Consider the following 72,089-nt stretch of genomic DNA (forward strand, 5'->3'; position numbering starts at 1 on the left):
AATAGTGAAAATGTCCAAAATTTGTTTTAAATAAATTTTCAAAAATTTGCTTGGGCAAAAAAATTGTTTAATATGTTTTTGATATTGGAAACCTTTATTTTTTATTTTTTATTTTTTTTATTTTTTCTTTTATAAAAGATAGGAAACTAATTTGAATAGTAGTAACAAAACATCTCTAACCCTGTTTGGTAATTTTTTTTTTTAAAAAAAAAACAGTTATGAAAAATAGGTTTTGAGAACAAATTTTGAAAATTGTTTTATGATGTTTTATAGAACAAAAATCTATTTTAGAACCTGAAATATCTTTAACCTATTTTTAATATTTTTAAAAATATTTGTTATATCTAGTACTTTATTTTTAATCATTTTATATACTTGTATAATCATTTTTTTAAAATAATCCTAAAAAAATAAGTGAAAATATCAAAAAATAGTTTTTAGTTGTCGAAGGTATTTTCTTTCTTTTTTTTTTTTTGTTGTGCAAAACAAAAATATGTTCTAGAGAACAAAATTCTGTTTTCGAAAACAATTGCCAACCAAGACAGGACTAGTCTCTCCTCTCTCCTCTCTTCTCTCTTTTTGGGGTGGGGGGGGGGGGGGTTTGCAAGGTAGACCATTTATTGAAGTAAATTTTTAGTTAATTAAAATTTTGAAAATGTTAATATTATTCTTATTTTGACACAAAATTTTCAAAATACAGTTTTCAAACATAAAATTCTATTTACAGATGATGAATTTTTTATTCAAAAACTTGATTTCGGATATGGGTTTTTGATCATATAAATTGCATATAAGCACATTTGCTTGCTTCCACAATTGGATTCAGTAATGGGGTGGATTTATATTTGCATTTTGGGGTTTTTCTTTTTGGTGGGGGACAAAGATTGTTGGTAAATTTATGAGGTTGAGAAAGGTATACTATAGATTCAGTTCTGTTTCCATCTTTAGAAAAAAATGAGCCCTTGATGACATGAACAAGACAAGCAGGTCTAGTCTTGGATTTGATCCATGTCTTTGTACCATAGACATTACTACATCAAGTGGCTACCACATTTTGTGTTCTTTATTCATTGCTTTATGGTTAATGGGTTCTATTCGGATAAGCTTTTTACATGATGATTCTTGGCTCGGCCAATTGGGAACTTTTGGGATTAGATTTTGACTGTCTTTGTTGTTTGAGGATTTCGATGATGCTTATGCTATTATTGTTGTCTTAAGGACTTGGATTGTGGTTTTGCTCTGTTCACCCTGTATCTTAAATTTGATTCACTAGTGTAACAGAGTATCAAATAAGAAAAAAATCTGAGGATTTTTCTCAAATTGATTGAAATAATTGTTTAGATGTAGTAGCTGAAGCCATAGTTATTGGGCTCGAAGTTATGTATTTCTGCCGTTTCCAGGCAATTTGCTACTCCAGAGATGTATATCATCTTTTAATGGTTGGTCACAGGAAGTAGGTGGAATCTTAAATTTACCTGAAAACTTCCACCTGCAACAGGACTTTTGTGGATGACTTCCAGCTTCATTTTCAAAACGTATGAAGTCGACAATTTCCCAACATTAATGGGATGCTGTACTGTATAATGCGCTGGAAAATCTAATACCCAGATCATTTCAAGTTAATTACAGCTAATTTTTATCTGTTCAATGGCTTGAAAGATGATATCAGTGGTCATGAGCAGGTGGTTTCCACTGAAGCCAGAGCAATGTACAATGTTGGATTAGCAGGGTTGACATTTTGGTCCCCAAACGTCAACATATTCCGAGACCCCAGATGGGGAAGAGGCCAGGAGACTCCAGGAGAGGACCCACTGCTTTCAAGCAAGTATGCATCAGGTTATGTCAGAGGCCTGCAACAAAGCGATGATGGTAGCCCTGACCGGCTTAAGGTTGCTGCTTGCTGCAAACACTATACTGCCTATGATTTGGATAATTGGAAAGGAGTTGATCGCTTCCACTTCAATGCAGTGGTAATTTTCGTTTGAAGTATGTTCCATTACACTAATATTTCTGTTTTGTACTACCAACACTCTTGCATATTCTGTTGGGTGAGTTAGGTGACAAAGCAAGATATGGATGATACATTTCAACCCCCATTCAAAAGCTGTGTTATTGATGGGAATGTTGCCAGTGTTATGTGTTCTTACAACCAAGTTAATGGGAAGCCAGCTTGTGCTGATCCTGATCTCCTCTCAGGGATTGTCCGAGGCGAATGGAAACTAAATGGGTATTATGAGTTCTACCTAATCTATAAATACCATTTACAGTTTGGCTGAGCTAATGCTCTGTTATATTTACATGAATCTTGGGCTGCTGCAGATACATAGTTTCGGATTGTGATTCAGTAGATGTGTTCTACAATTCTCAACACTACACCAAGACACCTGAGGAGGCTGCAGCCAAGGCTATATTGGCAGGTGACTTCACTGCTTACATCTTTAAATTTATGGCTTCATGTACATTAATACAGCATAATTCTTGACTCTGAACAATACTAAATAGTATGATTTATGCAAATAGAAATGCTTAGTGGTTAGTTGCTAAAGGGGTTTGTGTTGTTGCTGTAATGCAACAGGGTTGGACCTCAACTGTGGATCTTTCCTTGGCCAACACACTGAAGCTGCAGTGAAAGGTGGACTTGTGGATGAGTCTCCAGTTGATAAAGCTGTCTCCAACAATTTTGCTACACTGATGCGACTTGGCTTCTTTGATGGCAACCCGAGTAAGGCAATTTATGGGAAGCTTGGTCCAAAAGATGTGTGCACATCAGAGCACCAAGAGCTGGCTCGGGAAGCCGCCAGGCAAGGGATCGTGTTACTTAAGAATAGCAAAGGATCCCTACCTCTGTCTCCCACTGCCATCAAAACCTTGGCAGTAATAGGACCCAATGCCAATGTCACCAAAACAATGATCGGAAACTATGAAGGTATTCAATGATTAGTGCAATCTCACTATGTATCTCTGCATTCTCCTCAACTAGCCATGTGGCCAAATGATTCAAGTATTGTTACTTTTGCTGATATTATTGGAAAGTTTTGCAGGCACCCCATGTAAATATACAACCCCTTTGCAGGGCCTAACGGCCTTGGTTGCAACTACGTATTTGCCGGGATGCTCCAATGCAGCATGTGGCACTGCACAAATAGACGAAGCTAAGAAAATAGCAGCAGCAGCAGATGCCACGGTTCTTATAGTCGGTATTGATCAATCTATAGAGGCGGAGGGCCGTGACAGGGTCAACATTCAGCTTCCAGGACAGCAGCCACTTTTGATAACAGAAGTTGCCAAGGCATCCAAAGGAAACGTGATTCTTGTTGTAATGTCTGGAGGGGGATTCGATATATCATTTGCTAAAAATGATGACAAAATTACAAGCATCCTGTGGGTCGGTTACCCTGGTGAAGCTGGTGGAGCTGCCATAGCAGATGTGATCTTTGGTTTTTACAATCCAAGTAAGTCCATCTCTCCTTGGATTAGTTTTCAACTTATCAGACATTTTTCATTTTGGTATAAGTCTTATGACCATGAATCATTATCTTTCAGGTGGAAGGCTACCCATGACATGGTATCCTCAGTCGTATGTAGACAAGGTTCCGATGACAAATATGAATATGAGACCAGATCCTGCCAGTGGCTATCCTGGTCGGACTTACCGGTTTTACACTGGGGAAACCATTTACACATTTGGAGATGGACTAAGCTATACCCAGTTCAACCACCACCTTGTTCAAGCACCTAAATCAGTCTCAATCCCCATAGAGGAGGGTCACAGTTGTCACTCATCAAAATGCAAGTCTGTGGACGCTGTGCAGGAAAGTTGCCAGAATTTAGCCTTTGATATCCATCTAAGAGTCAATAATGCGGGAAACATAAGCGGAAGTCATACGGTTTTCTTATTTTCTTCTCCCCCATCAGTACACAACTCACCCCAGAAGCACTTACTGGGCTTTGAGAAAGTCTTTGTGACTGCAAAAGCTAAAGCCCTGGTGAGGTTCAAGGTGGATGTTTGCAAGGATTTGAGCATTGTTGATGAGCTTGGAACCCGAAAAGTTGCCTTAGGACTGCATGTGCTTCATGTGGGAAACTTGAAACACTCCTTGAATGTGAGGATTTGAATACTCTTCCAGCAGAAAAAATGCTGGTCTTCAAATGAAAAGGGTAAAGATCAAGATGGAAATTGAACTACAATAAGTTGAGAGAGTTAAAGCAAATTCTCAAAAATATGTCATTTGGCCCCAATTTGTTCAAATCAAAATTTTGAAATCCAAATGAAGTTTCCATTTTGAAATTTCTTCCTGTTTTCCTGTGTGTTGTAGAGGTGGAAAAAATGCATGGTTTCTCAGTGTAGACAAGCAAATTATCAATACCCAAGTTTAATTGAGTTTAATTTGAACTTAATTGTGAATTTCAAGTCTACAAGCAAACTGCTTCAAATAATCTGCTGTTTTTAATTTATTGAAAAACAAGTTTTTGTTGGGTTGGCTGGCTTAAAATGCCTGGTCAAGGGTTGGCTTCTGTGGAACAACTGCTCTGATCTCTTATCTCTTATCTCATATCTATAGATTAGAGTTTTATCTCTTTTGATTCAAGAGCAATGTTTTACCTCAATCCATTAAAATTCAACATTGGGTTGATTAAAGGCTGTGAGTCTTTGTTTGACTGAGAATAAAAATTAAATTCCAAAGGCTTATTATTGAGTTATAAGTTCTAATGGCGACAATCTTTTCTTAATAGAGGTATTTGTGCCTCAACTTATCATTTTTTTTTTCATAAAAAAAAAAGGAGATTCATTTTGTATTGATATAAGGTGGAAAAATTTGACTTTGTTTTGATTGTATTTTTTTTTTCCTTTTAGATCTTTAGTTTTTGCAACACTCAAATCCAACTTCTTACTCAAAATCAATTTTAAAAATTTCTTGTATTTATTGACTTAAAATATATCAAACCACTTTAATTTCATAACAATTCAATTTACCATAAATTAACAAAGTTGTTATAAAGAAAAATTGAATAAAACTAAGATACGAATGACCCAAAATTTCGGTAAGAGGATGTTTATTTTTTTAGTTTTTTTTACTGAAAACAATTTATTTTTTATTTATGTTTTTTTTTTTTACTTTTTCGTGATTTATTATAAATTTTTGGTTGAATAGGAAAAAAATTAAAATATTTGACTTTTTCTAAATAGAAAAAGAACATATTGATTTTTCTTTATTTTTTAATATTTAATAGAAATAAGATATTATAAAAATAAATAATCTAATCCTTAATACTGTTACACTATTTAGTTTTAATTTCTATTTAAAATTAAAAAAAAAAACAAACACAAGATGCTGAAGTGATCATTTACAATATAAATAAAAAGTAGAATTTCTTAAATAGATTATTGTTGGCCTTGTACTTGAGGCTAGTAAGGTTTATTACACCAGTTAATTCTAGTTGCCAATTGCCTTACTCCATTATTAAGATAAATCATTCCATTCTTTGTTATCCGGTAATTTCTCGAATGGGGTTTTGGTTTAAAAGTTCATTTATGAAAGGAAGTTGAAATTTGAAAGGATTTAAGTCAAGAAAAGATTAACTAAGGTGGAAAAATTTTGTATTGATATAAGGTGGAAAATTTTGACTTTATTTTGATTGAAAAATTCTTTTTTATTTTTTTTCTTTTTTCCTTTTCGATCTTTAGTTTTTGCAACACTCAAATCCAACTTCTTACTCAAAATCAATTTTAAAAATTTCTTGTATTTATTGACTAAAAATATATCAAACCACCTTAATTTCATAATAATTCAATTTGCCACAAATTAACAAAGTTGTTATAAAGAAAAATTGAATAAAACTAAGATACGAATGACCCAAAATTTTAGTAAGAGGATGTTTGTTTTTTTAGTTTTTTTACTGAAAGCAATTTATTTTTTATAAATGTTTTATTATTATTATTTTACTTTTTCGTGATTTATTATAAATTTTTGGTTGAATAGAAAAAATTAAAATATTTGACTTTTTCTAAATAAAAAAAGTAACATATTGATTTTTTTTTATTGTTTAATAGAAATAAAATATTATAAAAACAAATAATTTAATCCTTAATACTATTAAACACTATTTAGTTTTAATTTCTATTTAAAATTAAATAAATAAATAAAAAACACAAGATGCTCTATTTTAGGAAGTGATCATTTACAATATAAATAATAAGTAGAATTTCTTAAATAGATTATTGTTGGCCTTATACTTGAGGCTAGTAAGGTTTATTACACCAGTTTATTCTAGTTGCTAATTGCCATACTCCATTATTAAGATAAATCATTCAATTCTTTGTTATCCGGTAATTTCTTGAATGGGGTTTTGGTTTAGAAGTTCATTTGTGAAAGGAAGTTGAAATTTGAAAGGATTTAAGTCAAGAAAAGATTAACTAAGCAAAAAAGAACATTATTACACACCTTTTCAATAATGGTTAATCTTTAATATTGAAAGCAAGCTTTGAAGTTAATATTTGAAATAAATTCACTAGTAATGATTGATAATCTACCGGATAATCAATCGTTATTATGAATATCAAAGATAAGATTGAATTGAAATGTTAAAGTTTTATAGGACATTTGTTTTTTTTTTGTTTTACTAGTTGTTGAAAATAATTTGTTTTCAGATTTTAAATGTTTTTTTTTTTAATTTAATTTATTACTTATTCTTAAATATTTTTCATAGAATAAATTAAACCAAAATATTTATTTTTCTTTTAATGAAAAAAGTAACATTTTTAAACCCACACAAAAATCTAAACCCCCAATCCTTGTCATCATAACGAGTCTCCCCATCCTTTATCACCATCCTATTTCATCACTTTACTTGAACCACCACCTTCTTTCTCTTCTTCCACGGCTTCAATTTCAATAACCTTTAAAATAATTTCTATTATTTTAAAATTTTTAGAAATATGTTAAATTATTTTTTATCAAATAAGAATTAATTTTAAAATTATTTTTCTTAATACATTAAGATGTTGATTTTTAGCATATAAAAGACAAACAACTTAATACTCGATAAAAATAAAATATTAAAAAATAAACAATTTAATATTTAATAATATTAAGTACTATTTAGTTTTAAGTTAAGTTCCATTGGAATTAAGTTAAAAAAAAAAAAAAAAATCCAGCACCTCAACGAATGTTTAATCATTTTGGAAAGAAATGCAATGATAAATCCTTGGTCCATTTAATATTAAATATTTATGTGTTAAGCTAGAACAATTAAAAGCTAGAACAATCCTTGGTCCATTTAATATTGCAAGGATTCAATCATCTTTAACATCTACGATTGTCCTATGTACAAAGAGGGTAACAACCAAATTCCTAAGGATATGTTTGGTTTTGGAAAGCACTAAAAAAAAAAAATCAGGGAAAATAATTTTCTTATATTTGATTTCACTATGAAAAATATAAAATAAAATAAATATATATTTAAAATTAATTAGAAATTTACGTATTTTAAAATTATTTAATTTTTAAATAATGAAGGAAAATTAGTAAAATGGTTTGAAATAACATATCAAATTAATTTATTGGCTTAAAAAATTTTTTATTCTATTTTCTTTCATTTTTTCTTTACTCTATTTTTTTCTCTTTATTTTCTTCTCCTTATATTTTCTCTTAAATTTTGTGGGACCAAATATAGCCTAAGGGAATTCCAATGCAAGGTTATAAACATTCTGTAAGCACATAATAACATTACCGCTAATGTGTGGCTGGAAACAACCCACTTGTCTTCATTTCAACCTAACTACATAAACCTTAATGCAAATACTGGTGGCATATGCAAAATGAAGTAAGGGACACTGATCATTCACATGCAAAGGAAACCTAAAGGTTGTTTAAGTTAATAACATCTTATTTGCTCCTCTTTGACTGAGATATAAAAGGCTGGGAGGCTAATTTTGATAAGTTTTTCTTCTCTTTTTCTTTATCCTATATGAAATTTTTTAGGCTATAACATAAAGCTAGTAAGGTTGAATAGAATAGGTAACTCTAGGTTAGCGAATCTTGGTAATCTTCATCACAAGTAGGAAAGATTTTAGTTTAAAACTTATAAAATCCTATGACAAAGTTGTATTAATCCTTATGAAGGAAGAGATATATCTTTTATTAATCCTTATGAATTATGATATTAATGGGTAGTTATACTCAATGGAGTTAATATGTTAAAATTCAAAGTTGGTGACTGTTTGATGAAGTTATTAAATATATGAATAAGATGCATGGTGGGTTGTGGGTCATGTGCTGGACTTTGTGATACATATATACAAATAATCATGGTTTGAAATATTACGAAATTTCAGTGATATTTCGCTTATGTCGATCAACAGATCGATAAGTTCAAACTTAGGCAAAAAGGCTTGGGTTGAACCTTGGTTACCACTAGGCCAAGTCCACGTTTATAAATATATGTTTACAATAAATATATTGAAGTTCATTATTAAAAAAAATTAATTCTAATTATTTTATTTTAAAATTTATATTAATTGATTAATAAAAGTATAAAAATCATTATTATAATTTTCTTAACAAGTCTTTTTTTTATATCATTTATATGATAATTAAATATAAAAATATAAATATTTTAAAAATTATATATGTATCATCATTTATAATGCATTTGAATTAAATAAATTATAGTTTTAATATTAAATGTATTATCATTTATCTCATTAATCCTATTTTGAAAAACACTATCACTTCACTTTTAAATTTTTATATTTATCATTTTAATTTTATTTAATTTTGAATGTTTTTATTTTAAAATATTAAAAATACAAATTTCTTCAAAAAAAAAATACTCAGATATATCAATAATAATAATGAATTTCTAATATTTTATAAATTAAAATTAATTTGATAAGATAAATAATAAATTATTAAAACCGATATATCCCTTTTTACCGATATTTTTCTCCTTGACCATACCTATATCAATTACACTTATAAAATAACTTTAATGTGTGTATTTTTACTTATTTTATCATTTTTTGGAGTTTTTCCAAATAATTCCATGAATTTTGCATAATTTTCGCCTCACCCATATTTTTGTCAAAATCTCCATCAATATTTTGCCAATATATTTGTGTTTATTAATATTTCAAACCATGCAAATAACTAACTCCAGCATAAGACTCATGCATAAACAACATTGTAAATGGTGATTATTGTAGATGGTGCTTTAGGGCACAGGAAATGGTGAATCCTGCATTGGTATTGAACGTGACTAAGAATTGGAAAAAACAAGAAAAAAATAGAGATTGACACCAAGGAAAGGTTGGCCTTATAATTTAAGGAGGCATGATTGTTGGGTGAGAGCCCTTAGAAAAAAAAAAAAAAAAAAACTGATTTTAGCATTGCTTTAGGTGCACTTGTGAATGAATGAAGGAGCAATAGTTCTTGGGTAAGAGCCCTTATAGAAAGAAGAGTAAAGTACCTTAGAGTGAAAGATCTAAAACATATTTTTGGAAGATCTTAGTTAGATAGTAGGGGTATAGATATATGTCCCTAAAATACAAGTTTAAATGGCCAATGCTATTGTGAGATTGGTGTATTTGAATTTCCTTGGTTGATGATGCTTATGGTGCTATTATTGATACCATATGATTTGAAATGTTATGCTACTAATTGTACATACTTATTGAATACATCACTTGGCACTTTATAACTTAAATTTTAACATAAAATCATTCTCTACTAGGTTGTGTAATTTATCCCTTCAACTCATTTTTCAACTTTAGTTGAAGGTGCTTATTGTGTTGAAAACTTGATGCATGACTTGAAGGTGATTGATCCTCTTTGTTGTGTAAAATATTGGAATAATTGGAAAAATCCATTCTAAGCCTTGAATCATCAAGGTACATGCAACTATCTTCCTAGGAACACTAGATCTAGGCAATGAAAGCATTAAAAACAATAACACTCTAGATCTAGGTGCTAAAAAATATTACCTATGAAATGGATGTTCCCAAATAAATTCCAATTGAAGAAGAGAATGGTGCAAATCTTGAAAATCCTGCGATCTTTGTAGACATACTCGAATATCTCCTTTCCTTATCCCAAAATTAGGTTAGGTGTATGCAAAAACTTTTAGGCTATGTTTGGTTGGCTAGATATAGCATGGGATAGGATAAGAGAAAGGATATCATATCCTATCCCATGTTTAATTAGTGATGGGATAGGATTGAGGTTTGAAATGTTATGAAATATTATTGATATTTTGTTGATATTTTGGATATTAGAGGCCCTTGAAGTGAAATTCCTCATTGATAGCTTGATCGATGGAAAAATCAGATAATATCGGTGATATATCAGAGATATATCAATGTGGTCAATAAAATAGACAATTCATCGACAAGAATCCGGCTAGTTGCAAGAAATCTATAATATTTAGATGATTTTTTCTCAAAAAGTTGGCGATGTTTCCATTGCTTCTCCCTTCTTTAATCAATGGCTCGATTTCACCCAAGGTGATCCAATGGCTAAAATTTACTCATGTTTTTAAGAAGGCCTTCAACGGTCAGATTTATAATCCAAGGGTGGAAAATGAATCTTGACTTGATCCAACATTTAGGAAGGGTTTCCAATAGATAGATGAAGATTTAATGGCCATATTTCATCCAAATTTTGATCCAATGGTTAGAATTTAAAGGCAATGGTTTTTTGACCATCCAAGACTAGTTTGACCAAATTTTTTTCTATAAATACCTAAATTTCATTCCATTTCATGCACAAGTGAATTGAAAGGTTCTTGATCTTATATTGCTCCAATAGTTATTTGTAATTTCTCTCAAAATTCTTTAATTTTGGGAATTTGGTGTTGAATTTGTGGATTAACTCCAATTCAAGGCTAACTAAGGTATGTTATAATAAATAGTACTTTTATATATGCATAGTTCAATTTTATTTTTAGTTAGTAATATATTAATATTATATTGTGAAACATACAATAGTTTAATTGATATTATCTAATTAATATGTTTTCAATAATTTTAAAGAAATTAAATTAATGGTCTAATTTGATTAATTTTAATATTAATGTCAAATTAATTTTAATAAATTTCAATTTCAATTGGTAATGTTAGTTATAAAGTTTAAGAATAGTACTAAATTAACTTAGATTTTTAATTTTAATAATTGTAAATTAGTTTTATATTAAAGTTAAATTAAAGTGATTTGTGTAATTAATATCAATATATATATATATATATATATATATATATATATATGCATAATTCAATTTTAATTTTAATTTCAATTAGGAATGTTACTTATAAAGTTTAAGAATAATGACAAATTAACTTAGATGTATAATTTTAATAATTGTAAATTAGTTTCATATTGAAGTTAAATTATTAATTAATTAATCTAATCTAAAAAAAAACTCAAAATAATTAATCATAAATTTTTAAGCAATCTTTCATTTTTACCAAAATGTCCTTACACATAAATGATCAATTCTTCATAAAACCTTAAAACTTTATGCCAACAAAGATTATGAGCTCAAGCGGGGATCACTAAGACCCATAGGAAAATACTGAGTCTCATAGAATCTAATTATAAAGTTGACTCAATATTCCATTAAAGAAAGTCAATAGTGCTCCAATAATCTATGACATTACATAAGATGAAAATTGATTAAAGCTAATTTAATAAATTCCTCGAGTTTGTGACCTACTATCCATTGGACTTTGAACCAATATCCATAATCTAATGTAGTGAAAGCCATCACTCTCTCAAGATTACTCTACCATCCTTGAGTCCCAAATCCTCATATTACTTGATTAATTGACTTACTCTATCTCACAAAGAGCATATGCCAATCTCTACTAAAGGAATTAATATGACTACAAATTTCATGATTACAAGTCCTTAAGATAACCTAAGAGGACACACTATCTCAAACCTATGAGATATCATGGTGTCTATCTTAAGAATACCTATTGCTACCTATCCTAATCAATAGTAACTCAATCCATAGGGAATATAAAGACCTTAGAACTAACTCAATATTCTATCATGGTTGAGAGACCATGCGACATAGTCACTTGGTGAAATCATGAATACTCGATAGCTAACGTCATGATGCACCATAGGTTTTGTCCAATGTGTAACCATACACACTAGTGCACTCAGTATGGGAAACCTATCTAATGACCAAGACAAGTCATATCTCCAATTAGGAGGTAGTGCACTTCAGCCTCAAATGAATTGCTTAAGTCCATGAACTAAGTGTGAACTACTCATCAAAATACAAGGAACCATGACTTCAATTTTTTATGCAACTCCTAATGCACCTAAGTCATGTATATTACAAATAATGTAGTCTTGAATGCTAAAATAAACCATAATGTCAAAGTGAGATAGTAAAGTGAATCTAAAAACTCATAAATACATCATGTCATACTTCTAAGGGCTCTATCCTAACAATTGATGACCTACCAAATTAGATGCATAAAATTCATAAATAAAAACTTGAACTTTGTAGCCAAATCTACAATTTTATATAAAACCTGTCAAAATGGCTAATGAAAAGTGATTGATATTACAAAAGAACATAAAACTAATGCTGTGAAATGGGTTTTCAAAGTTAGTAAGTGCTTTACGTATGTGATAAATGAAATCAAATATCAAAAGTCAAAGTCAATGACAAATGGTTATGTGAAGAACTTCTTGGTTATGTAGAATTCTCTCATATTCAAGATTTCTTATAGTTTACTTTTTCAATCATATGGTTGTGAAGTTGGCATTTCTATAAATTGGTACAATAGTAGCTTCATCTTGACTATTAGAGTTTCTCTCATGTGGTGCTTGCTTTGATTTTTATGAAATCATTAAAATATCCATCATAAGTTTGTATAATTGACATTTCTAAATCAATACCATAACAAAGAAGTTTATATAAGGAAACCTAAAAGTGTTTATATTTTATAAATTTAAATGAAATATAATTTCATCAATATCCACCCATCAAATATTTTTGGCTTTATATATATACATATAAAGTTTTTATCATGTTATCCTCATATAAAGGTTTAGCATGAAAACCTCACTGAAGATTTCAACCCTGTTGAAAAGATTTAATTGGAGTAGGACTTAGATTTGTGTTTGCATTTTGAAGCTGAAGTTGCAAGCATTTTGGTTTTACATGAATAAGAGATTTCAATCAGGAAGTTGTCATCACCAATAGGGGTAGGTTGTTTCCATCTTGTCCCATCAAAATTCATGTCAATATGCTTAGCTACCCCTTTGTGAAGCTCAAAGCGAATTTGGTGTGCCTGAATTAAGAAGTAAACAAAGAAGAGGAAGAAGAAAAAATAGAAGTTAGTCTATACTTGATATTTGAAGATGCATCTTATTAACATATTAGTTTCATCATCACTACCACTATTATATATTAAAACTAAAACTTTAAATACTTATTAATATTTTGCATAACATATAGTTGTAACAAAAATTATATGATCAATTTTAGACATGTTTTAAGCATGGTTTGATTAAAAAAAATATACATGCATAGAACTAACCTGTGCAAGACGAGTCCCATGGTCATTCAAAGAAAGAAAAATTTCCCCATGCCATGAATCTCTAAATCCTATTATCTCAAGAAGTTCATCATCTACAAAAGATGATGTAAAATTTCTCTGCAAATTACAACCCCATTAGGATTTTCAATAAAACAATTAAATTAAGAAAGATAAAGTTAGCTTGAATGAAACTGAAAAAAAATGTTTCCATTATTCATTTCTTTTAATGTAAAACAAGACTTTCAAAAGCTCACCTCTTTTTTTCTCCTAAAATTTGGCTTGCCCCAAGGGTCTAGTCCACCAGGGAAGCTAGGCATGTTAAGACAAACAATTGACCTTATGCTATAAATACGAAAAAAGTAATTAGAAATATTATTGATGTTCATTCAATTGAGAACTAAATGCTAACAATAGATCAATTACAAAAAGTGGAAGTCCGAAAAAATAGCATTGCATGATATAATGTAATTAAATTTTGTATGGTCATGTCAAGGAGGATGACATTTTCAATGACCGTTCTTGTTAAATGAAAAAAATATAAGCTGAAAATATATTTGTTATTCATGTTAAGGAGGCTATCTAGTATTGATGTATTGAAGAATTAGTAAATAACAAAAACATTTGAAAATCATTTCATCATTTGCTTTTATTATTGAGCATGAAAAATGATCCACAAAGGGATCAACCTTGTTGTTTGGATTTTCTAAGGATGGTCACAATCCATTTTAGTTTTTGATTTAAAATTTTATTGATGAATTAAACAATTATAGGTCTTGCTTTTCTATAAATTACTTTGACCTTCCTTATCCTCACTCAACTTTAGTATTTTAGCTAATCTCTAATAATTGTTCCCAAATCTTCATTAAGCTTCACTAGTTTATCTAATATTCATTAACATTTACTTATTCTTTGAACATTTTACATTCTTCAAATACAAATTTTAAAGAAACCAACTTAGATGAAAGGTTGACTAATGCCTATTCTTAAAAAAAATGCTAAACTCATTTCTTTTTCCTTGCAACATCCTTTTTCTATTTTCCAATATTGTAAGATGTTTCTTCATTTTCATGGTAGAAATAAGGCAGAGATTCATGGATACTCATCACATCTTCATTATTTATTCTAGATAATTTTTCAATCTCATCTTATATTTTAGAGGCACATATGCATGTGACACCAATCCTAAGATGGGTGACACAAAGATGGAAGTTACAATGTATGTCAACCTCATGACAAAAATGGTAGAAAATAATGTCATTAGTTTACCTTTGAGGTAAGTTTAATTTCTTCCATTGATGTTGGTGATCCTTGATTTTAACACTTATAGGTAGAGCAATGTTCCTGCATCAATGAAGTTATTCCTTTCATGCTTTTTTCAAATAATAAAAAATAATATTAATATAGTAAGTAAGGTCTACACTTTTAAATATAATTATGGGAAAAATATATGATCCATACCATAACCAATTAGAAATGCTTGAACACTCTTAATAAGTCACCTTATAGCTTAAACAAATTTATAGAAATCAATCATACCCATTCATCTCAAGTTTTAGTTGAACTCACAAAATTCAAGGGTATTGTATTATATATTTATATCTTACTAATATTTCATAGTGTTAGTCTATATTAATGATAAAATAATTGTTGGCAACACATACGATCATTGATTCACATGTTTTTAGTTCATTTTCCACTAACTTTAGAAGTTCAAGCTGTGGTATGGTCTTTATAGAAAATAAAAGGTTCTTACCTTTTATATCATTCCATCCAAATTAATTAGCAAGTTAATAATGTTCACAAAGCATTCCAAATAGTAAACATCTACCCTTGATTATTACACTAAATCGAAAATTATTATAAAGCATAGAGAATTAATTAAAAATAGTAATATAATAATATCACAATGATAGAAATTATGCCTAAAAAAGTTACCTTGGCCAAGATTTAAAGTGAGAAGCATCAAACAATTCTTGAGCATCCAACCCTAATGCAAATATAAGAAAGATATAATATCATATAGTTAAGGCATATGGTATAAACAATCATCTTATTCTTATTGTATGTGATCTAATGCACAAGGAACTAAATATCATTTGTACTCTCATTGTGCCCAAAAGTTAAAATATTCCTAAATTTATTTGGATAAAGGTAAGGGTGATAAATTATTACTTGAATATAAACACTCATCCCATGTAGAAGACTCAATGTGAATTGTTCATCACTAAAATCATATTTTGCACTTGTTTAAAATTGAAAACCAAAGTATGTACTATAGATGATGAAATGTGATGACTTAACAATGTGAAAATTCAAGTAGAATAATCACATAAATTTGACCACCTATATAAAATGAACTATAAACATGCATAGCTAGCTTCTCAAGTGTAGCATGAAAAATTAGAACTACTTGCATTTTTAACCAAGACACCAACAAGTTGATTCTAATGTGAAAAAAATGAAAATAAAATTAAATCAAAATTTGACTTTTTCTAGATGAGTTCATAATTTATTAGTATATATATGTTTATTTCAATAATTCTAGATTAGATTTTGAGCAAGACAAACTTATTACCACAAAAATTTTAAACAAAATTTTTAGTTGAAAAGCCCTTTCACCACAAAAAAAAAAAAAAAAAAAAAAAATCTCAAACAAATATCTTACATGCTTCATGAGTGTTTTTATTTATAAAAGCTACCTTGGGATTAGGGGAAACCTAATAACTTTCTCTTCTAAGCTACTTAGTCTCTCTCAACATAAGTACCATATCCAAAATTGTCTTTATTAATAACAACTCCACCATTCTATTTCTACAAATGTACAAAATTCCCTTATAAATCATCATATTTAATAAGCAAGAGATTTTTCCTTAGAGTTGACTTCAAGTGTATGTATTTATACACACATATGTGCATATGTAATTTCTCATTATTCTTTATAATTAGTTGAGTTTTCCGTTCACAATCAAGTATATGTCATCCATAGATCTCCTCCCATCTGCATATATAAATTGGCTAACCCCTTACAAGTATAAGCACTGTGTGAGCCAACTATACAACATATCGATAAACTTTCCTCAAAAGCCTCTAGTATGTTTGGTATCAATAGGGAAGTCATCACTATCTTTATATTAATTGAGGTATCAATAGCTTTATGATAGTACAACATTCTTATCTCTTTTTAAGGGGGTCGATGACATATTTCTTCATAGGGGACTTTAATCACAATGGAATATTTGCATCCATCTTGTTAGGATAAAGCCCTTAAAAATCATGACATGATATAATAATAAATAAATTTTATTATTATTTAAAGATGATTCTGGTCTCCTATTTGCTATCTTGTTTGTGCAGTAATCGTGTTAAACATTCAGGCCTAATATCACTTGCATTGTATATGACTTGGGTACATTAGGAGTTGCATAGAAAATTCCAAGTCATGAATGGGCTACTTGCAAGTAGATGAGTGGTTCACAACTGTTTCATGGACTTAGGAAATTCATTTGAGGTTGTAAAACACCACCTACTAATTGGAAGGATGACTTGCCTTGGTCATTGGGATGAGGTTTCCCATGGTGATTGCACTAGTATGTATGGTTACACATTGGACATGACCTATGGTGAATAATGACATTGAGTTTCAAGTAGTCATGACTTCACCAAGTTACTATGCTATATGAGTTCTCAACCTTGAGAGAATATTGAGTTAGTGTTAAGGCGCTTAGTGGTTTTGACCTATGTGTGAGACCCTTAGGTGGATTAGGTTATTGTTGATCAAGAGCCCATTTGATAGTGATTCTAGGATACGTTTCTAACCTTTCTAACACTTGAATTTTTTATCATTCAAAGTATTAAAAAGTTAGAAATGTTTCCTAAAATCACAACCAAACACACTCTAAGATAGATGACAACAAGTATTCTCAAGATAGACACCATGGTATCTTATAAGTTTGAGACAATGTTCCCTTGGGTGATCCTAAAGGCATGTGAGCATGAAAATCATGGTCATAGTAGGTAGGTGGTTTTTTTATGTTACATGCCATGTGATTTTGGGTGATTGATTTTATTTATCTATCTATCCATGGGATTGATAAACTCTCATTGAATAATTAATAAAAAAGGACAAACTAAAAATTGGTAATAAAGTTTGAGCTTAGGATTAATTCAGGGACTACCTTTTCACACCATTATCTCCAAAAATAGTTTTATCATATTAAGGCTACAAAATTCATTTTTCAAGTGGTATTAAAGTAAGTTGGTTTTAAAAATCAAGTTTTGAACAATTCTTACAAGTCTTGGTCTGTGAAGAGAGGGTACTTAAATTAATTGTCCTCCACTTTTTTTGTGAGCATAACTACTTTCACTAGAAGGCTAAAATGGAGTTCGTCTAGAAAATACTAGAAGAACTTGTATGGAACACAATTGAGTTTCGTTGTTACCCCAATAAAATATTGTAGTCCTTTTGAATTAAAACCCAAGTAAGAGGAGGATAAATTGGATGATAAAGAGAGTAAGGCGAATGTCAAAGCCTTTTATTATATTTTCAATGAGATTAGTCCTTGACACTTGCAAATATGTTAAAGAGGCTTGTTATACCTTAGTAAGTCATAAGAACACTTCCATTATGAAGTTGTCTAAACTTTGAATGTTGACTGCTAAGTTTGAAAACATTAAGATGAAAGATGATGAGGCCTTCTTTGAGTTCTACATTGAACTCAATGATATTATTAATTTTGAGATCTTTGGGTCCAAATTGGTTAGGAAAATCTTGAGATCTCTCCCAAAGAGATTTAGACTTAAAGTTTCTACAGTAAAGCAAAGTAAATATATGACTTGATAGATGAATTTGCAACTTCTCTTTAAACCTATGAGATGACGCTACCATCCCCTAGGAGATCTAAAGGTGTAGCTTTTAAGGCCTCCTCAAAAGAAAAGAATGATTATAATGATGAGAGTGAACATGTTCTCACTCAATAAAAAATTTCAACCTTTTTTAAAAAATTTAAATTTTTTATGAAAATACAAAATAAGAACAATAAAGATGGCTAAAAAAAAGAAAAAAATCTTTCTATAAAAAAAAAAAAAAGGAGTTAGTAAAATTGTCTCAAGTTGAGTGTTTCAACTATAAGGATAAATGACACTTTGATTTAGTTGCCCTACACCTAAAAAAACAAAAGAAAAAAGAAAACATTGCAAGTGACTTAAAGTGATTCTAAATTTAATGATAATGAGCCCATGGGATCAACTGAAAGTGAAGATAACGACAATCTTGTTGCTAGTGTCTCACTTCCCACATCCTCTAAAATTGATAGTCCCATGAATCAAGTGGTGAGGAAAAATTAGATTTTGATAACCTCCAAGAGGCATACAATACATTGTATTATGAGAATTATGAACTAAAGATTGAGAATATGAAATTATAGAAGATCTTGAATAAATGATCACTCTCATTGAACGTCTTGAATTTGAGAGAATTGATTTGAAAGAAAAATTAAATTCCTATGAATATAAAAAAGTTGACATGGATGGCAATGTCAAGGAAGTAATAAGTGAACATCAAAATCTTCTTAGTAAAATTAAGTTCCTTGCATTTAAATTTCACATTGTTCTTGAAAATAATAAGTCGTTAATCTTAAATTGACATGGTTGGAAAAATAAATTAGGAAGTCAAAATAAAATCTTCCACTCTAACTCTAAGATCTTAAATGAAATGACATAAAAACATTAGGGCTTTGGAGATAAAAGAGACCTAGGTTACATAACTAAGTCTAAAATTCCTATGAATGAAAGACTTCTTTTATGAAAGATAAAGAAAGTTACTCTTCTAGGGAATCAACCTCAAAGAAGACAAAGTTGCAATAGATCTAGACATGTTGGCAATAAGTGCTATGGTTGTTTCTTCAAAAACTTCTAAACACATGTCAATGGGCTAATGAGTGAGTCAAACTCCTTCAGCAATCAAATCTTGAATATTAAAAGGGAGAGTAAATCTCAATTTATGCTTGGGAAAGGTTAATATAGCATTAATCTTAAGACTAGATAAATTTGGATCAAGAAAGATGACTTAATTACTCCTCAAGGTTCAGGTCTAGTGAGTTCTAAGTCCATTTCTTCAAATTCTCTTACTATTTCATCCTCTAGGAAATCTTTGGGAGCTTCCTCTTAGTTATCATATTTTTTTGATAGCCTAGGGTTTAGTTTTAATGTTTCATCATTTATCCCTATAATATGCAATTTTAGGAGTTCTTAAGTCTTTTTGTCTTTTTTTTTATTTTTTTATTTTTTATTTTATTTTTAATTTCAAAATTTGTTTTTAGTTAGTTTTTATTGAGTCTAGGTGTAAGATTTAGGGGGAGCTTATCAATTTATGAGATTAGGACCTGATGCTTAGTTGAAGTAATTTTCTTTATGGAGTGTCTTATCCCTTAGATGCTCTTAGATTTGAGAACCTTAGGAAATCCATAGGGATTAGTATCCTAGATTAAGATTGTATCTCTTTTAGATTTTAGGCTTTTGAATTTAGGGAGAAATTTTTTTAGGGTTCTAAGATCTAGACTCATATTCCTTAGAAGATCTAAAATACTCTAAGTTATTGTTTTCTTAAAATTTTTCGCATTTCATGGAATTTAGGGTAGATGGACTTGAATTTATTATCTCCGTCCATGATTAGAAACATTATAATTGATCTAGAGAGTAAATATTTTTTTGAATACTTCATAATGTGATTTAAGTGGTTCCTAAAGTTTTAAAGTTATGAGAATCTATTTCTTCCTAGTTTTCAGAAGGAATCAAACTAGGTTATTTCTTCAACTTAATTTATGGGTTCTTAGAGTGTTCATCATGTTTAATTCATTCATTTGTGATTTTAAAAATATTAAAATAATTTTGGGAGTGAAAAATCTACTTTTAGCAAATTCTAAATTTAGTTTCATTATTCTAAGCTTGAAAGCTATCACTTGCAAAAGTTGAAAAATCCTTAAAATTTATGGTAAAGGTGTAATGAATGTTTGTGATTAATGCTTATAACTTGTGGCCTTTACAGAAATTAGAAATTATTAAGAGCAGAGATTAAAATTTTGGGGAAATTCTAAAATCACATGATATGTATGTATATCTATGTGAAAGAAATTAAGTAATGTTAAATAAACATCTGACTAGATGAAATTTAAATTAAATGAGTTCTACTTTAGGGCTTTAAATTAAGTGGTTGAAATAGTAAGGAGAGATGAAATGAGAATTTCATGTGTTTAATAGTTCCATCTCTTGAAAATGAAAGTTTTAGTTTTTTCACTAATGTTTTATTTACTTTTTTAAATATAGATAATCTTTTGTCTTCTTGAAATCAAAATTGTTTTGATTCCGCTCATAGTTTATCATGCCTTTGTTGTCAAGATATATATATATATATATAGGGCTAATTTTCTAAAAAATTATAAATCTATGAGTATTGAGAAATTTCTTGGATAGAAAATTTTGATCCTTGTTAGTGTTTAGATATTCCAAAAGTGTTCAAAAGTTTTGAATCTTGATTTTTAGGAATTTAAGAAATTATTTGAACCTCCTCGTGAAAATAAGGAATTTTTTGAGGACTTATTTTGAACTTCATTGTGATCAGAGGAGTGAGTACCCATGTTTTTCCTCTTCCTAACATGGATCTCTAAATTTCTTAATGTATTAGGTTGAGAGAAAGAGAGTATCTATATGTGTTAGCCCAAGGGTTCTCCTAATCGGGTTTTGATGATAACAAACCATGGTTAAGTGACTAATTTGTTTAATGGTTAAGAATCTCAGGCATAAACTCGAAAATTCATCAAAGGACCAAATGGATACAAGATCGAGACGCTTGGAAGACTTGTGATCATAGGAAACTAATGTAAGATGAATGCATGAGTGCACTTAGGATTTTCATATGTTTCATGCAACTTAGAAAACTCGGTTTATTCTTTAAAACTTCGATTTCATTAAAACCCGAGTTTTTAACTAATGTACCTTAGGCAAAATATTTTATAATTGGCTTAATAATTCACCTAAAGACCTTGCCTAAGTGTTAGAAAAGAAAGGAATTAAAAAAATAGGTTTTCGGGCCAAAAAGGCTCAACCGGTTGAGGAATTGGTCGACCGGTCGAGGGAGGCCAAAAAGTTTCTTCTCTCTCCCAGTAGCCTTCTCTTCCCTGTCGAGAGGATTCTCTTACTGGTCAAGATCCGGTCGATGTCCGGTCAAGGCAACGGTAACTTGTCATGCATTAAATGCTCAAACGGCTAGTGAACCGGTTGACTCCTAGCTCGACCGGACGAGGTTACCTTTTGCTGTTCTTGACTCCCGGGCTTAGAAACCTATAACTTGAGAGCTCCACTTCATTTATTGATAAGAGAACACTTGCATTCAATAGCCTACCTACCTGTTCTTGATCAAAAAGCTCTCATTTCTTTCATAGTGCATTAAATCACCACTTGCATATCCTTTAGTGCACTCTTGTGTGTCATTCCTAGCTTTGTCTTGTATTTGAGCTATCCTTAAGCTAGGTTGAGGGATCATTTCTTGTAAAAATCTGAGTGTCAAAGCCTTAAGAGGTTTGAATTTTGAAGAGATTGTGTAAAAGCCCATTGGAGTCGAAATCCAAGTGTAAGAAGATTGGAAGCTTGGTTGAAGCTTCAAGTTAGTGGAACCCTCACTCGGTTAGGAGATTGAGGAGAGTAGACGTAGGCAAGGAAGTGTCGAACCACTATAAACCCGAGTTTGATTTCTCTAAACTCTATCTCTTTATTTTGCTTATATTGTGTTTGAATTTGTTGTGATTGAAAATATTTTAAAAACCCAATTCACCCCCACCCCCCTTGTGGGTGTTTTTCTTAACTAAGCATAGCCTTTGTTTTCTCAATATGTATTTTGGATTATCTTTTGTTACTTTGTTTACTCTCTGATTCATGTTAGGTTGTATATTGGATATTGCTCCAATTTACACAGGCATGTTATAGACCTTTCCTTGGTTATTTTCCTTGTGTGCCTAATCATGCATTTTTTTTTCTATTTTTCATTTTTGTGAAAAAAAAAAGGAGTAAAAGGTTGTAAAAATGTTATTTGAGTTCATTGATTATATTTATGTATTTTTATTTATTCTATTTTTGGCCATTCTATGCTTTTTACTTGTATATTATTTAAGTATATAGATTATAAAGAGACATGCAAGCATAATAAATAGTTTAGATTAGAACTTGTTTTGGATTTAGTAAGGTTTTTATGAGACTATGGGGAGCCTCATTATAATTATTTATTTTGTCACAAAATTACCAAAGGAGAATATTATTGATGTATTAGTTTTATATTGACTAGTTTCTTCCATTTCTTATTAATTAAGATGCATTTATTCTTAGGTCTTAACAACTAACAAAACTTTGAGCTACTATAGAATTGAGTTTAGGAAGGTAAAAAGTCATCAAATTCGAGGTAAGGATGCATTTTTGGTATGGTAAATTTTTTTGAATGGAAATTATATGCACAAGTGTTGAAAAAGCAATTGAAAATAGCTTGAAACTTGTGAAATTGGAGAATGCACTAAGTAGAAGTTCAACAACATAAGAAGGGTGTTTAAACGCCTCTTCGTGTTCAAATAGTTTGTTATTTTTTGAAGTTTCAAATTTCATTTTGAATTCCAAAACCTTGATTTTTAAGATATAAAAAAATTGGAAATTGACTCTTCATATTTAGGGTTTAGGGTTTTTTGAGTATTGACTTGTTTTGAAGAAAAAAGTTAAGATAATCCAAAGAGAGAAATTGTCATCTACAAATCTTGAAACTCCATATCTCGACACTTTTCAATGCAATCTTGAAAGTACTCCTGATGTTAACAAAGGTCTAAGCTCTAATTGTTTCAACCATGATAAAGGCTTCAAATGATTCACCAAAAGTACAAAAGAGTACTACATTGAGAACATGGAAGATAGAAAAAGGTGTTGTCCATCTAAGATCCTAAGGAGTGTATTTATTCGACTAAGTAAATCTATATACCATATTTTCATATTTAGTGGATTATCTACGGTCAAGACAACACTCATGGTGTTTTACACCAATTAAGTTGCTATGCTGAGCCAGAGTGGGCTCAATAGTTAGATCTATGTTTTCGAGCACATGTGTAGAGGGGTAATAAAGTTTGAACTTAGGATTAATTAATGGACTACCTACCCCTCTCCCTCTCCTATCCCTCTCTTGGTAGTTTTATCATATCAAGACTATTAAATTTCTTTCAACTTATGTTTCCTAACAACATTTATATTATAATGAATTGCACAATATTTATGAAAAGAAAAAGTACAAGAAAATTAAACCCATTACCTATTATAAGATAGTTCCAAAATCTTCCACAAAGATCTTTGTCACCTCCCTGGTAAAATATCATCATAAGAAGTACAAATTAATAAGTTAAGCGGTCTTATCCACTTCAAGTATTAATTCAAATAATGACATATTTATTAATAAATGATTATTCTAAATTTAAGATTGCTTTAGAAGAAATTAAAGCTTATGGATGTTTAAGGAGAGTTACTCACTTAGCAAAGTTAAATGATTATAGGTTGGAGTCCAACTAGGAAAAAAGAGAAAGGAAAAAAAAAAATTACCAATAAAAGAAAATTCTACCATGAAGCTAGTAAAGAAAATGTGAACTATACATTTTTAACTTATATGATATAGATCACAATCTCTCTCCCATATACATAACTTGTAATATCTAGACTTATTTGGCTAAAAAAGGTGGAGCAAGTTTAAACCCTCACAACTAATATGATATATTTTATAGTAAAGGTACCATAGCAAATAAAAAAGAGTATAAAAATGTTTTCACCCATTGAAATATGTGTTTCATCTATTAAAATAAAATTTTCTTAATCTTAAAAGTAGTATTTTAGAAAAGTTCATAAAATCTTATCAATTGTTGAGGTAAGCTAAATATGGTAGAATGGAAAATATTAGATAGTTTTGTCATGCATTGGAGTGTAGCAAAGAAGAACCTTGGTAGAAGTAACTTGGTTAGGTCACACCTAATTATTGGCATGACAATATGGTCTCTAAAGAATTTCTATATATAGCTCCAATATATTGATTAACTATGTTAGCATTTCATTATTGCTAACTAAGGTTTTATTTTGTGTACCTTATAGATTCTAGGATCTATCTCCACACTTAATTGGGCCACTTCTCTAAAGTTGTAATATTTTAATGTAGTTTTGTTATGCTCTACAACATTTTCCCAATCTACTTTTATGTAGGAATTTCCATGTCAATAACCCTAAATCCTAATAAGTTAATATTTGGGCAAACTTAAAAGCCTAATAAGTTAATATTTGGGCAAACTTAAATTATAGTAGAATTGATTCCCTCTAAAAGTATGCATGAACAACTACATTAAAGTCATAGTGAGTACTAGAGTTTGAAGTATATAAATCAATTCATACAAGAGGGATTTTATATTTTAGAGGCGTTATTGATGTGGTGACACATGATAAAAAAATCACCAATCGATTGACAATTAATCTAAACTTAAAAAAAAGAAAAAAAACTGAAAAAAGTGGCAAAATTCAATAGCCGAAAATAAAATTGTGAAATTGTTTGCATTGCCACAGAGAGCCGATATTTCATTTAAAATTTTGGCAATAAATGACAATTTAATCCTTACTCAAGAAACATGTGAGGCCATTAAGGATGCATAGGAGAGAATGGAAACCTCTTCAAAAAAAATTAGAAATTCCTTATATACATGGTAATTCAAATCTCCTACTAACTAATTTACAATTGTACATAAAGGGGTTTTAAGGAAAAAAGTTCTAACTAATTTATAATTATACAAGAGGAGTCCTAAAAGGAGAAAAAGTCCTAACTAATTTATAGTTGTACAAGAAGAGTCCTAAAATGAGAAAAATCCTAAATTATAGGACCTAAACTTCAAACACATGTCTATAATTTGGTATTAGCTAATCTTTAGTTACAACATCTATAATTTGGTCACATGTCTCAATATATGGAGTCCAAATAAAACCACTATCTAACTTATTTCTTTATGAAATGTCAATCTCCTTCCATATGTTTTATTTGATCATACTATACCAAATTATGAGTGATGTTGAATGTAGACTTATTATCATAGTAGAATCTCATAAGGTATCTCTACTTGATTTTAGGATCATTACTCGAAACTCCACCTTGACACTTGATCTTGTAACCACTGGCTTCTTTTTACTTTTCTAAGTAACAAGATATCCCCAAGAAAAGTATAGTACTCTAAGGTTGATATTCTATTTAAAATTAATCCAACATAATTTGGATTAGTGTAGGCTTTCAAGCATAACTCCATAGCTTGTTTGAATAACAACCTTTTACCAAAAATTCCTTAACGTAGTATATGATCCGATAGATTGCTTGAAGATGAGTGTCTTTGGGATTGTGCATAAACTAAAAATGCTCACAACATATGCAACTTTTGGTCTAGTATGTACTAAGTAAATAAGTCTACACATTTGTCATTAGTGCATGCCATGATCTACAATCCCATCCTCCAAGGCCTCTACTAATTTATGGTTTGGTTCTATGGGGTTGTCCACTAGCTTACATCCAAGTTTCTTGGTTTTTTTTTTTAAGAATATCAATCACATATTTCTTTTATGAAACAAAGATACCCTTCTTGGAATGAACCACATTGATTCTTAGGAAATACTTCAATCTAACAAGTTCTTTAATCTCAAATTCTCTAGTTAAATACTGTCGAAGAGCCTCCCTTTCTCTAGGATCATTACCAATCATAATAATATCATCCATAGATACGAACAAAGTTATCAGCCCCTTTGAAGTCCAATGCTTAATAAACAAAGTATGGTCACCTTGACTTTGTATTTCATTGCCAACATCACGTTAGAAAATCTCATAAATCATGTTCTTAGAGATTGTTTTAATTCATATGAGGTTTCTTTAATTTTCACGCATTGGTTCTACCAAGAGTTTTGTAAAATCCTGGAGAAATTTCCATATAGATCTCTTCTTCTAAGTCCTCATGCAAAAATGCATTTTTGTTTTACATCAAGCTCCAACTAAGATTAGTCACCAATGATAATAACACCCTTACGATATTCATAATAGCTATGAAAGAAAAGGTTGCTTAGTAATCAACCCCTTAGGTTTGTGTTAGCCTTTTGCTACTAACCTAGACTTATATCTTTTTAGTTATACTTGATTCTATATACTCATTTACACCCAAATGGTTTCTTTCTCTTAGACATCTCCATTATTTCCCATGTTCTATTTTTCTGTAAGGCCTCTATCTTACCCTCATGACTTGTCTCTAATTCTCATTATTAAGTGCCTCAAAAAGGTTTTGTGGAGTGGTTTTGTTGTACAAATGAGTGAGGATTTTTGTGGGATTGGGAGAAGTTATTAAATGACATAAATAATGACAGAAAATGTTCCTAATCGGAATGGGTAAATCAAGATCATTGTCAACATTTGAAGTACTAGGAGAGATAAAACTATTGTCTAGCCTTGGTTTAGACTCTTGACTATGTGTGGTTTAATGGTGGTTATTTTTCTCCTTAAGTAAACTTGCAATGGTTTTATAACAATAGTTTCTAGACTAGTGTTAGCAGAATGATTCCAATTCATTGTTGTTTGAAAATTGGTTTAAATCGAGCTTTGTGGTATTAAGAGAAGAGTAGGTCATGTGGTCTATGTCTCCTAAGTTAATGAACCAAGAGCCAATGAAGAACAAATCTAAGGCCCTTAAAAGTATGACAAATAGAAAACTTACTTGTTTGTGTCAAAGAACACATACTTGATTGTTTATTCAAAGTACCAAAAAATATCTTAACCTTTCGATCTCTTTTTTGTTTAGTTTTCTAAATTCTTCATTGTTGAAACTATGTTTTTCTCGAGGGCTTTCTTCACAATTTGCCATAATTTCTTGATTATGTTTCTTCCATGCTCTATTTCCCACATTCCAATTCAAGTTTTAAGGTTTTCCATTAAGTTTCCAACATTTCTCTTTGGTGTGTTGGGGCTTCTAGTAGTAAGTACACCAAAGTCCTTCATGATTGAGATTTTTTACCAACTCATCAGAACGTCTAGTTTCTCTAACAAGATTTGGGTTGAATTTGTGTGGCTTTGTAGAACCATGAATAAAAGACGGTTTGAGCATCACACCTCTCTTATTTTCTTTAGCACGAATGATGGAGATGATTTCATTCATGGATGGAGGCTCCTCTTTTCCCAAAACTTAGACTTGCACTTGGTCAAACTCCACATTGAGCCTAACAAGAAATTCAAAAATTCATTCTCTTTCTATAATATTTTTTTTGCACTATTGCATCTTCACTACATTTAATTTTGAATGTTATGGTAGTAGTCAATTTTCTATCACAAATTCTTCATAATATTGGCAAATTTAATTACAAATCTGGTTCCTTGTTTTATAGTTGAAATGTTCACCTTGATTTAAAAAATTTGAGTACAATCTCAAACCTTTGAATAGGTTTGTCGAATGACTTTGTAAACCTCCCTAATTGTTGTAAAAAACATGTTCCACTAATTTTAAGGGACACTGAATTCCATAACCAAGACATGATATGGAATCCTCTTCATTCCAGCTCTAGAAGTTTGGAAATCCAAGCTTTAGTCCTATGCCAATTAAATGACTCAGTTTTCCTTACCAACTAAGACTATTGAAGATATTTCTTTTCAATAAGGTGCTAAGTAGCTTGGAAGTTCTATAGTTCCCTCATGGTTTGGCTTAGTAGTGCTTTTAATGTTGCCTTAATAGAACTGATAGCGGGAGTATGGTCCAATATTTCAAACATAATAGTAGTGATAAATGGAGATGAAATGACTAAAAAAGAAATCAACAATGAAACCCGAGGAATCAAAACACCACAAAAAAACTTAAAATAAGGATAGGTGGTACTCAAAGTTTTCGCCAAGCACACCAATAACCTAGAATAAGCTCTGATACCATGTGAAATTCTAAATTATTCTTATCATGAAAATCAAGATATATATATATATATATAACCAACTTCAATGTGTATTATTATTATTATCTATTTTACCATTTTTGAGTTTTTTTTTTCATATTTATGTAATTTTCATAAATTTTTGTCTTTTTTTTTTCCAAATTTTTGTTCAATATTTTTTATATTTCCTAATATTTTCATAAAATTTAAAATTTGAGATTTTCATAATTTCTGATATTTTAATCCTTGATCATGATGTTGTAATTTTATTTAGTTACCATCTATAGAAACCATAAGTTATAATTTCTTTAATATATTAAAATACGAGGAAATTTTATTTAAAATGTGATCAAAATCAATTTTTTAAATGGATATCATGAAGAAAAATTATATATGATACAAATCATGGCTTAAAACGTAAAAGGAAACAAAAATAAAGTTTTGAATTGTAAAAAAAGCTTTGTATGGCTTAAAGTAGTAAGGGTCAAGAGTATGGAATAGTATTTTTCAAGATAATATTGTTACTAAATATCCTCATGACCATGTGCTCTACACAGAAGCGAGAGATAGAGGAAAACGTCCAAAGCAAGATTACATCAAAAGGGGGACTACATTAATCTAAACTAAAACATGAAGAAATCTAAACCCTAGAAATATATCAAAGAGGCCTTCCAAAGGAGAAGACCAACCCCTCTACAATTGCAAAATGGGATATTTATACCATTCCAAGGTTGTCCTAACGTAGAGACATGTTGAGGCATCTTAAGCCCAAAGATCTAAAGGCTAGGAGAAAAATGCCAAAAAAGTGTGTCCAAGCATAAACAATTTTTTTTAACAAAGAGGAGACCACCTTTAGGAAGCATGGCTCGTAGGACCAATTATGGCACCCAAAGTGGCAATAAGCAATGGGGAGGTTGCAATTTTGTGCACCATGGGTCATTGGCCCAAAATGGAAAACGGCTTTGTGCATTCTTTCCTCTATTTCATGTACTTGTACTCTTCTCACTCCATTTTTATACTTAGACTAAGCTCCTTTACATGCACTTATTCACTCAAAATAGTTGCAAGCCATTAAAAAATAGAGAAAAAAATGTAAGAAAGTTGAGCATATGCAAGGTAAAACAAAATTGAGTGATTGGAGAGTACAATTGATGCAAATATCAGACATAATTTGATTTCTACTTTGCTGTCCCTACAATATTTGACATCAATCAATGTGTTTGTTAGGTAATTTGACAAAATTTTAATAAAAGAGCTTAACATGCTATAAGAAAAACCAATTAAGATCCACATGGACCATAAATTAGCATCTACATTGGTAAAAAATATGATATTCTATGATCAAAACAAAAACATTGACAAAAAGATATCATTTTCTTAAAAAAATGCATAATGAAGAAGTGGAATTGAAGTACCTTGGTACTCACGATTAAATTTTTGACATATTCATAAAAGTATGAATATTTAGTAAGTCCATTGTGCTAATTGATTTTTATATTAGCTATATCTATTTATATATATTAAACTTTTTAATGTTACTTTAACTCCATTGATTGATGGTCCAAGCATATTTTTGCTTGGCTTTTTACTTTGATTATAGTTACAAATTTTATGCTATAAGTTAATAAATTTACTAGAAAATATTGATACAACTACAAAAATGATCATGATCCCAAAGCATATGCATCGTAGAAAACTAAAACATTAATTATTTGTGCAAAAGAAAAGTTCTCAATTTGCAAGCAACATATTTATTCTTTTGTAAATTTAAAAAATGCTATATGACAAAACATTACCATGTGCAATAAGTTGTCTTCGGAAACATGTCGAACATGAAGAGTATTCGGTATCTCAAGACAATTTGGAATTGATGTCCTCACTACAAAATTCCAACTGGAATAAATTCAACTATATTAGCAATAAGTAACATACAATAAAATCATTTAAATTTGGCCCTTGGAAACTTCCAACAAGAATTAGAACAAGAATGTGAATTCTTAATTACCATAAAACAAAGTACTCAAACTAATCAAATACCAATTATTTAAGAATGTGTAATAATGGTAATCTTCTATTATGAAATGTATACCTTAGTCGGTGTTGGAAAGTAACTCAAATTTCTAATTAATATATACTCATTTCTATGAAGAATATTATATAGAAGATTTCCTATGTTGATATGTTATTATAATATATATATATATAGAATAAGGAAAATTACTAGGAATGTCTTTATAAATATTCTAGGTCATATGGGGGAAAAAGTAATAGGATGAAATGGGTTTGTCTACATGCTAGATAGAGATATGAGGAATAATAAGAAAACACCTAGTGAAATGAAGGTTCAAGATTCAATATGTGGATATAAAGAACAAAGAAATATAAGATTTTTTAGGGCTTAATATTGGTATATATTTTTCTACCTTTTGTAATATTTCCTATAATATAGTAGAATGATTTCTCTTATTAGTAGATATAGGCATGGCTTTTAAACTATGTTAAAACCTTGTATTCCGTTGTGTGTTGTTTATTTTATCTTTGTATTCTAACACTAATATATTAGCACTAAAGCTTTCACTAGTATGACAAATTGGTATCAAAGCTCAGATTGAGAATTCTAGAAGAGACAAAGGGAACAACATACATAAGAAGAGTATAGAAAGAATTATAGTTGAAAGTAGAGTCAATTGTTCTCTCATCAAAATGTGATACAAGAAATGTGGTTTCGTTATCCAAGATAACCATAGCTTCTCTTGTACACTTATTACATCCTAAAAGGTAGCAATGATGAAGTGTTTAAATGATTTAAATACATAGCACATGATGGGATTATGGCACATGACAAGATTGTGATGCACAAAGGTAACAATGATATTTTAGGAGTGTGGTGCACAACGGAAGTTATGACAGGGAGTAAGGATTTGATTCACACATGTTTATTAAAGTGTGTATCAAAGAGAGATAAAAGATAAACTTGATAGAATTTGATCAAGATGATAAAGAGTTCAGATCGATTTCCTTTAAGATGGTTCTAGTTAGTACTAGATCAGTGTTTGAGTTAATTAAAAGAAAGCCAATATGCTTTGTACGTTGCATTAAGTGAAAAAAAAAACTGGAAAATTAGCCCGCACTTCACATGATTTTAATGCTCTTTAGTCAAGAAATTTCTAAACAGATCCACAATTTCATATTAATGCAAAAGAATTCATAATGTATTAAACTATAAATTTTAGTAACTTTTAGTGAAGTAATCTATCTAAACAAGAGAGTATTATTTAATATAAAAAAAATCAAAAGAGAGTACTATTTAATATAAAAAAAAATTTGAAACCTATCTCATTAAAAAGACTTCCACAAAAGTATCCCACTAGAAAGAACATTTCAGTCCCAAAATCTTGTACTTCAAAATGATTTGGAGTTTTATAAGTGCAATAGAGAACACTATAGAGCACTTCAAGAATCAAAAAGAGCTTTTGGGTAGCCCAAAAGTTGCACCAAAATGGTGCTCAAATTTGAAGGATGCTTAAAATGGAATTATTTATATAAATGAAGTGGATTGCCTAAGGTTTTGTTCAAGGAGAAATATTAATTATTTTATTGACTTTAAAAGGTTTATTTGATCCTAACTTGCAATTAATTAGGACTTGAAATTAAGTTACAAGCTAAACTTCCATTTCTAGCTAATAATTCAATAGACTAACAGATTAATTGTGGCTCAAGTGCAAAGAACTATAATTTTCCAAGCTTAGAACCAACTAAAATTAGGTTAATGTAGCAGATATCTAACCACATTAATGAGGAGATAGATAGATGTTATTGAAGATCAAGCAATTGGGCCGTCAAGGTTTAAATGGCCAGGACATGGAGCATGTCACCAACCAAAATGGAATCTTTTTACATAATAGTAACCAATGGAAGTCTATTTTTTTTTTTCTTTTCTCAGACCATGAGTGGTGGATTAAGAAGAATTGAATCATAATTAGGGGAATAGATTGGTTCTATCCCAAAATAAAAATTTGAATATGTACCAAATGCTCAGCCAAGGGAGTAATGCTATTTTTTAATTGTTGATCACATTGAAGCTCAAAGGTACAGGACTATAGTGAGGCAATTGGTAATATATATATATATATATATTATGCATTCTGTTAGTAACATTCAAACTTTATTACCTGTCTATCAATATCTCTTCAGCATCCCTTAATTTAGGAAGGAAAATTCCAGGCCTAGAATCTGTATCAGAAAGTTGATTTCCCTGTCAAGTAGTTAACTTATGCGTCATCTCTTTATGTAATATAAATAGGATGAAGCTACCAACTTATATGAAAAGATGATAATTATTGTATTACCCATCCAAGAGAAATTGAAATGTTAACTTGTGTTCCCAAAGGCATCACACCAATTGACGGTGTCGAATGGAGTTTCATATCATAGACTGCTTGTAAAACCCGATTTGTTGTAGCATCACCACCAAAAACCTGGTGAAGCATATATATATATAGTAATTATGATAAATAAAAGAAAAAATATTTTAATATAATAATTAATGAATTTGTTTAATATTTTATTAGAATAAATAATTATTCAATTAGAGAGAATTCTCCATTTTTAATTTCACACGTGTCATATTCACTTATATCACTTATGTCATTTTAATTATATCTCTATTTTTATAATTATTGACAAACTCGAATAATGATGATTCATACAAAAATTATTTTTCTAAGCTAATTAATAATTATTATTTTTTGTAATTTTTTAAATTAACATAAGCAACTTTATATTTTAAGTGGATTAAAAATTTGAATATAAGATAATTTAAGTAATTAAGAGTGATTTATCATTTTAGTTTTCTGTGAATATTTGAAATAATTAATAAGGTATGGGTGGGATGAGATAAAATTATGTTTGAGTTTGAGCTTAACAATTTGTTTTATTTTTTTCCTACTATTACTAGAGTTTGAATGACGCGCCCTTGGAATTCTTAAGAGCCGAAGCCCAAATTGGGCCCAATTCAGTCACAATTCCCAGGTGCGTTTTGAGGGTACAAAGGAAGGCTTATAATTGAAATTTGAGACAAGATTAAATCTTAAAGATTACAACTACTCAACTTACCAATATCCTCACTCTGTCTAGAACCTCAGAATCGCTTCTCAATCCGGGAAAACACTCACGAAGGTCATCTAAGGGCAATTGAGGAACAACCTCTGAAATGTCAGGAACCTGAAAAGTAAAGTTATTCAAAGCAGCACTAAAACAAATCCTCTGAATCAATCTTGAGGGTGCTTTAAAATCTAACCCATTCTGTTGGCCACATGCTACGAAGAGATAGGAGCAAATCGTTCCCCTGATTGGCATCGTCTTTGGGGTTGATCATTACATAATATAGTAGTTGATCATTGTATAGTAACTCATTTATGTGCTTCAAACTGCCACAGTTAATACACGTTTAGTATATGAAAATAGGAATTGGAAAGGCATGAGTATGGTTGAATGAGGGTTTTAAACATCTTTTAATCCCCAGGATCATTAGAGTAGATGATTTAAACAAACATAAGAATCCCTCACTTATCTTAAGGATTATCAAAAATTCTTATAATATAACTAAAACAATCTAACATCTTTTAAATTTATTAAATAATACGCCATATATATCTTCCATTTTTAATATAAAATTCAAATATTAATACCTTTATATAAACTATGAAAAAATAAATATTATTGATTTTAATTTTTTTATATATTTTTAAATTTTCTAAAATAAAATATTTTTAATTTAATAAAATATAAATTATATATTTATTCAATCACAATTCAAAACTATAAATTGGTAAATTTTCAAATTCAATCTTTTAAAATATTATTTATAAATTGAAGTAATTCAAAACAAAATTCAACAAAAGAGGCAAAAATTCTTTTTGTTATGTATGTAAACACAATTCTTAGAAATTTTAGGAAAAATGAAATAAAAAATTTTAAAAGATAATTTTTATAAAAAAAAACATTATAGATAAATACTGAAAAAATGTATCAAAATAGTTATTTTAACATTTCTAAGAAATGAAAAAAAGGAAGTTACCAAAGTATAAAAACCTTTCAAAAAAAAGTAAAAGAAATATGAAAGAAAAAAAAAACATGTAGAGATTAAAAAATTAGGCAAGAGTGCTTTTTGCCGTGTGAATATGATTTTCCATTCAAAACACTTAGAATTTTTTATTTTTTATTTTTTAAAAAAAGAAGTTTAAAATAAAATAAGGATAATCTTTTAAAAAGAAAACCATGATAGGCACGTGAATGGAAAAAAAAAAGAATTAAAATAATACTAATATAAAATAAGGACTTAATTAGTCATATATATTTATGCTATCTAAATTAAAAATCAGTTATTTTTCCTTAAAATTATCTTTGTTTATTTTATTTAAATTAAAAACAAAACATTTTTTCTCATGATTAAGTTTTCTTTTTCTTAATTTTATTTCACTACAAATAAAAAGAAAATAAAAAAAATTAATAAATATTATTTATCAATCAAAATTTATTCTATTTAACTTTATTTCTCTACCTTTTCTAATTACTTCTTTTGTAAACCCATACACTAGAAGTCATCTTCAAGAATAATAATGTTCATAATTAACTAAAAATATATGTCGTCATTGTGAATGCCAATGAAGGAAAATTTTATATTTTAATATAAATAATTGGATTTTAACATTCAATATAAGTCATTGATTAAAAAAAAAAAAACTGGTTAAGGAAAGTGTCAATCTCCTTCTTAGCTTACTCATTCATATCCTCTTACTCCATTTTCTACATGAAAAAATTCAAAAATACTTGCCCACAATCTTATAAATTTTTTCCTATTTAAATTTTATAGTCTCCATAAAATCTGAACAAAAGTTAAAAAATAATATATATATATATATATATAACCCACAGGCTTCAATAAATTCTCACATCATTACACATAATTTAACCCATTCCTATAATACTTTAGTTGGTAATTGATTGCTTATTTATATATAAAATCTTGAGTATTAATCAATTCATTATACTATAAACAAGTTCTTATTTAAATCTCAAAAAATCTTAAATAGATATTTAGATTATATATATATACCAACAATGTGATTATGATATACATGTGATTAGTATATGAAAAATGTGAAAATATGAAAATAGCAACCTACTTAAAAATCATGTGACCATCATAAAAAATATTAAATTAGAAAGGTGGTATATAAAATCAAGCTGAAAGCATAGAAACTTACTCCCCTCCTACGGTTTTGTTCAGCATAATAGTGAAGAACGTTGTTGCAGCTAACGGGAGACCATGAGAATGGTATATCATTTCATCCTTCATTTTCACCACAATGGGATGCTCCGTTGGAAGCCGAAATAGAGGCATCCCAATAATGAGCTCCCAAATAACCTCATTGGACAAGGGCTGCATACGATATAAATTATTGGGCCCAACCATCCTCTTAGCCACACCACGGAGTCTGGTTGTAATGATGATGATTCTGCGCCTGCGCCTTCTACTCTGATTTGATTTGTTACACCACTGGAGTCTCTCCTTTAACCTGAAGTACCAGTCCAGCTTGATATCCCAAATTCCATCAAACACTAATAAATAACTCTTACTCCACAATGCTTTGCAGAGGGCCTCCAATAGCTCCTCCTCCTCCACCTCCACACTACCATCCACAAAATCTCTTTGCCCATCATCACACTGCTTCAGCATAGCCTTGAGAATCTTCTTAAAATCTATTTCTCCTTTCTGTATCGCTTGTAAGTTGATCCAAATTCTGGATTCGTAGTAGACTTGGACGGTAAGACTGTCCTTGAAAACCATTCGGGCCACAAGGTTCTTACCGCAACCCCCAATCCCCACAATTCCAATTTCCTTACTAAATCCTTCTTCATCCAACACTCTTGTGCCCCGAACCAAATTTGCTATATTTTCGACTTGGTCTTCAAGGTAATAGAAATCATCGTCTATCGTTGGTCCATCAAATGATAAAGAGCCAGAAGAAGAAGAAGTTGTGGCTACATCCGTGACGGCAGAAAGGGAAGTCTGCTCTGGTACTACTGGGTGGCTTGTAGCAACAAACAGCTTTTTCTTGATGTGAATCAGCTTCCTTTTTGTTTTGCACAGAAACCATAGCTCAGGCAGAGAGTAGTGGCCTTGCCTTTGCCCTTGCCCTTGCCCTTGCCCTTGCCCTTGCCCTTGCCCTTGCCCCTGCCCTTGCTCTTGCTCTTGCCCTTGTGAGGAATCCTTGTTGATTTTCATTTTGCGCTTCTCCAGGAAGAGCACGCAGTCGGACAATGCAATGCTGAGGTCGTAAAGACAATCCTTCATTCCTGTCGACGGCGTGAGGCATTTAGTTTCCAGAAGCGCTCGAATTTGTAGAAAATAAGAATGGAGGGGGATGTCATGAGGTGGAGGGTGTTCCTCCTCTGCTTCTTCCAATTCATCCATGAATTTGTTCTTCAAAAACTGAAGAATATCTGCTGACATTTTGGCTGTAAAAACCTAATCTCCCAACTCTCAATTAATATTTGCTTACATCGGCGTAAGGCTTTTCTTGTACAAATGACGAGAATTTCTTGTGGTGTAAGGAAACGGACAAGAATCCAAAGTAGGGCATTTAAAGCAAGAAAGAAAAAGAAAAAGGAAGGAAATTAAAGCAAAAGAAAGAGGTTTATGCTTATGCTTACTTGTTTGACACTCCAAACTATATGGAAATTGATGATGATTCTCGGAATTTATTTCCATTTTAATTGTTTTTTTTTTCATAATGTCAATTCTAATTGAAAATAGTATATATATATATATATATATATATATATTTTGTATTTGAAGTTTACAAAATTAATCTTAAAATTATAGAAAATGTAAAATGTAAACTATTTTATTGGTATTTCAACTTAAAAACAAAAAAAATTAACAAATGTAAGTGAAAATATTCTATCCAATATTTCTATAAAATATAAATGAAAATAGTATTATGGATGCAATCCTATGTTTCTCACTTTATTATACTCCTTACAAATGAATTTTCATTTATTAAGCTTTCAAATTTATTGTGACCCACCAAAATATACCAAAAATCCTATGTTTCTCATTTTTTTTTTTTTTTTTTTTTTTTTTTTTTTTTTTTAAGGTTTGTGAGAAAATAAAGGCTAATCTCAATTAAGAAAATACCCAAATATAAAGAGATAAAGTTACAGAAAGCAAAGTCAGATTTTATAATGGTTAGGCACCCCTTACCTACGTCCACTCTCCTCAAGCTCCTAACCGAGTGAGGGTTCCACTATACTTAAAACTTCAACCAAGCTTTCCAACATCTTTACACTTAGATTCCAGTTTCAATGGGCTCTTACACAATCATTTCAAGTCTTTACTCACTTGAAGCTTCTAACACTCAAATAACAAATTTAAATATCTTAACCTAACTTAACAAGAGCTCAAATATAACTCAAATGCTAGGAAAAACCACAAAAGTGAACTAAGGAATATGCATGTGGAGATTTAATGCACCAAGGAAAGAATGAGAGCTTTTTGATGAAAAACAAATAGGTAAACAAATAAATGCAAGTGTTTTTATGCTCATAAATGAAGTGGAGCTCTCAATTTATAGACTTCTAGCCTCGGGAACTAAAATGCCAAAAAATAGCCTTGACCGATCAAGCAGAGGGTCGACTGGTTGACTAATTGTTGGACAATAAATGCATGACAAGTGATCATTAGGCCTTGACCAGACCTCGACCGGGAAAGCATTATCATCAACTGGGAATGCAAGGCTATTGGAAAAAGAAAGAAGACTTTTGCATCTTTCGATCGGACCTCGATTGGGAAAGTGTAATCAGTCGACCAGTACCCTAACCGGTTGAACCGATTGACCAGTGTCTCGATCGATTCACCATTTTTAGCTTGAAACCTATATTTTCTATCCTTTTTACTTCTAACACTTAGGCAAGGTCTTTAAGTCAATGAATATGCCAATTTTGAAACAATTTGCCTAAGGTTCATATGTTAAAACTTGGGTTTTAATGGAAATTTAACTTTGATGCATAAACCGAGTTTTTAAAGATGTATGAAAAGATATGAAAATCCTAAGTGCACTCATGCATTCATCTTACATATGTTTTCTATGATTAAAGTGTTCCATTTGTCTTGATCTTGCATCCATTGGGTTATTTGATGAATTTCTTGACTATCCTTTTGAATTTTCAAACTAAAACCTAAAATTCCTTTTAATTCAAAACGATTAGCAACTTGACCATAGTTTGTTATTATCAAAATATAATTAGGAAAACCCTTGGGCTAACAATCTCCTTTTTTTTATTATGATGACAAACCTTAGTTATCTATGAGGAAAAAGAATCTCTCCATCAAACCAATCATGGATCAACAATTAATATTTAAGAATTTAAAACAAGATGATCAAGACATGTTAGAGAGTATTGCAAAAAGGAACATCCAATGTAAGTCATCAAATACATAGGCATATAATATATTATATGTCAAGTGTATCAATCAGTACATCATATGTATCACTATCTAAAGATAAGCAGTATATAATCCAAAAAGTGAATGTCACAAGAAGGATATGCATGTATGAGCCTATTATATCTAGCCTCCTAAATCGTAAAATATCTCCCCCTTTGGCAATATAAAAAAAGGACAAGTGAGGTCTCTAACTAACGATCAAGGTTGAGAAGGTGGAGGTGGAAACACGGAACGCAGGTAGGCCATCATCTCCTCATGTTGACGCTCCATGCGATCCTCAATATGATCAATCCTCTACTGGAGATACTCAAACTGAGAAGTGAACCCAATCTGATGCTAGTCTATTCTATTCTCCATAGAGTAGAAGCGAGTGTCACTAACAATTGCAAGCTCCTCCATGTGAGTACCAAGAGAGCTGATCTGAGTTGATAAATCCATCCAAGGAGTATGATCAGGAGCAGGAGGTGCATGAGGTTATGGCATCTCAGTATAAATGGACTCGGTGTATGATGGCTAAGTGGACGATCCCTTTGTAAAAACATGCTCAGTCATCATCAACTCAGTTTGAAGTAGGGAAATATCAAGCTCGGGCTTACTCAGTTGCCCACTTTGAGGGTCTAAACCATCCTGAGGGTCTACTTCACCCTTCATCTGTCAAATCTCTACCTCCTCCTTAACTCTAAGGTGTACCTGTCCCTATCGTTGTGTTCTCTTTGCTTTTATGATCCAAGAACCATCTGGAGCCTTCTCAAATTTCATTCTTCCCATAAACTGATCATCATATGTGTCATATGTATTAGGGGCCTCAAAGTTCGTCTCTCTACTAAGGTCAATGTTGGCATCCTTGAATTCTCTAGAAAGGAAATGACCATAGGGGAATACACGAGTCATGTTCTCGCAACATGCAATCATGTGTATGCTCATCAGATATCCCAAATGAATCTATCTCCTAGTTAGAATGGAATCTATAAGGAATGCCTCGTAATAGGAGACCTCATCTCAATGTCCACCCTATGGTAGGAAAATGAAACAGAACATATGATGTAGCACTCTACTGATGACCATCAAGCTGTGTATTGAGGGTTTGCCCATCCCATGGGTATCTGGTAGTCCACAAATCCTTTGAATAGCCTCTCTAGGCTCAAATCCTGGCATAGTGGGCCATATCTTGGGCTCATATACTCTGAGTCCAATAGGATAAACATCAAAGATACAACAAATGCTTTCTCGGTCCAAGTGAATCTCAACTCCTCTAACAGTGGATATGATTTCGAAAAAATCGGCTCAAAAATCATAATAGTCGACAATTGGCCCATCTGAGTGAACAATCCCTCAAATCCAAAGTGCTGAAGCTGAGTAAAGTTGGTGTTTCTCCCCAAAACTACACATCTGTGAGAAAAAATGTTGTTTGTACTGTTGGCACTCCTCCACGGTATTAAACAGGGCGGTGTCAAAACACATATTCCGGTGTGCCTTTGGTTGTGGCGACTCAGTAGGGCGCTTGCCTTGAGCCTTAGTTGCATTTGGCTCTTGTCTAAGAGCCATGGAAGTCTAAAAGAAATAAGGAAAAACGAAATGAAGCTCGAGTGGAGAGAGTAGGTAACCAAAAACCAAAACCCTAACCTCCAAATTAGTCCTAGACTTGTAAATCCGTGTCCAAGATAGCTCTATCAGCAAGAAATAACCCCAAAACCTCTTCCAGATCCTTATTGCAACAAAACCCTTTGAAGAACCAGAGGAAATGGTGCAGAAAATGAAGCGTGGGAGGGTCTTAAAATTCCCAACCTCAATAAACCCGTTGATCAGTCCTCACCTAGTCAACCACTTGGTCAATGCTTTTTGACTTTCCATTTTTGCGTACATTTTCATTCTTGATCATTTCCTTGCCTTTTCCAATTGAATTCCCTCTTTTTTTTTTATGTCCAATGCTAAGGGAATTTTGATTTTTCGTCAAAAAATAACCATTTTCTAAGCATATGTCTATATAATGCATATGATATGAACTTCAAGTAATCATAATGCATGACATCAAGCATTCATAAGCAAGCATTAGATCGTAAAGAAATCACCCCTAGTTGTTTTCTAATATTAGCAAATTATTTTTCACTTAGAGGCTTTGTAAAGATATCAACAAGTTGATATTTAATACTCACAAATTCGAGTGTTATGTCACCTTTTGGTGCATGATCTCTAAGAAAGTGATGTCTAATCTCTATATGCTTAGTCCTAGAGTGTTGCACGAGATTTTTTTATATGCTTATGGTACTAGTATTATCACATTTAATAAGAACATGCTCAAAAGATAAACCAAAATCACTAAGTGTCTATTTCATCCAAAGAATTTTTGCACAACATAAACCGACTACTATGTATTTGGCTCCTCCGTTGACAAAGCTATCGAATTTTGTTTCTTACTATGTCATGAAACAAGTGAGTGTCCTAAGAAATGACATGTGCCACTAGTGTTTTTTCTTTCAACCTTACAACTGGCAAAATCGGCATACGAAAAACCAAAGAGTTATTACGCAGAAGTGCTAAATGCCATAAGAAATGGGAACAAAAAACTGATTGAATTAGCCTATTTCTTGCTGTGTACCAATTGAACCCCTCACGTAAATTGCTTTGAATGGGTAAATCAATCAAAATACTCCTTGCAGAAATATCAATAGATATTTCAACCCCGTCTTTTCCATTCGAAAAAGGATACCATAAGCCTATGTCTATTGTTCCTTTCAAATTTTTAAGAATTCTTTTTACGACACTCAAATGAGATTCTATAGGACAAGATTGAAATCTAGCACACAAGCATACACTATACAAAATATCGGGTTACTAGCAGTCAAGTATAGCAAAGAACCTATCATGCCTTTATACATAGTAAGGTCAATGGATTTACCTTTCTCATCCTTATCAAGCTTGATGGATGAGTGTAGATCTTCCATTTTTTCCTCTTAGCACATGCTCTATTAGGTGTTCTTTCAGTACTCCATAGCGATTCTCTTGTGGCTCAATGCTATTCATACAACTTACCTTTTTTTAGCCACTTTGGAGACTCTGATTGAGGGTTTTATCTAGCCCTTCATTGTGACCCTTGGAAGCCCTGAGTTAGATCTAGGATTTTTTTTTTTTTTAGGATAACTCATTTAGGTACACTTTTGGGATAACACACTTAGTCATGTTTAGGTCACTTAGACACTTTCTCGATTGCCCTAGGCCACTTAAGCACTGTCTTGATTATCTTAGGTCACTTAAGCACTGTCCTGATCACCCTAGGTCACTTAGACGCATTTTAGGTCCACTTAGGCTCACCTAGGCCCATTTAGACATACTTGGCCCATTTAGGCACACTTGGCTTATTAGGCACCACCTTAGGCCCATCTAGGTTCACCTAGGCCCATTTAGGTTACTTAGGCACGTCCTAACCCATTTAGGCATTTTATGCCTATTTAGGCACTCTTAGGCTCATGTAGGTTCACCTAGACCCATTTAGGCATACCATGCCCACCTAGGCCCATTTGGACACCCATAGACCCATTAAAACCCATTAGGCCCACCTAGGTCACTTAAGCCCACTTAGGTTCACCTAGGCCCACTTTAAGTATACTTAGGTCACCTTTTAGGCATTATTTGCATGGCTTGCGTGACTTTATTTATTTATTTATTTTATTTTTATTATTATTGATCACTTGTTATTTTATTTGTTATCTTCTTTTTATTTTATTTTATTTTTTATTTTTTAATTAACTTATTATTATTATTGTTTTATCATTTTCTAATTTATTTATTCATTCAATTATTTAATTTAATAAATTTGATGCTTTTGCAAGGAAACTTACTAATGGAAAAGAAAGGGTCGACATTAGAATTTTTTTTTTAAAAAAAAAAAAAAAGATTTAGTTTTTTAATTGAAAAATCAAATTTTTTTTTTTTAAGTGAGAGATTAAGTTTTAAATTGGAAAACTAGATTTTTTTATCTAAAAGAAGGGGATAAGTTTGAAATTAAGTTTTAAAATGACATCAGATTTTTTTTATTTATTTATTTATTTTGAAAAGGAGATTTAGTTTTTTTTTTTAATTGGAAAATAAGATTTTTTTTTTTAAAAAAAAGTGAGAGATTAAGTTTTAAATTGGAAAATCAAATTGTTTATCTAAAAGGAGGGGATAAGTTTGCAATTAAGTTTTAAAATTACACCGAATTCTTTTTTTTTAAAAAAAAATGAGATTTAGTTTTTTTAATTGGAAAATTAGTTTTTTTTTTTTTTTTTTTTGAAAATAGAGAGGATAAGTTCTAAATTTTGAAAAGGAAGTTTGGAAAGAGGAGATCATGATTTGGGAGGTTTAAGGAAGTTGGGGCACTAGGAGAAAAAAGGCAATGGAAGACTACACAAATGGGAGGAATCAAAGGGGATCATGGAGATTTTTTTTTTTTTTTTTTTTTTTTTAAAGAACAGTACCCAGATTTTTTTGGGAGGAAAAAAGGTGTTGCATCTCACATTGGAAAGCAGACACAACCCATTTTTGCAGCACACGCACAGGCTTGTACTAAAATCTTTGCACCCAACTCATATTGGAAAAAGTAAGTTAATTTTATTTTAGTTTATTTTTTAATTTTATATTTAATTAAAAAAGCTTAATTTTTGTTAGCCTTGATTTTGATCGTATTAAATTGAGGAAGCTTAAATCTTGGTTTGTTTGTTTGTTTGTTTTTTTTTTTTTAATTCATGTGAGATATTGAAAGCCTAAATTTTGGTTTAGTTTTTTAAAATTCATGCAGAGATATTGAAAGTTTAAATTTTAGTTTAGTTCTATTTTTAATTCATGTGATCAAGTTCATAACTTTAATTTTGCTTAAATTCATGTTTAGTTTTAATCTATCTTTTAGTTTAAATGCGTTAGTGTTTTTAATTCATTAGTTTAAATAATTCCGTTAGATAAAGTTCATGTTTTTTTTTTTAATTCTGATTTAGTTTAGTTTCAATTTATTCTTGAGTTTGGATGTATTTGTGATTTTGATTCATTAGTTTAATTAATCTTGTTAGATTAAATTCATTTTTTTTTTAAATTCCTATTTAGTTTAGTTTTAATTTATCTTTTAGTTTTAATGTGTTAGTAATTTTAATTCATTAATTTAAATAATCCTTCTAGATAAAGTTTATAGTTTTAATTCTAATTTAGTTTAGTTATAATTTATTTTTAATTTTAATTTTTGTTTGGATGTGTTTGTGATTGTAATTATAGTTTAATTAATCATATTAAATAAAGTTCATGTTTTTAATTACAATTTAATTTAGTTTTAATTTGTTCTTTACTTTGGATGTGTTTGTGATTTTAATACAATAGTTTAATTAATCCCATTAGATAAAGTTTAATTATGATTTAATATAGTCCTAATTTATTTTTTAGTCTAATGGCATTTGTGTCTTTAGTTGATCTTATGTTAATTCTTGATTGTTATTCTTAATTTATGTGCTTCTTGAATCCTAGTTGCTAATTCTTGATGGATATTTTATTAGCTTATTTGATCTAAATATTAATAGTTTATTGGTCTAGTAGTTTTTTTTGTCAAATTTAATCTTCGGAGGCCATCGGAAAATAATGATGATTGGTCCCTATCTCACCACTTTAGTTTCATTAGTTGTAAAAAATTTTACTTTGCGATTTTGTTTTCTTTTGTTTTGCTTGGTATTTTGTTCCTTATATTTTGTTGTTTTCAAATTAATTTCTTTCATTTTAAAAGAAAATGCTTTTCTCAAAAGATCCCCTTGAAAATCTATTTTAAAAATTCATCTAGGATCCTTAGGATCGAAATCTTTTTTTTTTCAAAAAAATGCAACTATATCTCATTCAGTTTGCACCTTTTTATTTTCAATAAAAATTTAGTTTTGAGTCAAACATAAATCCAAGCTTCTAGTCCCAAATAGATGGGAATCCATAGGTTAGATTTATGTATGTCACTTGGGGAATTGGTGGAATCCCTACATAAATCATTTTTTAAAAGCCTTTTATCATTAGCTTGTTCAACTTATTGCATCTCTAAAAACAAAATTTGATTTAACCTATTTATGATGTTTCTAAAATTTTCCTAATGATCGTATGATAGTGTTGGCATCTTGAACATGAATTTAGAACTTTTCTTGAGTTAAAAAACAATTTTGAAATGGAAGATATGAATGAGTATTTCAGGTGATTTTGTTTTCACCCAATTCTGGACACCTGAAATGTTTTTGAGAAAATAAATAATTAGATGACTCTGTAAATTTGTTTTGATATTTTTCCTAAAATTTTAACTTCCTGAAAGTGAATTTTGACACCTACAATATTGAAATATATGTTTTCTAGAGAGATATGTTTTTTCATAGTTGCATCTACTATACATGATTGATTTTGGACAGCTAATGAGATTGTGTATATTTTAAAAATAGTTTTGAGTGCTCTCTGACCCTGGCTTTATTTTTTTGTCATTTAGACACTTTAAATGATGTATGTGGTTTTTTGTATGATTTTAGCAGACCTTTTCATGTTTTTAAAAATTTAGTATATGCATGTCATTATTTTTCTGCCTAGTTCTGGACTTGTTGGAAATTTTAGGCGTTTTTGTTTAAATTTGTTATTTAAATGATTGATTGGCCGCATGGATGATAGACTAGATATGTAGTATATGTTCCCTAGAATTGTTTTTTTTTTTTTTTTTTTGCAATTTAATTCGCATCATAAATATTTTTTTAACATTTGTTTTGTGAAAGCTTCAATTTTGATAGCATACTGGAAATTCTGTATAATGTTTAACTTATGTTTTAACCTAGTATTGTTTGGCATATCTTGACTTGGTTTTGGCTTTTATTCTCTAATATAGAAATAATGAGGATTCTGTTCGATTTTATTTTTTTTCATGGCAAAATAATGTTTTTAGATACTTGTTTAGGATTTTTTAAGTGAATGCAACTGTTCTGCCCCTTGCTGCATGTTTTTGTCCTAGTTATTAATTTTGATACTTATAGCTATCTTGAACATTAATTTAAATTTAACAATGAACTTGTATGCATGTCTTATGTGATAGTTGTTGTTTCTTTAAACTCAAACCATTTCATTTGAGTTGGATATATACCATGTATATTAGGGTTTATTGTCATAGTTATTTGTTAGTACTTGTGAGCTAACCCTCTCTAGCTATATGCAAGCGCATTGTAAGTTATGTGTGCTATCCAGGTACGTCCCTTACACCTCTTCTCTTTTTAATTTTTTAAATATGCAAACTTTGTGTATGAATACTCTCATGTTTGATATTGTCTTGATTGCTTTGATTTATTGCTTGATTATTTGAATGGATTGAATGCATGAGGTATGTTGTACTATATTGTCAAACTAACTTTGATATCTTGTGATAACCCTTAAGAAGTAGTCCAAGTACGCATACTATCCTTTCTTTATGATTGTGATTTGAATCCTCATTTAGCATGCTAGAATTAACATAATTTTAAAATCACTTTAACCTATTTAGGTATCCATAATCAATTGATTAATTATCATACTTCCCTCAAGTTAGGTAGTAGAGACCTCTTTAAGGCTTAGAGGGTTGCTATCTCTTTTAAGCACATTCCCAATAGGTAGTTTGATCCCTGGACCTAAACTCGGGCTTTTCGAAGACATGCTTTTCCAAAACTATGAAGTCATATTTTTTAGGGTTTTTCTTTCTTATTTTATTTTCCCTTTTAAAATAAAATAAAATAAGTGACGACTCCAACTTTCCAAAAAATAGTTTTTTCACTTAAAAATGCAAGTCTCACCAACAAGTGAGGATGCACATGAAAAATGCAGGTCCATAATGAGCTCATTCGAGTCTTCATTATCTTGGTTTCCTCCATGTTAAACCTTTTGAGAAGATCTCTAATATACTTTGCTTCATTGATGAAGGTTCCTTCCTTGCTTGATTTGAAGTCCAAGAAAGAAGTTGAGCTCTCCCATCATGCTCATTTCAAACTCACTATGCATGCACTTAGCAAATTACTCACAAAGAGAGACATTAGTAGCACCAAAAATGATATCATCAACATATATTTGTACTAAGAGCATATCATTTTCTTTGGTTTTTATGAAGAAAGTTGTGTCAATTTGACCCATTTAAAAACCATTTTCCAAAATAAATTTGCCCAATCTTTCATACCATGCTCTAGGTGCTTGTTTCAAATGATAAATGTCTTTTTAAGTTTAAAAACATGGTTAGGAAAATTAAAATTTTCAAAGACGGGTGGTTGTTCAACATACACCTCTTCATTTATAAAACCATTTAAAAAAACACTTTTCACATCCATTTAATATAAAACAAAGTCTTTAAAATATGCTAAGGCAAGTAGCATCCTAATGGCTTCTAACCTAGCTACAAGGGCAAAGGTTTCTTCATAATATATACATTCTTCTTTATTAAACCCTTGGGTGACTAACCTTGCTTTATTTCTAACGATTATGCCATTTTCATCTATTTTATTTCTAAAAACCCATCTAGTTCCAATAACGCATTGATTTGAAGGCCTTGGTACTAATTCTCATATTTCACTTATTTCAAATTGATTTATCTCTTCTTGCATAGCAATCATCCAATTTTCATCATCTAAATCATCATTTATATTTTTAGGCTCAATTTGAGAGATAAAAGCTAGATTATTGCAAATATTTCTAAGAGAGGATCTAGTTCTTACCCCACTAGATGGATTACCTATAATTTGATCATGTGGGTGATTGATGACAAACTTCCATTCTTTAGGAAGGTCTTGGCTTGATTCACCTTGCACTTGTTGAGGAAGGGGGTAGAGCCAATGGTGATCTTTCTTCATTAGGATCCACTTCCTTCTCTTATTGTTGTCTTCTATCTTCAATTTTCAATCTTCCCATGTAGGTCTCCAAACCTAAATCATCATCAACACTCTCTCTTTCTTGGAGAGAATTGTTAGATTCATAAAAAATAACATGGATGGACTCCTCTACAGCCATAGTTCTTTTGTTGAAAACTCTAAAAGCTTTACTTGAAGTTGAATAACCAAGGAAAATTCCAACATCCGATTTTGCATCAAATTTTCCAAGGTTGTCCTTGGTGTTAAAAATAAAGCATTTTCACCCAAAGACTTTGAAATAGCTAATGTTGGGTTTCTTGTTTTTCCAAAGCTCATAGGGAGTTTTCTTAAGTATGAGCCTTAATAAAATTCTATTTAAAACATAACAAGAGGTGTTAACCGCTTCGACCCAAAAATATTTTGGTAAGTTGTTTTTATTTAGCATGGTTCTTGCCATTTCTTGAATAGTTTTATTTTTCCTTTCAACTACCCCATTTTGTTGAGGAGTTTTAGGAGCCGAAAAATTGTGGTCAATTCCATGATCATTGCAATAATTTTCAAAATCAATATTTTCAAATTCTCTCCCATAGTCATTTCTTATGCAAGTAATTGCAAAACCTTTTTCATTTTGAACCTTGTTGCAAAACTTTGAATTCTCATAAAAGGCTTCATTCTTTTGGCTTAAAAACAACATCCATGTGTATCTAGAGAAGTCATCCACAATAACATAAGCATAAGATTTTCCTCCAAGACTTGGTGTCCCAAAGGTTAAAATAAATCCATATGCAACAACTCAAGTGGAGTAATAGTGGAAATGAAGTTTTTGTTTTTAAAAGAGTTTTTGATTTGCTTTCCCACTCGACATGCTTCACAAACTTTGTCTTTTTGAAAATTTATTTTGGAAAAGCCTCTAACAAGTTCATTTTTGTTAAGTTGTGAAATGAGGTCCATGTTAGTATGTCCCAACCTCCTATGCCACAACCAACTTTGATCGTGCATGCTTGAAAAACATCTATCATGACCATCATATTTTGAAATATTTATAGTGTAAACATTATCACATCTATGGCCCATGAAAATGGTTTTATCATTTTAAATGTTCTTGATAATGCAATGAGATGCTTCAAAAATCACTTTAAAACCTTTGTCACAAAGTTCACTAATGCTTTAAAGATTATGTTTTAAATCATCTACTAATAAAACATTTTCAATGAGAGAGGATGTGTTATTACCAATGTTGCCTTGACCAATGATTTTTTCCTTTTGCATTGTCTCCAAAGGTAACATATCCTCCATTTTTCTTTGAAAGAAAGACAAACTTGGATTTATCTCTGGTCATGTGTCTTGAGCATCCACTATCCAAGAACCACTTGTCTTTCTTTGAACTCTACAACACATAACTCAAGTTGATTTAGGTATTCATATCTTTTTGGGTCCTTGAGTGTTAGTGACCTTGGATTTTTCAACCCAAATCTTCTCATCTTTTGCATTTAAACTCTTTTGAGAACCATTTCTTAGAGAGAATGTGTTAATAATGTGTCCTCCTCTTCCACCAAAGTTGCAAGTAGTGGAAGGACTTGCACTTCTGAATTCCTTTACAAAATAGTTCTTAAAATACTTTTAATTCTTTGAGGATTTGAATCTTAGCCCTTGTTTTTCAGAGATACATTTTTGGCTAGCTAAGATCATTTCAAAAGATTTTTGTCCACAAGAAAAGATTGAAAGAGAGAAGATCAACAATTCATTTTTCTTTCTTAAAATCTCATTCTCTTTTTGAAGATAAGTTTTAGAATCTTCAAATTTTGAAAAATTTTCTTTTACTTATCCAAGTTCTTTTTCAAGTTGTTGAACATTCTTTTTGAGAAAAGTATTTTTCAAACCATGTTTTTCAAAATCCTCATACAACTCTTCAAAAGAATCATGTATATCTTCATAGCTAATGTTAGAGTTTACCTCATCAAGTTCATCTATTGCCATGAAGCACATGTTTGCCACTTCTTTTTCATTTTCTTCTTCGGAGGATTCATCTTCACTATCACTCCAAGTTGCCATCATTATCTTCCTATTTCTCTTCTTAGCTTCACTTTTGTAGATAGGACAATCATATTTAATGTGTCCCGGTTTCTTGCACTTGAAGCACACCAAGTCTCTTTTCTCATTTCATCTCTTCTTTTCACCATTGGTGAAGATTTCTTTTTAGAGGAGTCTCTTCTAGAAGTGAGTCTTCTTCCTCTAAACTTTTCACCCCTCGTGAATTGTTGAACTTTCTTGTGATGAGGGCTTAGTTTTCATCTTTTTCACTTTCTTTTTTTTTCTTCAACTTCTTCTTTCTTAGTTGTAGCCTTGAAAGTTATGCTCTTCTTATTTTTCTCTTCTCCTTCTTGTTGCTTCTTTGCCAAAGTGATCTCATATGACATCAATGGCCTTATGAGCTCCTCCAAAGGTAGCTTGGTCAAGTCTTTGGCTTCTTGAATTGCGGTGGCCTTTGCATCCCACTTTGATGGAAGTGACCTCAAGATCTTCATCACCTTCTCCAATTCCTTGTAGGTCTTTCTCAAGGCTTCAAGACCATTTACAATATCGGTGAACCTGGTGATCATCTCAACAATAGTTTCATTATCTTTCATAAAAAAAAATTCATAACTATGAACAAGTAAATTGATTTTTGACTCTGTAACTTGATTTGTTTCATGAGTTACTTCAAATAATTTCCAAATTTCTTTAGCCGATTTGCTTTGACAAATTATATTATATTCATTTCTATCTATAACACATTACAAAGTATAAACAACTCTAACATTTAATTGGAAATTTATTTTATCACGCTCATCCCATTCTTGTTTGGGTTTTGGAACCGTGACTCCATCAACTAGTCTTGAAGGAATAGTTGGGTCATCTTCAATAACATCCCATAAGTCTAAATTGGTTGATTGTAGAAACCAAGTTATTTTAGTTTTCCAATAGGGATAATCAGTTCCCGTAAAAAATTGAGGTCTATTGGTTGCAAAACCTTCAATGTGAGATAAGCTTGATGGATTAGTCATTTCCTTTTAGACGATTAAGTCTTAAACATGAGGCCTAACTTTGATACCAATTAAGAAAATAAAGAATAATCTTAATTAGGAAAATACCCAAGAAATGGGGGAGGAAGGGGGAGGGGGGATGTGACTTGGGTTTTAAAAAAATCTTTTTCAAACACAATATATTTAAGCAAAATAGCACAAATATAAAGAAATAAGGTTAGAAAAAGCAAACTCGGATTTTGTAATGGTTCGACACCCCTTGTCTACGTCCACTCTCCTCAAGCTCCTAAACGAGTGAGGGTTCCACTATACTTGAAATTTTAACTGAGCTTCCAACACCTTTACACTTGGATTCTAACTCCAATGAGCTCTTACACAATCCCTTCAAGTCTCTACTCACTTGAAACTTCTAACACTCAAATAAAAAATTTAAATCTCTCAACCTAGCTCAGCGAGGGCTCAAATACAACTCTAATGCTAGGAAGAATCACAAGAATGCACTAAGGAATATGCAAATGGAGGTTTAATGCACTAAGGAAAGAATGAGAGTTTTTTTTATGAAGAACAGGTAGGTAAACAAATAAATGCAGGTGTTCTTATGCTCATAAATGAAGTGAAGCTCTCAATTTATAGATTTCTAACCTAGGGAGCCAAAATGCCAAAAAGTAGCCTCGACCGGCCGAGCAAGGGGTTGACCAATTGACTAGCCGTTAGACAATAAATGCATGATAGGTGACCATTAAGCCTCGACTAGACCTCGACCAAGAAAGCATAACCATCAATAAAAAATGCAAGGCTACTAGAAAAAAGAGAAGATTTTTGCATCTCTCGACCAAGCCTCAACTGGGAAAGTGTAACCGGTTGATTGGTACCTTAATCAGTTGAGTCGATTGTCTAGTGCCTCGACTAGTTCACTATTTTTTGCTCAAAAACCTATCTTTTTCTATTTTTTTTTTTACTTCTAACACTTAAGTAAGGTCTTTAGGTCAATGAATATGCAAAATTTGAAATGATTTGCCTAAGGTTCATATGTTAAAACTCGGGCTTTAATGGAAATTTAACTTTGATGCATAAACCAAGTTTTTAAAGATGCATGAAAAGATATGAAAATCCTAAGTGCACCCATGCATTCATCTTACATATATTTCCTATGATTAAAGGGTCTTCCATTTGTGTTGATCTTGCATCCATTGGGTCCTATGATGAATTTCTTGAATATCCTTTTGAATTTTAACTAAAACCTGAAATTCTTTTTAATTCAAAACAATTAGCAACTTAACCATGATTTGTTATCATCAAAACACAATTAGGAGAACCATTGGGCTAACAGTTTAAACACTTATTTTGGTAACTTTCTTAATTATAAATTATCTATCTTAATTTCCAAAATTAACTTATTTTCTTTAATTTCAAAATCTTATGCAAAATAAGAAAAATATTATTTTATAAAGATTTGGAAAATAAAAGTTTTTCCTTAAAAGAAGTATTTTATTCTTAGAGATCTTAAAGATTTGAGAAGATTTTAAATAAAATTAAAATCTCTAAAAATTATTTTTAAAAGGGAAATAAAGTTCTTGATCCTTTTCGAATTTATTTTTTCTTAAAATAAATTTTTCTAACCATGCACATTCCAATTTAAATAAGTTTTCTAATTTTGAAAAATTCATAAAAATTTATTTCTAATTAATAATACCATTATTATTTAGGGTCACATATGTAATTAATAAAGATAACATATAATAAAAACAAGGGAATAATTAAATAGAAATATTTTTCATGGCCTTTATGAATTTTATTGCATATTTGGTAATTAAAATTAGGACAAAATCCAAATTACTAAAATAGCCTTATAGCCAAAGATTAAGTTTAGTAAAAATTGAAAAACCCCAAAAGACCCAATTACCACAAAATAATGAGCCTAAGAAAATGCCTAAACAACCAAAAACAATTTGGCCTGAACTTAATCCTAAAACAACTTGCTTTTTGCATAGTCTTGCTTCAATCGACTATATCTCTTGTTTCAATTCCAAATTGCAAATCGTTTAAAGTGTTGGATTCCCAACTTCTTAAGCTTGAAAACCATATATGGCTTGCCCTAAGAAACTCATGGGACTTAGCCCCAATTTTGAGTCAAGGTCAACATCATTGTGTTATCATGCTCTTTGTGCAACCTTGCTTCAATTGGTCATATCTCCCTTGTTTCAACTTTGAATTGTGATCCATTTAAAGCATTGAATTCCTGAATTCCTAAGCTTCAAAAAACTCGTGAGAAATAGTCTCAAGTTTGAGTTAAAGTTGATGCCACCATGTTGCGAAGAATATTTATTCTTTTTTTTTTTTTCTTAAATCACAATAGGATTACAAAAAGAAACTTCAAGATTCTTTCTTTTCTCTTGGGTCACCACAGATGAATGTAAAAAACTAAAATTTTTACAATAATAAAAATTATTATGCTCCTTTAATGGAGCTTAAAACTCATCTATTGGGGAAAAAAAAACCTCTTACAATCAAATAAAAATCTTTTACCCTTTATGGATTGTACAACCCAATCTAGAGAAAACAAAGAATCCAATCATAATTATAACCATCATGTTATATTGAAAACCCACATATAATTGTCCTCGAGGCCATGGAATAAACCAAAATACCCTATAAAATAAAGTTAGCATGCCCTAGAGATGATTTAACACACAAAAACCTACCTTAGGGCTCTGATACCAGTTGTTGGGAACCCTAAATTTCTTCATTCCCTATCTTTAAATCTCGTAGGGTGAATACATCTATCCCTAACCATCTTTAAATCTAACACATTGGAAAAAAAAAAGGCTTCAAAAACCATTTTAGAATAAAGATATAGAGATTTGAAACTCATACTTGGATCTAGATGTTCTCATATCAATTCCTAGTTGTGAAGAACATGCTTGAAGGTCTCATACACCCAAGATATTCCGACCGATGACTTAAACCACAATCTTGACACTCCAAATTCCCAAGCTTCAAAACCATATGCGGCTTACCCTAATAAACTCATGGGAGATAGTCCCAATTTTAAGTTAAAGTTGATGTCGTTGTGTTCCCATGGATCTCAAAACAAGAACTTCCAAGAATATTTCTTTTTTCTTAAATCACCATAGGATTACAAAAAAGAAACTTCAAGATTCTTTCTTTTCTCTTGGGTCACCATAAATGGATATAAAAAGATGAAATTTTTACAATAATAAAAATTCTTATGCTCCTATAATGGAGCTTATAACTCATCTATTGAAAAGAAAATATTATTACAATCAAATAAAAATCATTTACCCCTTATGGGGTGTACAACCTAATCTAGAGAAAACAAAGAACTCTAATCATAATTATAACCATCATGTTATATTGAAAGCCCACAGACATTCATCCCTAAGGCCATGGGATAAATCAGAATACCCTACAAAATAGAGTTAGCACACCTTGGGAACAAATCTGACATGAAAAAACCCATCTTAGGGCTCTAATACTAGTTGTTGGGAACCTTGAATTTCTCAATTCCTTATCCCTGAATTTCGTAGGGTGCATGCATCTATTCCTAACAATCTTTAGATCTAACATAACGAAAAAAATGGCTTCAAAAACCATTTTAGAATAAAAATCTAGAGATTTGAAACTCATACCTTGATCTGGATGTTCTCGGATCAATTCCTAGCGGTGAAGAATATGCCTATAGGTCTCATACACCCATGATATTCTAGTCAATGACTTAAACCATGATCTTGACACTCCAAAGTGTGGGTTTTGGAATGAAGGAATCTTAGGCTCTCTCTCTTTCTCTCTCTAGAGGTGGAAGATGTCTTTTACACTAAAAAGTGATGGGAATCCTAATCCCTAAGAGGTATTTATAAGGTTCCCCTATTGGGCTTAACTGACTTAAGCCACCAAGGCTTGGGTCACTTGATCTAACTCAAAATGGGTCTTAATTGATTAATTAGCCACACAAGGTCATCTAATTAATTGATTAGCCCAATTCAAAGAACTTGTTTATTATCCCCTGTGGAACCTTGCATAATTACCAAAATGCCATTATGCATAAAAATGAACTGAGAACCAATCCAACCATTATAAACCATGTCATCATGGTATATGAGCTCAGAATGGGAACTATTGGGACCCATAGGAGTATTAGCTCCTTCATAATCCAATTTTGAAGTTGATTCAACATTCCACTAAAGAGAATCAACTGCACTCTAGCACCTTTATGTAAATAACAACGAGACAAAGCTTGGGTATGTGACCTATTGTCCATTGTATGTAGACTCCCTATAAACTAGTGTTTGTAACCTAATAAGGTAATGCTATCACCTACCAAGATCACCTATCAAATTCTTGAGTTACATATCTTACTTATTTTGTGATCAACTAGCATACTCTAACTCTAAGAAGCATATGTTAAATTCCACTAAAGGAAGTACTACAATTATAGATTTCGTGATCACATTTCCTTTGGATCACCCAATGGGACACATTGTCTCAATCCTATGAGATATCATGGTGCTTCTATTGAGAATACCTATTACCACTAGCCTTCATCAACAATGATCAATAAGAATATATGACCACTTTAGTATCTCACTTATAGGTCAAAGCCTCATGTTGATTTTAACACAAGCTCAATAACAATTGATAGTCTTACGTCATGATTCAATGTAGGTTCTGTCTAGTGTGCATCATATACACTAGTGTGCTCACTATTGGAAACTCATCCCGACAGCTAAGACAAGTCTCATTCCAATTAAGAGGTAGTGTACTACAACCTTTACTGGATTGCCCAAATCCATGAACTGAATATAGACAAATTATCTACTTACAAGAAACTAATGACTTATATCCTTTGTGCAACTCCTAATGTAACTAAGTCATGTATAATGTAAGAGATATGGACTGAATGCTCAAATTAATTTCAATGCATAAAAGGGATAGCAAGAAGATAGTCAAGTCTGACTTCGTTACATCATGTCTTTCTTTTAAGGGCTTAATCCCAATAGTGTTCTACCTCCTAATTAGATGGATGACTTGTCTTGGTCATCGCGATAATTTTCCCATGGTGAGTGTACTAGTGTATGTGATGCACACTGAATAGAACTTATGGTGAATCATGATGTAAGGGTATCAATTGTCATGATTCACTTAGCTACTATATTGTATGGACTTTCAACCTTGAGAGGATATTAAGTTTGAACCAAAGTCAATAAGAGACTTTGACCTATAAGTGAGATCCCAGGGTGCATGGTCACATATCCTTGTAGATTGGGTCATTGTTGATGAAAGTTGGTGACAACAGGAATTCTTAATAGAGACACCATGATATCTTATAGGATTGAGACAATGAGTCCTCTTGGGTAATCTAAAGGACATGTGATTTAGAAGACTATGACCATAACTTTTCCTTTAATGGAAATTTAACATATACTCATTAAAGCTAGAGTTTGTCAATTGATCACATAATATGTGGGATATGTAACTCGAGGTTGGAGAGGTAATCTTGAAAGGTGATAACACTACCTAGTTAAATTACAAACACTAGTTCATGGGGAGTTTACATGCAATGAATAGTAGGTCAGGACCCTAATTTTGTCTCATTGTTATTTATATAGGATATTGGAGTACAATTGATTCTTTATAATGGGATGTTGAATCAACTCTAGAATTGGATTCTGAGGGGGTTAGTACTCCTATGGGTCCCATTAGTCCCCCTTTAAACTCATATACCATGATGACATGGTTTATAAAGGGTTGGATTGGGTTTAGGTTCACTCTTGTGCATAAGGGTGTTTTGGTAATTATGCAAGGTGCACAAGGATAGTGAACAAGGTTTCTAGATTGAGCTAATTAATTAATTAGATTGTCTTGCAAGGTTAATTAATCAATTCAGGCCTAATTTGGGTAAGATTAAGTGATTGATGCCTATGTGGGCTCATGTCACTTAAACTTAGTGGGAAAATCCTATAAATACCCCTTTAGGGGTTAGAGTTTCTTAATCACTTTTAATGTCAAATTTCATTTTTATAGAGAGAGAGTCAAACCTTCCTTTTTCCATTGCCCACCTTTTGAAGTGTCAAGATTATGGTTAGAGTCATTGAACGAAAGATCTTGGGCGTACAAGACCTCCAAATTCTTCAAACTTCTTCACCACATGGAATGGATTTAGGAACATCCAAATAAGAGGTAAAGTGTTTTGTAGCCTTTAATTTAGATCCTTGAATGTTAAAAATGCTATTTTTGCTTTCATTGTATAGGATCTTGAGGTCTAGGGTAGATTGCATGTAGGTACGATCCAAGGCACGGAAATAGAGAAATCCAGGGTTCCCATCACTTCCATTATCCTTGCACATATAGCTTCCTTGCAAAATTCCTCAAAAAGCTTGTCATTTCGCTTTATTTTGTTGCATTTCTTCTCAAATACGTGCACTAGCTCTCAAAAGGACTTAAGTTTGTATTCAAGGTAAAACACACTTTAAGTGTTGTTTGTTTGTTTTTAACTTATTGTTGAAAGTAATTTGCTTTTGGAATTCAATTGATCTCTTTTTACTTTTTATTTGACTTATTATTTATTCTTAAATATTTTTCACTGAATAGAAAAAAAATCAAAATATGACTTTTTTTAAAACAAGAAGTAATTTATTCGTCCCTCATCCTCAACCTAGTAAAACACAATATCAACATTCATCCCTTATCTCATCTCATCCTAGCCACTTAGTTTTATACTTTGTCCCATTCAACACCATGCCCCTACTACCATTATCGTCACAATTGCCTATCAGCATCCCACTTGCCACCACTCTCATTTAAGTCACACAACAATAGTTTAACCATATTTAATTTTAAAATATTTTATTTTGATTATATAAACTAAAAATAAAAATAAAAATTATTTTTTCAAGGATAATAATGATAAATTATTTATTATAATAATTGCTATTATTTTAAGATTTGTAGAAATATGTTAAACTTTTTGGTCAATAAGAATTAGTATAAAAATTATTTTTCTTATTGCATTTAGACGTTGATTTTTAGCACATGAAAAGCAAACAATTTAATACTTAATAAAAAATAAAATATTAAAAACAACAACAACAACTTAACACTTAACACTCTTAAACACTATTTATTCTTAGGTTAAATTAAATTCTAAAATTAATAAAAAAAACATTATAATAGACTAATACTTGAAAGTATAATTCAATTTTTGTTAAAAATCAGTTCTTAGATATAAAAGATATGCATTTTTTTAGCGTTAATCAATAGTATCATTGTCCCCATTTTCAAAATTAATAAAATTAAACTTTTACCAATAATTCTCTAAAAAACAAAATTTGTGTATATAACTTCACAAAATATTTCAAAATAACAAATACCTTGGATGAAGCTTTGAAATTATTATTATTATTATTATTATTATTATTATGATAAATTAATGATAAGAATAATACTATATACCATGAGAACTTTCCCAAATGCTTCTCAAACATAATTATGGTATACATATTTTTTATCTTGTAAATATATATATACTATTCCATTATATAGAATCACTTCCTATAGCTTACTCCGTAATCAAAAACATGTTTGATGTTTAATTGAATCATGAGAAATTAAAAATTCTTTTTTAAGCTCAATAAGAGCTTATATGTCTAGTTCACTAATTTTGTTCAAAGAGCTCATGACTTTAAAAAAATAATAATAAAAAAATAGGAGAATTTTGATTTTTGTAAAAGTTCTATTTTAGCTTATACAAAACTTCTTTTATATTTAATAAAACTTTAAAAGTACTTTTATATTAATCACATGAATTTAATAAATTCTAGGAAAAAAATCAAAACATTTAAAAATGTTATGACTAGTTTGATAATATTTTCAAAAAACAGTTTTTGAAAATAGTTTTTATAAATAGTTATCTAATATTTTTTAGAACAAAAATTGGTTTCAGAAATTAGAATGTTTTTAATCTATTTCATGTATTTTTAAATATTTCTTAAAAATACATTTTCTTTGTATTTTATGTTTAATATTTTTTTATATTTATACAATTATTTTTAAAATAGATCTCAAAAAATAAGTGAAAACATTTAAAAACAACAAAAATATGTTCTCTATGTTTTCAAAACAAGCTTTCAAAAATTTGTTCTTTGTCAAAAAATTATTAAGAAGTGTTTTTTCAAATTTGAAAAACAAATTTTGGTAAAAAGAAGCTACTTTTAGAAATAGTTCCAAACATGCTTTTAATAGTTTTTGGAATAAGTTTTCAAGAAACTGTTCTGTATAAAAAAAAATTATAAAAAAAAGTGTTTTGAAACATACCGTTAATACGTTTTGTGGTAACAACGATGTACCATTTAATACGGGAAACAAATTTATACCATCTTCCAGGAGTTGTTTGGATGGATTTTTAGAAGATACTGGTTATGGTTTCATGCTATATGGGCAATATGGTAAAAGAGGTGATGGGAATAATAATGTAAAATGTATTATTTTTTGAAAAAAAAAAAAACTTTTTGTATTTTGGTGGAGGCAGTGAGTGAGTGGGCAAATGCTGTGGAACAGCAGGGAGTGATGACTAACTCAGGCTTCTGGATAGTGTCGGTTTTTCTCATAAAGGCGGCGGCAGTGCGTGACTGATGACAGGTGGGCGTCTTTGACCAGGCTCTTCTCATTCTCTTTCTCTATTTTATTTATTTATTTATTTATTTTTATTTTATTTTATGAGACATCACTCGATAGTCGATACCACTATTTTTATTATTTAATTCCTTTCATTTTCCCAACCATTTTCTTTCAATTTTCCAACCATTTCCTCCACCCTTCGCCACCATTGCCCCCTTGGACTCTCCCTCTCCGCCATTGCTAACCACTACTCTCCTCCTCTCCTATCTCCCCCTCCCCCTCCCCCAAATCTCTCCTGCAAATTCAACTTCAACAAATATAGCTTCATTTTCCCTGGAAATCCCCGGACTTTTTCATCTGGGACTGTTTGTTCGGCCAGTGTAACCAAACTCTCCCTCTATGCTCCGCGGCACCGCCAATCCTCTCCAACGCATTCAAATTCAAGGATATGGCTTCCCTTTCCTGGGAAATTCCGGGGGGTTTTTGCTCTGAAACTTTCTGTTGGGTGAGTGTTGACTTGAGTTGACCCACAAAGTGCTTGTGCGTGAGAGGGTGGTTGATGAAGAGTTTGGGGTGCTAGCTGCGGAGAGGTGGCGGTTATGGAGCTGGGGATTTTCTGTTCGGTTTTTGTTTCCTTGATTTTAGTGTTCTCTGCGTTTCTGAGGGTCTCTGGTAATGCCGAAGGTGTGTTCTCTCATCCTTTTTTAGTGAATTTGAGGGAGGTTTGGAGGTTTTAATTGATTTAGGAGATGATTATGGGATGCATTGTTTGTTTGTTTTCTTTATTGGATATTTGGTATTGATTGCTGTAGAATCGAATTTGGAAAATCCATGGTTGACAACTTTGTTTGGTTGCTGAGAATTGTGTTGCAATACACTAAAGCCCTGTTTGGCAATGCTTTTTCTGCAGTTTAAAACCACTTCATTGGGACCTGTTTGTGGCAAGGCTAGTTTTTTTAGGCAGTTGTTAGTAAATAACTTGCTTGGTCAATTGACCAGACTTGTAATTTGTAAATTTATGTGTATTTCCCTTTTTAATTTTTATTTATTTACTTATTTTTATGTTTCTTTGTGTGTGTTTGCTAACATGCACTTGTCTAAATCTTGAAGTTGAATCCAAAATTTGCAAACATGTTCCTCATGTTTAATACATGTTTTTTTTCCGAAGCTCTGAAATTCCTCACCTTTTCAGCTGAATTTTCATCTTAATTAATAAAAAAAACCATCTGAACCCTTTTTTTTTTTGGTTTCCAAATTTCCCTTTATTCTGCTGAATAGGCCTGAGTGTTGTATATAATTTCCCTTCAGTCTGAAGTACTTGCAGACTGATGTTTGCCTCATGCATGTGAACCAGGTGATGCTTTGAATGCGTTGAAGTCAAATTTAGAAGATCCTAAGAATGTTTTGCAAAGTTGGAATGCTACCCTTGTCAATCCTTGCTCCTGGTATCATGTTACATGCAACCGTGACAAAAGTGTTACAAGAGTGTAAGATGCTTACTTTTGTTAGATTTTTTCACCCAAACGCAACAAGTTATAATGTTTCTTGCCGTTTGGAGTCAATGTTGTCTTTATATGTTATTTTTCGGCTGTTATATTGACATTTTTCCAACTGTATACTCACAGTGATCTTGGAAATGCAAATTTATCCGGTCAACTGGTTCCACAGCTTGGTCAGCTTACAAATTTGCAATCTCTGTGAGTCATATTTTTATAATGAAAGTTGTTTGCCATATCTGTTTGATGTTCAAGCATATATGCTTGTTATCTTTTGTGTTCCCTTCTGATTGCTTTTCCCCCCATTACAGCCGAAGCCATAAATTGCAAGGTTTCCATTTCTGTGTTTTTATTCCTCATTGATATGTGGTAATATTTTTAGGGACAATTGTGTTTTCAAACCATATAGGTTTGATAATTAAGGTAAAGTCCTCCAACCACCCATAATTGATTACAAGGATATAAGATAGTAATTGACAAAAATACTCATTTAACTCATTTTTGTCTTTATTCTACCACTCTTCACATGCCACTATTATTTCTTATTTAACCATTTTTAGTTTTTTCATTATTTGTTTAAACTCTTTTATAAATAATTGAAAAATCAATATTTATTTTTTATTTTTAAATTTTAAATAAGCAAAAATTATATTAATGATTCAAAGACTATTTTGGAAAATACTTTCTAAAAAAATATTAATTTAAATAAATAAAAATTATCTTTTACATTTATTTTTATCTTTAATAATTTAATAATTAAAACACTGTTTAAAATAAATATATTTACTATTTTAATTTCTTTTATACTAAAAAGTATTTTAAATTTTTACTATTATAAAATAAAAAGTTTAATTTTTTTTAATCTTCTTCCTTCTTTATTTTAATAACTTTTTGAACATGACTTTTAATTATAAGTTATATGAAATGTTACAAATTTGTTTACTAAGGATTTTTTTTTTTTTAATGGTTTGAATTAATTGAAAATTTATTAAAATAAGAAAAATGAAAAGAAAGAAAGAGGATGGATGAAGAGTTTTTATTTTAAGTATTCAATTAAAATATTTTCATATGACCTAATTTTAGAAGTGGATTATATCAATACATAGTAAAATTGAATTTTTCTTATATAAAATGGTTGAAAGACATATTTACTTATTTTAAATGAAAACAAGTAGTTAAAAATTATATAGATTATATTTGAGTTTGGTTTTAAAATATTTTTCTAGTTTTTATTTTTTATTTTTTATTTTTTACTTTTATTTTTAAAAATAATTTTTATTTTCTATATTGTCTTTTTTTGAAAAATATGTTTAATTAAAAAAATGAAAATTATTTAAAAAATTGAAAATTATTTTTAAAAATGAAAATTGAAAACCTTGTTTAGTACTATTTTTTTATATGAAAAAAAAATCATTTATTCATTTATTGTGCCACTGTACAATTGTATTACACTAACTGTACAAGGGGAATGTACTAAATATACAAAGGTGTACAAGACTACCATTTGTGAAATATTATAATCGATTATGAGTCATTCTTTTATTTTTCTTATCACTTATGAATTGTACACATATGTCATGCACTTTATTTAATTCCCGCATGGCAATTCCAATACTTTCCCCAATAATGATATATGGGGAAAAAAAATTTAACCTTACATCATCCACCATCTTCTCAACTAAACCATTGGAAATATGGTTAAATACTCCTACGTCGACACATAACTTAGAAGGGATATGAAATTCATGTCATTGTACAAGGGTATTATACTAATTGTACAAGGAAAATATACTAATTGTACAAAGGTGTACAAGATTATCCTTTGTGAATGATTTTAATAAATTCTAAACCACTTTTTTATTTTCCTTGTCACTCAAGGATTGTACACCTATGTACACCTACTTGGACATATAACTTAGGAGAAATATAAAATTTGTGTCATTATACAATGATATTACACTAACTGTACAAGGAAAATGTGCCAAGTGTACAAGGGTGTACAAGGCTCCTAATAGGTTTTGTACGATTTTAGATAACTTGAGTTTGTCATTAAGACAATTATTTATAGTTTTTTTTTTATACCAAAATATGTCATTAAGACATTCCATACAAAAATTAACACATAGGAAATAAAATTAAAATCAATCGTGTTTGAATTGTTCATTATAAGTAAACTAAATGAAATATATATTTTTACTATTTTGTCTTTATAAACATAATTTCATTGTTATCAATAGAGATTAAAAAAATCATATTTAAATGGAATTAAAAATAAACAAAAATTATTTTTATAACATTTTTATTTTTTTTAAATCATTAATTTAAATTATGAAATTAGTTTTAAAATTAAAAATATTTGTTGTAATTATAGTTTTGAAGATTGCATGATTTTTATCTTATTACTTTGAAAAAATTGTTTAATAAGAAAATATTTATTTTAATGGTTTTAAATATTTAAATCTTTATTCAAATAAATATTGTCTTCTTGATTAATAGATATATATATATATATATATATATATATATATATATATGCATGTGAGTGTTTATATTATTTTCGAAATAATATGAGAAATAATAAACACCATGTGTCTAATTTGCAAGTTAGAAAAAAATTAATAATATTTTATGAGGTATTTAAAAAGTATTTATTATATGTTCTATAAATAAAAAAAAATATTTGATGATATATAATTTACAAGTTAGAACAAACAAATAATACTAATATTTTATGAGGTGTTTAAAAATTATTTAATATATATGAGAAATAATATAAGTTTGAAATAAAGAATAATATTTATTATATATTATGTAAGTTTGAAAAAAGAATAATATTTGATGAGGCATTTAAAAGTTATTCATTTCAAAAATGCATTTGGTAATAATAATTTTTAACCATATTTCATATTCAATTTGATGAAGAAAAATTATTCAACTTGGTTCCACTATTAAATAGATGAGAGAAAGGTAAAAGAGTCAAAGAGAGAATGAGAAATGTGAGGTGATTGGTTAGTTTTTTCATTTAATAGTCAAGGGTTTTGTAGGGATTTTTTAAAGACAATATCCTTCCTCTCAATTTTTACTCATTCATTGGGTTTTTGGTTTAATCACGAGTGATAGGAGGACCTTACCTCAATTACCCAACCTAGCGGGGTTGAAAACACAATTCTCCTATATTTTTATGAGCTTTACTTTAGTTTCTTGTAGAAATATATAGCCTTGCTCCTTAGAATGGAAAATAAACTTCAACAATTCTATTGGTTACTTCAATAATAATGATAATAATAATAATAATAATAATAATAATAATAATAATTTCTTCAATAAAGAAGCATGTGGTTTAATGTTCGGTTGTATCAAGTTTCAAGGGATAAATATTCTCATTTGTTCTTCTTATGTGTTCATGACTTACATTAAGAATTCATATTTTTCCTGGTTACAGATTCTGTCCCAACATTAAGGTTTCACATAGAGAAATGAACTTTAAGAGCTTGTTTGGTTGTGTTTCACATTTTATGTTTCTAATAGTTAGAAAGAGAATACAAAATAGTTCAAACTGATGCTAGTCAAATAGAATGGGGAGGCATGCTTTTAGCAATTACTAATATTGGAGAAGAAAAGTTTTGTAGATATTGTAGTAGAACTTTCAATGATTATTAAAAGAACCTTAGTTTTCAGACTTAGAAGTAGAAGCAATAATCTTAGTCTTAGAAAAAATTCAACTATTTCTAAATCAAGAATAATTTACCTTAAGAACTGATTGTGAGAACATTTAAAAGTTTTTTGAAAATAAAAACTCTTCAAAATTGTCCACCAAAAGATGGATAAAGTTTCAAAACTCTTTAATTGATTTTAAACCTAAATTTGAACATATTAAGGGAAAGGATAATATATTAGTAGATTGGTTAAGTAGACAAATAATTGTTAATAATGTTGATGATACTAATGATTGATTTTATTTTACAAGAACATGGCTCAAAGAAAACCCACTAGAGCTAGAACCTTTCAATAGGAAACCATATGTCTGAACGAAGTATTGAATCCAAACTTAAGGTTTAACTCTTTATATTCTCAAAACCTTTTTAAAGAACATAATGTTATAGTAGATAATTTTTGGTCTTTGAAACCACAAAGTTTTCCAAACCAAAATTTAGAATATGCTTATGGAAAAACTATGTTAGCTTTAGCCCAATATTTACAAAACCTTCAAAACCAATTGATTACTTTAAAAACCCAAAAATTTCAAACCTCAAAATCCAAGAAAATCAAGAAAGACTGATAAAAGATTTGAAAACCAGTACAATGTCAACCAGTTGTTTAGATAGTCAACCTGAAATGCTTAATTTAATTAGGAAATCAGCTCTTCTGTCTAAACAATATGAAAAACTTCTTGTTAAAAACCTAATTGGAGTTGATAACTACTCTTTAGTTGAAACTTTCTTTTTGCAAACCCAATATAAAAAAGTGTTTAAAAATCAAGAACTTTTATACAAACATTTTAAAACCAAAATGTCGAAATAAAAATAGGGTATATGGCATATCATGACCCTGATTTTTTATTTGTTGTATACTTAGTTTATGTGAATATGTCTATTGTAAATAAAGATTTTTTTTTTATTTTATCTTGTACCCTAGTTTATGGATTAGGGAATTTTAAAAAATATTTTCATGAACCATGTATCTCAAATCCTTACAAATTTTCTAGAAAAACTAAAAAATGTTTTAGCTTATCTTTTCAAAATCGAAAAATAGATCGACATTTCTTTTAAAACCATTCCAACTTTATTTCAAACCAATGGATCAATAGTACCAGCCTATCACCATGTTTATATAAAACACAATAAAGAACCGCTTATTCCTCAATAAGAACTAGAATGGGAAATGACATGTTCAAATGAATTTTTAGAATCTTTTACTTGTTTTCAAGCTTTTCAAATTTATGATCTTAGACCAACCTAAAATAAATTATTTCATCTCATTGGAGAAACAAAAACCATGCCTATATGGAGAAATAAACCTTTAGAACACATTATTGTTCCAAAACCTTTTGTTACCCTTGAAGAACAAGATTTTATAATCAAGCTCACTATAGAATTACTAGAACCATCTTCTTACCTCAACGATGGCACATTATTTTAGGAAAACCTTGATGAAGAAAGTTATTACAATCTGCAAAATGCGATGGAATGGTGACGTCAGAAATGACGACATTGAAGTAATAAATGCTTCTTCGACTACAAGAATTCAATGTAGCAATAGAAGTATAGAATCGACAAAAGATCTAATAGCCATGTATACTGCATGTGATGGAAAAGAAGAAAAAGACAAGGAAGAGACTAAACATGCGGTAAATAAAGAAATTAGGGAGAAGAAAGGAAAGTCAAGACCTCATAAATAGTTACAGAAATTTAAAACAAGATGAAATATGAGACAACAAGATTAACATAAACAGAATTATAGAAAATTTAGGACAAAATTTACACAAATATAGCAAACTTGAAATAAAATATAATACATATAATATCATATGTCAATACATATCAACAAAATAATAAATAAAAATGACAAACATATAGATGAGCAGAAAAATTTACACAAATGTATATACATACAAAATGTAGAATATAATGAATAAATAAATAAATTAAATTGGTAGAGCTCTAAATAAAATATAGGATAAAATATTCAACTACCAAAATGCTCACAAATATAATAAATATAAAACAAGATAAATCTAAGAAATCCTAAAAGGAACAAAAACATGATACAAATAAAGAGATGAGGAAGAAATAACTTACCTGAATGTAGCCCTAAATCAATCCCAACTCTCCAAACCTCCAAAGGCAACTCCAAGATACGAATACAGTATAAAAAAACAAATGGATAGCCCACGGTAAATACACGATAAGGAAAAACTTTCACTCACCAATGATATACAATAAAGAAAGAAAGAACCCTAAGAAAAGTAAGAGAAGAACACTAAAAAACAAAGTAGCAATACCTCGCCTCTCTTTGGTTATCCTCCCCCCTGCTTAGGGCTTATGTGCCCTTTAAGTATAGTTTTCAAGACTTCCTCCCCAAGAAATCTCATGGACCCCTGCAAAACAAATAAAGCCCAAAATGAGGACTGATAACCCAAGCCCAATTAAAATAAAATAACCCAAGTCCAATTAAAATAAATAACCCAAGCCCACAACTTAAAATCTAAATACTCACAATCTAAAAATGAAATAGCCCAAACCCAATTAAAATAAACTAACCCAAATCCAATAAAATAGCCTAGGCCTACAACTTAAAATCTAAATACTTATAACCCGATAAAAATAAAATAACTCATATCCATTTATAAGGAAATTTGAATATCAATTCATGCAATTTTGGAAAAAAAACTAAAATTGAACCTCATGCAATTTTCTAAGAAATAAATAAATTTATAAGTAAATAAAAAAATAGATAAGTAAAGAAATAAATAATAATAATAATATAGACATTAAACACTATAATCAAAATTCAAATGTTAATCTAGTGTAATTAATGATAAAAAAAATGAAAAGTTGAAATCTTACGAATAAATATTGAAAATTCAATCCAAGCAATAAAAAAAAAACAAAAAAAAAATAAGCCAAATACTCACTTAAACTCATAATCATGTAATCACAATTCAAAAAACAAACCTAAGTGCACTAAGCCTAAAGAATCTTTCTTATAAGTGAACCTAAGTGGGTTGGGTGGAATTACCTAAAATGTGCCTAAGTGATCTAAATGGAAAAATCTCACAGTGAACTAAGTGGAATCTAACCTAAAGAGGTGCCTAAATGGGCATAGGGGAGCCTAGATGGGCCTAAGTGGGCATAGTGTCCTAGGAAATGCCTAAATATATTGTCCTAAAAGGGTTAACCTAAGAGAAAAAGGAAAAAGAACCTAGATCTAACTCGAGGTTGCCAATGGTCACATTGAAGGGCAACATAAATCCCTCAACCAGAGTCTTCAAAGTGGCTCAAGCAAGTAAGCTACATGAATAGCAATGGGTCATTGGGAACTATTGTGGAGTATTGAAAAAGCACTTAATAGGGCATAAGAGAAGCACAAGAATATACCTAGTATCCTATGTACATGGAGGAGAAAATTGAGGCTCTACATGTAGTTTGTTATGGATGTAGAAATTCAATTGCTTTTGTTGTGAAGCCATTGTTGCATGCTTTTCTTTTTTAGTTGCATGATCCATTATTGCAAATATTGAATATATATACATTCACTAGTCATACAATCCATGCCTTTTGAGTCTCAAGTTTATATTATCTACCCCTTGGACTTGGCCATTTGATTCTGCTTATTGTTATATATGTTGAATTATAGGTTATGGATGTTCTATGCCTTTTTTTTTAAAAAAATAAAAATTAAATGCTTGGAATATGCTTTTGTTACTTCTTTTTTTGATCCATGAATGATCAAAATTAAACTTTTATGGCAGGGAACTTTACAGTAATAACATAAGTGGAAAAATACCAAAGGAGCTTGGGAATTTGACAAACTTGGTGAGCTTGGATCTTTACATGAACAATTTAAGTGGTACAATTCCGGACACATTGGGCAAGCTTACAAAACTACGTTTCCTGTATGAATACACATCCTTCAAGAACTTTCTTCGATCATTAAATTTTCTTACCTTCCAGTTAATTTAGCTTCCTTCATATTTCTTTTTGTGTCTACTAATTAAAAGGATTGCTCACAATAAGCTAGTTTAACGTTGATAATTTAAATGCTTGTACTTAGGGCAATTGCATTTAAAAAATATATTTTGGGTTTGTTCTCTGCTTCATTTAATCATGATGATAAAAAATTTGATACACATGTATTTAATTTTAAGAAATGCATTAGCATAAATTATTGATCATATGGAGTCTAATATAGTATATTTCTATTTTGATAGAAATTCGAAGCTCTTTATTTCCATTGTGGTTGAGACATCATATTGCATTTTTATTATTTTGATTTCTTAAGTACAAATTTAATCTTCATTTATTTATACGATCTTAGGGAAGTGTCTTCTCTGTTCACTTTTATACCTTATAACTAACTTTTTGCATTAAATTGTAATATGGCATAGGTGTAAACTTAAACAGAAATTATTAGTAGGTTGTTTAGTTCCCATTCCCCCTTTCCTTCTCTATAGGTGGTGTGACTGTCTTTTGTACATGCAGGACATACATTCTTCTAGTTGTATTTTATGATAGAGAAAATATTACAAATTGATAGGTCTAGTTTATTGTATTTATTCCTTCCCTTTTTCAACCAATCCATACAACCATTTGGAGAGTAAACATCTATTTTGGACAACCTAATGTGGTCCAAGAGTCAATTGTTTGGATAACTGTTGATTGGTTCCCTTAGAACTCATTACCACTGATGGGGGACAACCTTTTAAAGTCTATTCAAGGATGAAAAGGAAGACCTAAGTAAACTTTAAGTAGGATTAATATTAATTAGAATTGAATTAGGATTAGTATTTGTTGGAGTCAAATTAGGATTAGCTAGTTAAATTATAATATAATTAGAATTTGAGTCCTAATAGATTATTAGAGTCCTAGTAGACTTTGAATTTCTTAGAGAAACCTATAAATAGGTTAATCAATGTAAAGCAAATGGATAACTTAATTGATATTAATAATATTATGTTTTCTTCATTGCAAGTGTTGAAATCCTCAATGGTGAGACTCCATTAATTTTTCTTCTAGGTGAGGTCCTAGAAGGCCTTAGTGAGAATCTAAGGTTTCCATTTTTTCTTCCTCGTTCTTCTTTCTCTCTATTTATTTATTTTTTATTTACCATAAAATTTATTCATAGTTCCTCTCTTTATACTCTAAAATCAAAACCTTAGCCCACCTACTTTTGAGTGTAGGCAACCATCTTAGGGTTGTCCTACTTTGGTTTTGGTATTAGAGTAAAAGTTCTTGGCTTGAAGGCATATGCAATTGAGGAGAGGACCAATTTATGCAATCATGAGTTCCAGAAAAACTTCTAACAATCAAGATGCCGCTACAATTCGCTTGGAGGAAATTTTAGCCACACAACAATCCCATCAAGATGCTATAATACAATTAAATAGCAAACTTGATGAGATCATGAAGTTATTAGAAAATAGTAAAGAAAAACAACCAATTGAAGATGAGATTAGAAGTAATCAGTTTAGACAATTGCCAAGTCGATCACGCGAAGAACAAGACAATTTTATGATGGGGAATCAAAGAAGGGGCAAACTCTTTGAGCAAGATGATATGACAAAAAAAGGTACACCTTGAAGTTGCTGAATTTTATGGAAAATTAAATCCAATGACTTTTCTTGATTGGATTGTGTTGATGGAAGATTACTTTGATTGATATGCAATGCCCGAAAATAGAAAAGTTTGTTTTGTGAAGGCAAAGTTGAAAGAAGCAACATGTCTATGGTGGGATAATATTGAGAATCAACTTCATAGAATTGGCCAACCACCTATAGACACATGGGAAGAGATGAAGTTGAAGATGAAGGAGCACTTTCTCCCAACTGATTATGAACAAGTTATGTACACAAAATTGTTTTCCCTTAAACAAGATACTTAGTTCGTTGAATAATATACAGATAAATTCCATGAATTGAGCATTTGAAATCCAGTTCGGGAAAGTGATGCTCAACTTGCAGCCTGTTATAAAGTTGGACTTCTAATGAAGATTCAACTTGAGATGATAGCTGCACACACTTATACCATAGACGATGTTTATCAACTAGCCCTCAAAATAGAAGAAGGGCTAAAGTTTCAAGCTTCCAGGCATCCAAATTCACAAATTGGGAGCACTTTTTCCAATTGGACAACAAGTAAACCTTTAGGCACCACAAATTTCCAAACTTCGAATCATGTGAATAGTGAAGGCAATAATAAACAAGCCTCACATGTGCCTACTAGAGATGCTAATAAGGGTAAAACTTCAATGAACATCGGAGACAAAAATAACTATGACTCCTTTATGCTTTAAGTGTGGTGGGCATGGTCATCATGCTATTGTGTGCCCAACCAAAGGTTTACACTTTTGTGTTTAAGAACCAAAATCTGAATTAGAGGGTTACCCAAAGGAAGAATAAACCCACAATGAAATGAACTTAGTGAATAATGTGACTACTATGATGGTATGGTAGAAGGACATAGTCTTGCAATACGACCTTTATTAGTTGTCTCAAAGGTAAAAGGAGAAGAAGATTGGTGACATAGTAGCATTTTCCAGACAAGTATTTCTTGCTAAGGGAGATTATGCACCATGATCATTGATTGAGGTAGCAGTTTGAACATAACTTTGCAAGAACTTGTTGAAAAGCTAAACCTTAAAATAGAGATGCTTCCAAATCCATTTTGAGTAACATGGGTTAATGACACCTCTATTTTGGTAAGCTTTTGCTACTTAGTGACAATCCTTTTTGGTAAGGACTTTGAATAGTCTGTATGGTGTGAGGTCTTAACGATAAAAGTAAGTCATATTTTACTTGGAATACCTTGCCTTTTTGATAGAAGAGTTTAACATGATGGTTGAAAAAATACATGTACTCTCATACACAATGGGCTTAAGAAGATCTTTTGTCTAATGAAAGAAGCCCCACCAATTGAGAAGTCAAAGGACGCACAACCAAAAAGGGTGCTTATTATGCATTAATTTGAAAAGATACGAGAAAAAAATCAAAATCAGCAATGAGAACTATAAGGAGACAATAGATGCGCATCAAAGTTATATTCAGTTTCAAGAAGGTGATCTAGTAATGGTTCATCTACGTCTAGAAAGATTTCATCCGGACACATATCAAAATCTTCAAGCTAAGAAAATGGGTTTATTTCGGTTACTAAAGCGATTGGGTGAGAATGCATATTTGTTAGAACTCACTTCAGACTTGCATTTTAGTCCAATATCTAATGTGGAAGATTTGTTTATCTACCATGCCATCAAAATAAGGCAAGTGAAGAATTGGATCTTCAATTACCACCTACTCTTAGCCCATGTCTTGAGATCGAGTATGTTCTTAATGATCAACGT

General features: G+C 30.5%; 2 protein-coding genes and 1 pseudogene across 2 annotated transcripts; 2 read left to right on the top strand and 1 right to left on the bottom strand.

The window, feature by feature from the left end:
* Positions 1 to 1,645: 1,645 nt before the first annotated feature.
* On the top strand, positions 1,646 to 4,405 carry LOC117927371 (beta-xylosidase/alpha-L-arabinofuranosidase 2-like). Its single transcript, XM_034846873.1, has 6 exons — positions 1,646 to 1,970; positions 2,058 to 2,227; positions 2,320 to 2,417; positions 2,576 to 2,926; positions 3,042 to 3,452; positions 3,544 to 4,405. The coding sequence occupies exons 1-6, from the start codon at positions 1,707 to 1,709 to the stop codon at positions 4,113 to 4,115; spliced, it is 1,866 nt and encodes a 621-aa protein (XP_034702764.1). The 5' UTR covers positions 1,646 to 1,706; the 3' UTR covers positions 4,116 to 4,405.
* An 8,555-nt stretch (positions 4,406 to 12,960) lies between these two features.
* Positions 12,961 to 35,968, bottom strand: LOC117926355 (diacylglycerol kinase 5-like). The gene is made up of 12 exons (XM_034845446.1): positions 35,812 to 35,968; positions 33,843 to 33,972; positions 33,659 to 33,766; positions 32,893 to 33,021; positions 32,716 to 32,798; positions 30,340 to 30,436; positions 23,889 to 23,937; positions 15,494 to 15,545; positions 14,825 to 14,899; positions 13,813 to 13,900; positions 13,559 to 13,675; positions 12,961 to 13,309 (listed from the first exon to the last, which is right to left on the bottom strand). The coding sequence occupies exons 1-12, from the start codon at positions 35,946 to 35,948 to the stop codon at positions 13,112 to 13,114; spliced, it is 1,263 nt and encodes a 420-aa protein (XP_034701337.1). The 5' UTR covers positions 35,949 to 35,968; the 3' UTR covers positions 12,961 to 13,111.
* A 23,723-nt stretch (positions 35,969 to 59,691) lies between these two features.
* Positions 59,692 to 72,089, top strand: part of LOC117926694 — a 34,765-nt pseudogene continuing 22,367 nt past the window's right edge.

Source organism: Vitis riparia, chromosome 12 (genome assembly GCF_004353265.1).
Source record: "Vitis riparia cultivar Riparia Gloire de Montpellier isolate 1030 chromosome 12, EGFV_Vit.rip_1.0, whole genome shotgun sequence".
In the NCBI taxonomy this organism is placed as follows: Eukaryota; Viridiplantae; Streptophyta; class Magnoliopsida; order Vitales; family Vitaceae; genus Vitis; species Vitis riparia.

Excerpts from the sequence above, each read along its gene's own strand:
- LOC117927371 (XM_034846873.1), top strand. The coding sequence starts at position 1,707 with ATGTACAATGTTGGATTAGCAGGGTTGACATTTTGGTCCCCAAACGTC. Across the intron at positions 1,971-2,057 it reads GCTTCCACTTCAATGCAGTG|GTGACAAAGCAAGATATGGA; the intron begins GTAATTTTCGTT and ends TGGGTGAGTTAG. Across the intron at positions 2,927-3,041 it reads AATGATCGGAAACTATGAAG|GCACCCCATGTAAATATACA; the intron begins GTATTCAATGAT and ends AAAGTTTTGCAG.
- LOC117926355 (XM_034845446.1), bottom strand. The coding sequence starts at position 35,948 with ATGCCTCTATTTCGGCTTCCAACGGAGCATCCCATTGTGGTGAAAATG. Across the intron at positions 33,767-33,842 it reads GCATGTGGCCAACAGAATGG|GTTCCTGACATTTCAGAGGT; the intron begins GTTAGATTTTAA and ends TTTACTTTTCAG. Across the intron at positions 13,901-14,824 it reads AAATTAAACTTACCTCAAAG|CATAAGGTCAATTGTTTGTC; the intron begins GTAAACTAATGA and ends TCGTATTTATAG.